Source organism: Mus caroli, unplaced genomic scaffold (assembly GCF_978045245.1).
Source record: "Mus caroli unplaced genomic scaffold, Mus_caroli_1 scaffold_14, whole genome shotgun sequence".
NCBI lineage: Eukaryota > Metazoa > Chordata > Mammalia > Rodentia > Muridae > Mus > Mus caroli.
The window spans coordinates 29,459,839-29,531,470 of NW_028227269.1; the positions used below are offsets into that span (position 1 = coordinate 29,459,839).

The 71,632-nt window shown below is 42.1% G+C and overlaps 2 protein-coding genes and 1 long non-coding RNA gene across 11 annotated transcripts; 2 read left to right on the forward strand and 1 right to left on the reverse strand.

The window, feature by feature from the left end:
• Positions 1-2,245: 2,245 nt before the first annotated feature.
• Slc26a3 (solute carrier family 26 member 3) lies at positions 2,246-31,020 on the forward strand. Of its 2 annotated transcripts, none has more exons than XM_085830127.1 (20): positions 2,246-2,391; positions 2,894-3,033; positions 5,508-5,618; positions 5,854-6,020; positions 7,572-7,736; positions 9,240-9,392; positions 10,586-10,668; positions 13,716-13,863; positions 13,959-14,072; positions 14,178-14,255; positions 18,567-18,662; positions 20,306-20,412; positions 21,516-21,585; positions 21,676-21,768; positions 23,107-23,202; positions 23,692-23,925; positions 25,735-25,789; positions 28,521-28,663; positions 28,752-28,835; positions 30,952-31,020. In XM_085830127.1, exons 1-20 carry the CDS (start codon positions 2,261-2,263, stop codon positions 30,973-30,975), a joined length of 2,292 nt encoding a protein of 763 aa, XP_085686253.1. In that variant the 5' UTR covers positions 2,246-2,260; the 3' UTR covers positions 30,976-31,020. The 2 variants fall into 2 exon arrangements, with proteins under 2 accessions (XP_085686253.1, XP_021035158.1); XM_021179499.2 differs by having other exon boundaries at positions 2,261-2,391; positions 28,770-28,835.
• Positions 31,021-41,408: 10,388 nt separating this feature from the next.
• Positions 41,409-56,716, reverse strand: Cbll1 (Cbl proto-oncogene like 1). 8 transcript variants are annotated; one of them, XM_085830282.1, is made up of 6 exons: positions 56,566-56,716; positions 51,440-51,598; positions 48,850-48,947; positions 48,303-48,386; positions 47,417-47,490; positions 41,409-45,280 (listed from the first exon to the last, which is right to left on the reverse strand). In XM_085830282.1, exons 1-6 carry the CDS (start codon positions 56,609-56,611, stop codon positions 44,245-44,247), a joined length of 1,497 nt encoding a protein of 498 aa, XP_085686408.1. In that variant the 5' UTR covers positions 56,612-56,716; the 3' UTR covers positions 41,409-44,244. The 8 variants fall into 8 exon arrangements, with proteins under 8 accessions (XP_085686408.1, XP_085686407.1, XP_085686406.1 ...); XM_085830281.1 differs by having other exon boundaries at positions 48,850-48,950; XM_085830280.1 differs by having other exon boundaries at positions 51,431-51,598.
• Positions 56,717-57,078: 362 nt separating this feature from the next.
• On the forward strand, positions 57,079-58,577 carry LOC147001213 (uncharacterized). The gene is made up of 2 exons (XR_015045206.1): positions 57,079-57,139; positions 58,371-58,577. It is a non-coding gene; the product is annotated as an uncharacterized LOC147001213 (long non-coding RNA).
• Positions 58,578-71,632: the final 13,055 nt, after the last annotated feature.

Below are 71,632 nucleotides of genomic sequence, written 5' to 3' on the forward strand. Positions count from 1 at the left end.
CGAGTCCTCATCGTAAGGTTGACTGCTTTGGAGCCCTCACTGTAGACAGCTTTGCCAGACATTCACGGCACCAGAAGTCACTGACCATAGACTGATTCTAAGTGCTAATGTCCCAGCCGCAGTGTGGGCAACTGGCCAAGAGACAAAAATCAAACAAATACTGGGGCGATTTACTGCGAAGAGCAAGCCAAGTCCGCTTGAAGAGAAAGCTCTGATGTGAAGTACTATACAGCCAGTAGGGTGGGAGGTAGGAAGTGAGAAGGAAGGTTAGAGAGGGGACAAAGACAAGTGACACCAGGCTGAGAGGGAGACTCAGAAAGAAGTCTAAACTCACAGGAACATTCCAGATTCAATAGGCTGGAGAATGGAGAGCGCACTCTCAAAGGCTAACTCACAGGGAAAGTTAGAGGATGTTAGAAAACTGGCAGGGGAAAGAACAGTGGGTGGTCAAAGAGAGGTTCCGGAAGACCAAGAATTGAAGTCAGTCTCTAGTTCCTGTGACAATGTGAAGGCTGCAAACATGCAGGAAGGACTCTGTGGTAGGAGAGAGCACAATGTAACGAGATACAGTCCAGCATAAGGTAATTGTTAATCACTGTGATTTAAGTCAGAGACCAAAACTGGCCTCCTGGGTAGGTCTGCAGAACCGAGATTAGGAGGGGAAGTACCAGCAGAATGTTCTCCAGTCCTGTTCAAAGTCGACAATCAATCTCACGTCATAGAATAAAGGTCTGAAAATGGAGGTCGCATTTTTGACATAGTTAGCTATATAAAGAAAAGACACTTAGATTGTGGTGGGTACACAATTATTTTCTCATCTGTAGGATAAGGATAATAAGAGTTAATGCCTCAACTGTGAGTACTAAACTAATAATGTGTATAAAGGGCTTTATCAATTGATCTTCTACTATTACAGAAACAAAATAGAGACATGAATCTAGAAAGATCTAGATACCTCATACCAGTGGTTTTCCACCTTTCCAATGCTGCAAGCCTTTAATACAGTTCCTCATGTGTTGACCCCCAACCAGAAAATTGTTTCATTGCTGCTTCATATCTATAATTTTCTAGTTATAAATTGTAATGTAAATATTTTTTGGAGATAGAGGTTTGCCAAAGGGATCATGACCCACCAGCTGAGAAATGTTACCTTATATAGAAAATGTTATTTTATTTTTGATTGATTGATTGACTTACACATCAATTTATTTTTGTAGTCGTAGGGATTGATCCTATGGCCTTATATACGCAAATGTACTGAGCTATAAGCCAGCCCCAGAAAATGTTAACCATTACATAATAACCGCCATGTGGCAAACACCTGGAGCATGTCATATACATTAGTGGAAGCTTTGAAACTTTTGAGCATTCTCAGCCTTCACAGTCACCTTGAAACACAAGCATCATCTCCCAGTGTATAACAGAGGCTCAAACAGGCTAAGTCAGCTGCCCACAGTCTTTCTTAGAAAGAAACTTATCATTCCTGAACTAAGTAAACAAAGTCATACTTTGTCTCTACATAGTTTCCTCGGACTTCCAGGAACCGTAGAAAAATAAATGGACAGTATATTTGGTTTTCACAAATTAAAACCATTTTGAAGTCTTACTAAAAACAAAACTCTGATGAGTAAGTTAGAACAACCTTGACTAGAATCAAAGGGGATTGAATATGCTTTGATCTGCCCCACTGTTGCAGTACCATACCTTTGGAAATATCTGTAGGGGAAAAAAAAAGTTGAGAAGGACTCTCAAGAACTGTTTAGTAAGTAAGCCAAGTCAGTTTATTGCTTTTTGGCTGTACACCTTTAACTTCAGCATTTGGAAGTCAGAAATGGATGGATCTCTGTAAGTTCCAGGTGAACCTGGTCTACATGCCAAGTTCCAAACCAGCCAGGGTTACATAGTGAGACCCTGTCTCCAAAATAAGAATAAAAACAAAAACAAGAAATCCTTGCTTAGTTAACCCAAAGGAGCTGTGTCTGCTCGTTGAAGGAAAAGGTTGTATTGCTGTGGCAAAAAAAAAAAAAAAAAAAAAGTGACCTAGGTCCCTTAATCCTGCCCTCTTTTGATCTCAAAAGGTGGTAACATTCAGTTCGGAGCTCACTCATCTGTAAATTGCATCACATTATCTCTGAGTTATTTAAGAAGCAAGCTCTGTTTGGTTTCAGGCATTTTAACCTGCTAACAGCAAGAAGAAGTGCTCACCACATAGTTTCAAAGGGCTTCCTTCCCACTAGCCACTGTCACCAGGGAAGGCAAAATGATCGAAGCCATAGGGAATCAGTATGTGGTGGCTAGACCGGTGTATTCCACAAAGACTTTCGGAGAGGAGTTTAAGAAGACGCACAGACATCACAAGACACTCCTGGATCAGCTCAAAGGGTGTTGTAGGTAAGAGACTCTTGCAGTACTGGAACGAGGGAGACACGAAGCAGTTTCTCCTAAAATTTCTAGCGTTTAAGCTTTCCTTTCTGGCTCGGGTCCATAGCTCCAGGAGTCTGTCGTCCTCACTTTCCAAACCTCTCACTCCCCTGCGTGAGGTGGAAGGCAAAGGGAACACACCCCCAACAAACACAGCTCTTCCAAGTCAGAGACTAACAGATGGATTCAGGCGAGTTCTCAATCAAAATGCTGCACAGGTCAACTCAGGGCGGCACACAAGATTCTTTTCTATCTGAAGAAAAGCTGGCATTTTCCTTTAAAAAGAGGAAAAACTTCTTTGGTAGTGACCAGAAAGCTTTTGGCAGGGGGAGAGAGGCCATTGTTAGTGGGAGTGAAGTCACCACTTTTGTCTTTAAGATGATGTCATCTTTGCCAACTTTCTACCTACTCTTAGGAGCCAAACTTAAATTTTGATGTTAATTCACTGACCTGTGACTTTCAATGTTTTCAGCTGCTCCTCACAAAAGGCCAAGAAAATCGCCCTGTCTTTGTTCCCCATAGCATCTTGGTTGCCAGCCTACAAGATAAAGGAATGGCTTCTCAGTGACATCGTCTCTGGCATCAGCACCGGGCTGGTGGCTGTACTGCAAGGTAACTTTTTCTTCCTTTCTTCCTCTGTTACTTTTTCTTTTATTTTTGAAGATATAATTTGCATATTATAAAATTCACTCATGATTCATGTGTGTGCGTGTGTGTGTGTGTGCGTGCGTGCATGTATGTGTGTGTACACGGGTATGTGCTGGATCAAGGCTTCGTACCTGCTAGCTTTGCATTTTACTGACACGTTCTACACCAGCCACCCTTTTGATATGTATAACTCCATGGGTTATTCATGGAGGTTGAGCACCTAAGATCACCAATTCTAGCGGCACACAAGATTTTTTTCTATCTGAAGAAAAGCTGGCATTTTCCTTTAAAAAGAAAACTTCTCACCCCACCACCCCCTCTCACACATGCACACACCAAATCCTTTACCATTTAATGTGTGCTCTTCGTGCTCCTTCCGCCACTCATCAGTAAACCTATGGATGTTCCTATTCTGGATATTTTGCGGAGATGGAATTGTCCGTGGCACTTTGCATCTGATTCTTACCTCTTAGCACCACACTTTTCAGCTTACTCATATTCTAGCAAGGACAGCACTCTACGGCACGGTTTATACCACACTTGGTTGGACCTTTGAGTCATTTCTACTTAGAGGGGTGATGAGCAAACCTTCTATGAACATTTGTGCACACGGTGTACTGGCTATTTTTGTGTCAACTTGACACAGCTGGAGTTATCACAGAGAAAGGAGCTTCAGTTGAGGAAATGCCTCCATGAGATCCAACTGTAAGGCATTTTCTCAATTAGTGATCAAGGGGGAAAGGCCCCTTGTGGGTGGGACCATCCCTGGGCTGGTAGTCTTGGGTTCTATAAGAGAGTAGGCTGAGCAAGCCAGGGGAGGTAAGCCAGTAAAAGAACATCCCTCCATGGCCTCTGCATCAGCTCCTGCTTTCTGACCTGCTTGAGTTCCAGTCCTGACTTCCTTTGGTGATGAACAGCAGTATGGAACTGTAAGCCGAATAAACCCTTTCCTCCCCAACTTGCTTCTTGGTCATGATGTTTGTGCAGGAATAGAAACCCTGACTAAGACACACGGTATGCAACTCTTTTTGTAAACAGATGTTTCCGTGGCTTTGATCTATCTCTGGGAGTGTAAGTGCTGGTCCTCTGGCGGCGCAGTGTTTAGTCATTTGTAAAGGTGCACAGCTGTGTCACTTCCATTCCTCTCACCAGTGCATGTGGCTTCAGATCCTCCACTGTTTCCTGCTTTCTCCCTTTTTTTAATCTTTGCTATCCTGATGGGTGAACGGTAGCAGCATCGTGTTGTGACTTTGGTTTGTATTTCTTTAATAACCAATGATGTTTATTAACTATGTTCTCTTTTCTTGTGCATGTTTTCCTGTTATTCCATTGCATGTCTTTCAAATCCTTCATCTTTTGCTTCATTTTGCTTTCTGTTTTGGTATGGAGATCAAGTCCAGGGCCTGACACGTACCAATTGAGAACTATATGACTGAACTAGATCCCTAATTCTCCTTGCTGTTTTTTTGTTTTTGTTTTTGTTTTTTTGTTTTTTTTGTTTTGTTTTGTTTTTTTTCGAGACAGGGTTTCTCTGTGTAGCCCTGGCTGTCCTGGCATCCTTGCTGTTTTTAAAACGTGGGTTGCCAGGGCTGGAGATATGGCTCAGTTGGTAGAGTTGATTGCTCAGGGTGCTCAAAGCCTTGGGTTCCATTGCCAGCACAATATGAATCAGGTCTGTAATCCCAGCATGTAGGAGGTGGAGGCAGGAGTGTCACAAGTGTGACTAGATAGCATGTTTGAGGCCACCCTGGGCTAGGAGGCCCTGCCTTTTTTTATAGAGCTGCAAGGGTTATTTATGTATTTCTGACACTGATTTGCCAACAGCCCCCCCCCCCCATTCTCTGTATTATTCCTTCACTTGTTTTAAAAAATAGAGAGAGAAAAGGAGGTGGAGACAAAGTCTCATGTAGCCTAGGCTGGCCTCAAACTTCAGTTCTTCCTCCCTCCACATCCCAAGTGCTAAGATTACAAGCATGTGTCTCCATGATCAGCCTAAAAGGTGATCCATAACAGTCACTTCTGTGTCTTTAATAGGCTTAGGGGAGTGTAAGTCCAGGGCAGATGTACTTCCATTCAGCTTCAGCACAGGTCCCCAAACGCTCTTATTTTGCAACACTGTGGAGTCAAACTAAGGCATCTATTGCTGCACTAACTCCTTTGATGATAGCAGCACTGTGATTAAACAGAGCGTCTACAAGTTAGGCCCTTTCATTGATCCAAGCATTTTTTATTTTCAATTCTTTGATTGCTTGTGCTACATGCATCCTTTCTGAGAGACTGTTGCCTGACCAAAGACTGCAGATTCATACTCGTGAGTTCTGCTGACAGTGTTAGTCTTGAACACATTTTGAGTTACTGTGATATCCTATTTCAAAGACCCAGTCTAAAATACTAGGAGAACCTGATGAAACCTAATGACTCGGCTGTTGTCTTTCCAGGTTTAGCATTTGCTCTGCTGGTCAACATCCCTCCAGCCTACGGGTTGTACGCAGCCTTTTTCCCAGTCATAACCTACTTTTTCTTGGGCACGTCTAGACACATTTCTGTGGGTAAGTCATTTACTGCGTTGATATGTGATGACTTTGTTCACTCTTCATAAATTGTATTAGAAGCTCGCTGTCAATCCCAGATTGTGCATCATCTGGAGGATTCCCGTTTCCTGTAAGAATCAGGGCCAGGGCTGGTTGTACAGAGTAGCCTATTCTATGCAGTTCTGTGATTGAACTGAATGGAGTGCGGGCGTAGGGAGGCACCTACTGACCATCATTTACCCTGGTTTTCTAGGTCCGTTTCCAGTTCTGAGTATGATGGTGGGGGTTGTGGTCACGAGAGTGGTCTCGGACACCAACGCTTCTACAGACTCGTCCTCCAGCTCAATAGAAAACGACTCATTCGTAGAGGAGAAAGTAATGGTGGCTGCATCAGTAACTGTTCTTTCTGGAATCATTCAGGTGAGCCCCGTTTAGTGTAATTTGTTTGTCTTGACTGGTACCTATCTTTCTGTCTCTTCTTCCTCCTGTGAATCCTCCTCGTTTTTATTATGATTTATTTATTTATTTTGTGGTTTGCAAGTCCCCATTGGGTGGACCGTAGGAAGTATTTTCAAATAATCTCCTTATTTATTCTTGGAGAATTTTATATAATGTATCTTGATTTTACTTACTCTCTTCCCTTCCCCTCTCCTCCCTCCCCTAACTCCTCCCAGACTTGCCGAGTATTTGAGTCATTAACCACAACCAAATGCTAAACATGATCTAGATAGAAACAGATAAACACAATCTAGATAAAAATAAAAGTGATAAGATAATTTTAAAAGGTATACATGGTAAAGAATGAAATGCTCAACTCAATAAAAATATCCTGGACTCAGTATGACATTCAAACATAATGATAGATAGATAGATAGATAGATAGATAGATAGATAGATAGATAGATATATTAACTTTGCAAGTTTTTTCTTTCTAATGCCTCAGTTACTGCTATAATTTAGTGGGGAGGATATTGGTGTCTTTTTTTTTTTTTAACTATCCATATAAAAGACTTGGGGAAAAAAACCTGGAAAAGATTACGGTGAGCCTGCACCTTCATTCCCAAGCTCCAGGGCCAACACCGGCATGGACAGTGAAACCATCATGGGTCTCTCAAGATGTTACTTAAGGTTCCAACGATAGCATTGCTTAAAACCATTTCTAAAAGAAAGGAAAAGTCCGTTGTATGAGGTCACACGTGTCCAGCCTGTTGACAAACTTTGTGCTCATTTGCTTCTTGAACACTTCTGAGTGTGGAAGACCTGTCAAGGGTCTGAAAGAAGCAGTGTCTACTTAATATGCTCACTGTAAACAATAATGATGTGGGGATAGTAAGTGCCTTTGTTTCCTGGCTAAAACCTTACTCTTTTAACATGCAGAATGCAGTTATGTATACACTTCTTACATTTATGTATTTATGTGGGAGGGAGGGTAGGGGGTTCCATAGGGGAACTCTGGGAGGTTGGTTATCTCCTTCTATCACTTGGGCCCCAGAGATTAAACTCAGGTCATCTGGCATGGCAGCAGGTACTTTAACCCTCTGAACCAACTTGCCAGCCCTAGTCACATGTTTCCTAAGTCACTTAAGCGACCTTGAGATATGAATGGGTGCTCACCCATGCATGCCATAACAGCATATTTGCTAGGTAAGGTTTTGCTCGAAAGGGCTCGTGGTGAGTCTTCTGAAGACTCCGCACCCAACAATGAGGAGGAAGGAAGGAGGTCTTTGGTGGGTCTGATACTTCTTGAGCCATGGTGGACTTATGTAGTAGCTGAACATCATGTAATAACGTTCGGTCTGACAGATGGAAGAGAAGGTCAGGAGGAATCCTTAGTGGTAGGTGTGCCAGGAGGCAGGGGCATTGGCTTCTGTTCCCATGGGCTGAGCATTACATTTTGAAGTACAGCGGCAGGTTTGCACCTTTGGCTTGCTTGTGAGCTTGGTCTCTAACAGGCTTTTGTCCTCTCTCCAGTTGCTCCTGGGGGTTCTGCAGGTCGGCTTTGTGGTGATATACCTATCTGAGTCCCTAATCAGCGGCTTCACCACGGCTGCTGCCATTCACGTTCTGGTTTCTCAACTGAAATTCATGCTACAGCTGCGAGTCCCAGCATACAGCGACCCATTCTCTATATTCAAAGTAAGTATTCCTGACATTTGAAAATACTGAAAGCCAGACATGGTGGTCCTTAACTCCATCACTTGGGAGACAGAGACAGGTGGATCTCTGTAAGTTCAAGGCCAGCCTGCTCTCTGTCTGTCTGTCCATCTGTCTGTCTGTCTCTCTGTCTCTCTCTCCCTATGTCTCTCTCTGTGTGTCTCTGTCACACACACACAAATATATGAAGTTTCTTGTTCCATGTCTGCACTCCAGTACAGTTAAGCACAAATTAAGCAACTGTGTATGGAAAACGGTTTAAAATGTGTACAGAAACAGCTTTTAGACATACTAATTTCTCCCTTTTGATCAACTTTTTTTTTTATTTTGAGATATTAACTAGGACTTTGGACACTGACACCTTTCTCTGTTACTCTTAAAAATGGTCTTATTTGGTCTCAAACCGAACTGAGAAGTAGCAGAATAGTGGGCTTGATAAGGTGGTAGTCAGATAGAACAAAACCGAAACCTGACTGGTCTGTGTTGGATCTCTTCCCTCTATTCTCCCTTCCCAGACTCCATCCCAGTATGGATTGAAGCAGACACGGCTACCTCATTAGGCTAAGTTAGACTGTGCTATCCTTTTGTTGGGACGAAAGACTATTATGTTTTGAATCAGTCTGCTCCCTTTAACTGTCAGCTCTGTTGTGCAGTATTTAGCATGCACAACTCCATTTTGTTTGGGTCTAGTTTGTTGGGGTTTAGTGAGGCAGTGTGGTACAAATCAGTGCCATCCTTAGTCTTTCTCAAAGGACAGTCTTCAGGGTTCTGAGACAGCACCTGCTCCAAACACTCTCATTCCCACAGAAAAGTATTCCAGAACTGCGGTGTGCATGAAATCCAGCTTGGATCTCTTGAGTTCTCTTGGGCCTTTGGGTATACAACCCAACTTCCTTCAGGAAGTAGACTGCACAGTGTAGGCAGTTTCCATGTGACCCAGGGCAGGCCTGTCTTATGAAAGGAGTCCTTTAAACACACACACACACACACACAATGCTCAGAAACTAGAAATGATTCCTTGGGCAAATCAGTGGCAAACTGTATGAAATAAAAAACAATACTACTGCCTAGTGTGGGTGAGACCTTAGATTTTAGTTCAGGCTCTAATTAATACTGCAAACAAAGTGAACAAACAAAAAGCAAATGAGATGGAGGAGCAGAGGGAATTCACAGTAAAACCATGAAAGCACCCAACACAATTTGATACTAGCCAGTGATCCTTTTAGGAAAAAAAAAAAAAAAACAAAGTTAGACACATCCCCAAAGCAGTGCTCGGTTATGCGAATTTACCCTCATTGTACCTCAGGACAACCCCTTCAGTTTCAGGGCTCACAGTTGACAGCAGCTGAGCATCGGAAGGCTGTAGCTCTGTGCCAGTCTTTGGCTGTGTGTCAGTCTGTTGCCCATTTTAATCTGTTTGGAGAGAAGTGTGTCTGAATTACAAATTCACACTGTGCTTTGGGGCACCTGTGCTTCTGTCGGTAGGTCCTGGAGTCGGTCTTCACACAAATTCAGAAGACGAACATCGCAGACCTTGTGACGTCTGTGATTATTCTAGTGGTCGTGTTTGTCTTTAAAGAAATCAATCAGCGCTACAGAAGCAAGCTTCCGGTGCCCATCCCCATCGAACTCATCATGGTATTGACTGCCATCAGAAGACTCTCTCTCGTAATCTAGAGTTTTAAGGAGAGAGAGCCGTCTGTGCTCCGGGTTGCTGTGACGTGAGCACTAGCACCGGTCTCTGAGTTTAACATTTAGTATGGGTTTCTCTTCCTCGGAATTTACCTTCCCTTTATCTGGGTTTGTTCTTTCCAAGGTGGGACTAGCAAGATCTTCACAGCCAAGCTATATTTAAAAAAAAAAAAAAAAGATAGAGTGAGAGAGAGCTTTTAAGCTTGAGCTGTGATGCCTGTGCAAATCAGAATTGTCCTGGGGCTTCTTAAAATGTAAGTAGGTCTAGGGTAGTAGTTTTTATTAGTTTTTACCTTTATCCCATTAATTAATTAATTAATTATCCCAATTGCTGTCCCTCCTCACGGAGTCCCCATCCCCTTCTCTTCTGAGAGAGTGGGCCCTCTCCTAGGTATTCCCCCCCCCCCGCCCCTCTCTCAGGGTGCACCAAGTCTCTACAGTACTAGGTACATCCTCATTTCACTGCAGCCCAACAAGGCAACCCAGTGGGGAATGGATTCCACAGACAGGCAACAGCTTTAGGGACAGCCCTCACTCCAGTTGTTGGACCCACATGGAGACTGAGCTGCCCATCTGATACCCATGTGCCATGGTCTCATTTCAGCCTGTGTATGTTCTTTGGTTGGTGGCTCAGTCTCTGAGAGGCCCCAAGGGTCCAGGTTAGTCTGACTCTGTTGGTCTTCCTGTGGAGTTCCTACACCCTTCCGGGTTTTCAGTCCTTCCCCCAACTCTTGCATAAGAGTCCCAAAGCATTATTTAATGTTTGGCTGTGGGCCTCTGCATCTGCTTCAGTCAGCTGCTGGGTGGAGCCTCTCAGGGGACAGTCATGCTGGACTCCTGTCTGGAAGCATCACAGTATCATGAATAGTGTCAGGAACTGGTGCATGCTCAAGGGATGGCTCTCAAGTTGGGCTATTCTTTACCTTTTTGTTACACTTATCTATTTTATTTTGTATTGGGAAAAGAAGTTCAGGAGTTGATTCTCTCCTTCCACCCAGTGGAGCCCAGGGATCAAATGTGGGTAGTTAGGTTTGGGTTTGAAGCAATGGTTTGGATTTTGTTGTTGTTGTTGTCTTTTTGTTTTATATCATTCTTAGTTGTACCTCACATTCTAATCTGGGCAATTTGGAATTCTGCAGACTGTAATTGCAACAGGTGTGTCCTATGGCTGTAACTTTGAAGACAGGTTTGGCGTGGCTGTGGTTGGGAACATGAGTCTTGGGTAAGTGCATAATCAATGCTGCCATCCTTGAGCACACAAGGAAGAGGCACCTGTGGTTACAAGAACCATACAAGCTCCTTGACACATCCTCGAAACCCCTCCCTTGAGCAGGCAGTCATAAAGAATGCCAGGATCCCCGGCACTTAGAAAGAGTCACCTTATTAAAAAAACAAAAACAAACAAGCAAACAAACAAAAACCTCACAAACCAAGGACTCAAAACAATAAAAACTGGGGCTGGAAAGAGGGCTCAGCAGTTAGAACCATTTGCTGCCTTTGCAGAGAGTCTGAATTCAGTTCTCAATACCCACATGGCAGCTCACAGGGTATGTGACTTCCTCCTATGGCCTCAGTGAACATCTGCATCCAGATGGTACACAAACACACGCACCCTCTAAAAGATTTTTAAAAATGAAAATTAGAAAAATAGTAAAAATTAAAAAAAAATAGTAATGTCTTCCTTATAAAGAGTCATCAGCTGAAATCAGATTTCCTGATCCATAAATGACAGTAAACAACATGGAGTGCTTCGTTGAGGTCACCAGAGCCACATTCCAAACATCCACGAGACACACAGAAGGCATACTAGCTGAGTAGTGCAGACAGCACCCTCTGTCCTCTCTCTGGATCACACACAGAGCATCACTGGTGGGCTAGCTCTCTGCAGGAAGACAGGAAGCTAGGTGTGGACATCTAGAGCCTCGCTTCGTGTTGTGTTCTCTGTCCCATCTCTAACCACAGATAGTATTGGTTGCTTCAGCATCCTAACCAAGGAAAGTTACTTTCCTCTTAAATAAATAGAAGATAAGTTCCTCTCTCTAGGCCTAGCACGTATTTGATACTTACAGAAATTATATAATATAGCCACTATATCTACATCTATCTTAATATAGCTAAATTCCTTTAAGAGCCGATAGATGTGTGGCTTTTAAAGCAGCATATATTTATACAAATATACAAATATACGTATCTATGTGTATATCTTCACGTGTTCCACTTAAACAAAACAATCATTTTTTAGCTTTAAGAAGTGGTAGGAAACAAGGCTGGGGAAGGCTGTCTCTGGGTTGCTTCCTGCCTGCAGTTTTCCAGTGATTGACTGAACTTCACTTAAATGTCTTAGAGACGTAAACCCCAAGAAATATAAACAAATGCAAACATCAAAGAGAATCTTGTCAGAAGAGGAAGGTTTTGAAAATAAATGATAAACCTAAGATCATTGAGTGATAATCCTTATTTAGTAAATACATCAAACATCCGTGCACTGACCCCGCCAGGTGTGTGGGGTGGGGAAGGACATAGTTTGTTTATTAACCATAAATTCTCCAGAGAGGCAGCATGACCAGGGACTCAGTGCTCCAGTGCCCGAGCACCTGAAGCTGATGGACTTCAGAATCACCTCCTATCCTTGGGCAAATTCACTAAACTGATACCTCCATGCACGTGGTTATAAAGAGGAGCTAAACATGGTAAAGATCCTGGAGGCATTAGATGGGTTTATGTAAAAAAAAAAGGGGGGGGGGAATAAATATGGAGTGTAAATAAATAACTCAATTAATAAATGATTTCACGTATGTGCCATGGTAAGTGCCCAACTTCTATTTCAAATTCAAACATCGCTACTTTCTGGCTTAGTACCTAAATGAGATACAAGGCACATGATGTGCCTTAGTACATTCTGTTTCTTTTCCTAAGTGATAAAGTGGGCATTTTAAATTTTTGTTGACTGCAAATAGACTATTACTCAGGGTAATGATTATTAATTCTTGCTAGTTCGCTACCAGTGCGTATGCTACTTTGGAAATTACTTTTGTGGAATGACGAAGCCCAAAGGAAGGAACAACCCAGAGAAGGCCATGTTAAGTTCCAGGGTGTCGTACAGGCATCCTCAGCAGGCGTGCTGTATTTGATGATGTACAGTGCTCACTCACCACTCTAGTTGGCCTTCCCACACAACTATGAAGACAAGAGAACAGTATGATTGTCTCATTTGACAAATGAGGAGGCAGGCTCAGGGAAAGTAGAGCCAAGGAACGGAGCCTTTGGCCAGTTAACTCTGTCACACTACATTATAATGCTCAGAAGTTAAAACAGAAGCAAAATTATAATAACAATAGAGGCCTAGTTATTTTGATATAAAATACAATCTTTAATTTTGTCTCTGCTGCTAGGTTCATTTCTGAAAACTAAATTGCAATCCCCCTTTCTAGTTTGCCTGGACTAATAGTACACTTTCAAAACTATAGCTGGGTGTTTATGATCAAAGACATAAAAGATAAAACAACAATTCAGACACAGTTGACTGGATCCAATCGTGCCCTTCCAGTAAGCATCAGGTCTGAAGCCGATGCTGACGGGAGCTGAACGTTTTAGTAGCTCGATGCCGTTTGGGACAGACAGCTTTTATAATACAGCTGGCAAACATATTATTGCTGGAGCTTATGAGCATGAAGTTTCCCCAGGGAGGAACACTTATCTCTAAAACCCTTATCATCTGATGCTAAAACCTGCTCTCCTCTGGGTGTGGTGGACTCTAGCAGTTCTTCAGAGCTCGGGGCAAAGCCCAAGGCCTGCCTATCAGGCAATGAAAAGTTAGTTACCAGCGGGAAGAGGATTTTCACTTTCTTGTCCCAGAGTTGTATTTGCACAAAGAGCCTTCGCCCTCAGCCATGGACAGTTATTAAGGGCACTGAGAAGAATGCTTTGAGCCCCATTCATAACATCAGCTGGAACCTAAGACACTTGCCTCAAGGGGGCTAAGAGAACACATGATACTCGGAGTGAGCTGGCAAGATCATACCCACCTTACCATTATTGCCAGGCTGTATTATAAGGTTTATCAATACAGGCAGCATTAATTACTTCATGACAGTAAGAAGGGAAATGCCAAATTTTTCAATGGAATCAAGTTCTTAGGCCATACTTAAATAAATAAATAAAGGACACAATTCAATTCAGTCCAGACGGTATCCATTCATTTATTTCCCAATAATCTTTTGAGTTACCAACAAGTTGGTAGCCTATAGTTTTGCTTGCTTTCAATTTCAGATTTCAACCCCCTATTACACCCAGCGTGGAAGTTTTCCAAGACACCATAGGAGACAGCTTCGGCATCGCGATCGTCGGCTTTGCCGTGGCCTTTTCCGTTGCCAGCGTGTACTCCCTCAAATACGATTATCCGATTGATGGCAATCAGGTAAGCCTAGTCGGGCCCAATTAGGTATTCCATGCACATAATATTCTTCTGAAAGAGACCATTTCAGAAAAAGCTTCCTCCCCTGTCGTCTGCAGGAATTAATTGCCTTGGGAGTGAGCAACATATTCACTGGAGCATTCAAAGGATTTGCAGGGAGCACAGCCCTTTCCAGATCAGGGGTTCAGGAGAGCACCGGAGGCAAAACACAGGTATTGGAGCAGCTCTGTTGCAAGGCCAGCACAGTGCTGATGACTGGGAAACCCAAGCCAGGAGGAAAGCGGCAGCCATCATGGGGATTGTTTCATTTCTCGCAGGTTGCCGGGCTTCTCTCGGCTGTCATCGTGCTGATCGTCATAGTAGCCATTGGGTTTCTTCTGCAGCCGCTACAAAAGGTAATCGTCTTCCCTTGAGGGGATAATATCTCTCTCTCCCTGCGGTGCTAAATCTAGCTCTCAGGTTCTGAAGACGAAAGCTACGCTAGGGGAAATGAGGTCTTGACAAGCTCTCAGACCCACTCCTTAGTCAACACTGTATGGACCAAGAAGGTTTCCTTCTCCTGGCAGACGTTTAGGGAAAGTTAGGAATGCAGACGCCCAAACCACTTTATCTACTCTACTCTACATAATAAATGTTCAAGCAGGGAGGTGCTTTGGCATTGTAGCTTCAACCTAGGTTGACTAAAGTAAAGATTTTCTTTTTAAAAAAAAAATTTATTAGATATTTTCTTTATTTACATTTCAAATGTTATCCCCTTTCCTGGTCTCCCTCCAAAATCCCCCTCCCCTCACCCTCTCCCCTGCTCACCAACCCACCCAGTCCTGCTTCCTGGCCCTGGCATTCCCTTACCCTGGGGCATAGAGCCTTCACAGGACCAAGGGCCTCTCCTCCCATTGATGACTGACTAGGCCATCCTCTGCTACAGAAGTAGCTGGAGCCATGAGTCTCACCATGTGTACTCTTTGGTTGGTGGTTTAGTCCCTGGGAGCTCTGGGGGTACTGGTTAGTTCATATTGTTGTTCCTCCTATGGAGTTGCTAACCCCTTCAACTCCTTGGGTCCTTTCTCTAGCTCCTTCATTGGGGACCCTGTGCTCAGTCTAATGGATGGCTGTGAGCATCTTCTTCTGTATTTGTCAGGCACTGGTGAAGCCTCTCAGGGGACAGCTATATTAGGCTCCTGTCAGCAAGCACTTGTTGGCATCCACAATAGTGTCTGGGTTTGGTGATTGTATATGGGATGGATCCCCAGATGGAGCAGTCTCTGGCTGGTCATTCCTTCAGTCTCTGCTCCACACTTTGTCTCTGTAACTCCTTCCATGGGTATTTTGTTCCCCCTTCTAGGAAGGATCGAGGTACCCACTCTTTGGTCTTCCTTCTTCTTGGGTTTTATGAGGGTTAGGTCATCAAGCCCTCTATCTAACACAGAGAGTGGTGCTACCAGCTCCACACCTGTTCTTAGGAACACGCCCTGCAGCGCCAAGGAGTTTGGTTTGATTCCAAAACCAACACTGTCAGCTTGTAGGAGGGGAGCAAACAGCCAGATACAGAACTCACCTCTTACCCTTGAGCTCCCTGTCTATCACTGGGTTTCCTTTAATAATGGTAAACAGCCCCAGTGTCCTGGAAACCACTAAGCCTGCACGGAAGCAGATGATAGTAAAGACAAGGTCATTGCTCTCTGGGGTATTCACAGGGCTTCGAAGGAGTGCATAAATAGGCCAGGAGCCCTATGACCCTCTTAAAACCCTAGCTCTATGGCTTTTTATCTGTGTGATTTGAGATCAATGCTTCAACTTCTCTGAACCTCAAGTCCTTCACATCTAAAACAGGAAGGGGAAAGTGCTTGCCATACAGAGTAGTTGTGACAATAAATGATGTAAGGCACATGGAGTCCTTAATTGTACTGATAATTAATATTATTATCCAAACATTCCATTATACTTCTGACTGCAAGAGACTTAGCGATAACCCAGCCACTACTAACTGTTGTTTGCTCTCTGGGTCCTTCTTCCATGTTGATTGATAGCTGATATGTGTACTCACCCCCGAGGTGGGAGGACTCCTGGTGTGGTCACTTCTAGGAAGCGTATTGGCTGGATGTGTCTCCAAGCATCACAAAGCACTATTTGCCAAAACCATGTCTTCCACACCCCCAAATCCTTAGCTTCAAAACAAATGTCATGAAAGAGGTCAAGACATCACCACTAAAGAAAAAAATTAACTGTATAGTTTAATAAAAACAAATTTACACACTCCTCTATATAGAGAAGAGGCCCTGTGGCTTCTTCCATGTGTAAATGCAGATTCTGCTTGTCCACATCAATGTGGAGGATACAGAAGAAATAGTCACCACTTAAATCAATCTCTCTCTCTCTGTCTCTCTCTCTCTGTCTCTCTCTGTCTCTCTCTGTCTCTCTGTCTGTCTCTCTCTCTGTCTCTCTGTCTCTCTGTCTCTCTCTCTCTCTGGGTCTAGAATGCTAATCAAAGCAATCTCTATAGAGAATCCAGGAGTAAAAAAGTATGTAGAGAAAGAAAAGTATGTACAATGAATGCCTTGTTAAAAGGGGGGGAGGGGGCTGGTGAGATGGCTCAGTGGGTAAGAGCACCCAACTGCTCTTCCGAAGGTCCGGAGTTCAAATCCCAGCAACCACATGGTGGCTCCCAACCATCCATAACGAGATCTGACTCCCTCTTCTGGAGTGTCTGAAGACAGCTTCAGTGTACTCACATATAATAAATAAATAAATAAATAAATAAATAAATAAATAAATAAATCTTTTTAAAAAGTGGGGGGGGGTTGATAGAATAGAAAAATAGAATGCAATTGGTAATGTCCCATCATCATACTTGCGGAATGTCTTCATGTTGCCTGAGTCATAACTCTGCCTTCTTTCATCCTATGATGTCAAAACAGCCAGGAGCAACAGCTACTACTGAATATGCATTGGAAGTTTCCCAAGTGTCCACAGATCCTAAAATCACGCCCCCCCCCCCCGACACACACACACACACACACATACACCTTGCCTACGGTTTCTCTGTGCTATGCATGTATCCTGCTGCATATGTGTTTTACTATTAATTGCTTCAAATTGTTTCCCCACAGAAAAATGCTGGGGAAACGCCTAATGAAAGTAGAGTGTCTCTAACCAGACACTTGAATATTTTCATACATAACATGGGAGCCAACTGTACAGTATAGCTCTGAAGAGGTTGCACCTCAGAGGTGGCAACCTATATCTGCAGTACCATAACAAAATCAGGACATTGAAAATAGAAAAGTACTTTTAGGTACATTACCAATTGTATTCAATTTTTCTATTCTATTCCTTTTTTTTTTACAAGGCATTCATTGTACACCTCTCTCTCTCTCTCTCTCTCTCTCTCTCTCTCTCTCTCTCTCTCTCTCTCTCTCTCTCTCTCTCTCTCTCTTTCTTTCTTTCTTTCTTTCTTTCCATGGATGGGTAGTTTTGCCTGTGTATGTCTGTGTACCACATGCATGCAATGCCTGTAGAGGCCAGAAGAGGGCACCCGATCCCCTGGAACTGGAGAAAGATGGTGGTGAGCCACTCCATAGGTGCTAGAAATCGAACCCAGGTCCTCTGGAAGAGCAGCCCCTCCTCTTAACCACTGAGGCATTTCTCCAGCCCCCGTTTTAATGTTACTTAAGACTTCTAAATGTTAACCTCTACTCTCACAGTGAATCAAATGAACTAAGTAGATATTAACATAAAAATGTTAATTGTAAAGATTAAAAGTATCTGGGCCAGTTAAACTGTGTTCAGGACATGAAAATGAAAGCCCTGTTTGGTTTCCTTTGGTCGCTATGCTTTCTCGGTATGAATTTCAGCTCACAAATCACATGCTGCGCTCAGAATGGAAGCAGTTGAAATGTAGGTAGGGGAGGTTCCTCCCATTGTGCTAGACCCACATGATCATGGGTATACATCACTATTTAGCATGTTGTTTTGTTTTGTTTGTTAACTGGAACAACTTTCATAAGACTAATTGCAGTATGGGAAACACCAGAAATGATGAGCTAACAATCCAAGAAGTTAGAGTCCACCACCCAACTGTGCCAGAGTGGGGACCTTTTAAGGGGCTGTGTTGTGGGCGGTCACTCCTAGATTAGAAAATATAAATTTGCTGGCTCATGTACTCATTCAATGATCAATTGTTAAGCTATACACATTTACCATACTGTGCGCTGGGAACAGGGCAGATATAGTTTGAATGGTCTCAGAGCCTGCCATGGCTTTTATAAAACAGCTTGATAGTTGCCATCAGCAAAGCTCTGTGACTGATCTAAGACCTCAAGCTCTCCAAGATTTTCCCCCCCCAAAGGGCAACCCTCATATCTTTGTTTAAAAAGACAGGTTGAACTAGCCTTGCTGGGAACAACTTGTTCGAGGGTTTACATGTAGGCCATAAGATACGCCTCTCTCTCCCAGGATGTGGACTACCCTAAGTGCTATCAGCTCATCTACAGCAGTCACGTTCGAGCTTGTCACCGGGATAGAATAACCTTATGCAGGAAAGCACAGCAACCCCACCCCTGGGCTACCGGCATCGCACACCAGAACAGGGCGAGTCCTTCCGTACACTCTGAGGCCTGCTAAGGGACTTATCTCTGGCCTTCACCTTTGCTACTATATGGTTCCTTTGATTAACTTAAAAGTACATCTGTTGTTTATGTCTTTCACAGTCTGTCCTGGCAGCGCTAGCACTTGGAAACTTAAAGGGAATGCTGATGCAGTTTGCTGAAATAGGCAGATTGTGGAAAAAGGATAAATATGATTGTGTAAGTAGATAACTGTCGTATTTGAGGAAATGAAAAATCAGGATGGTAGCTTAACGCTGATGCAAAATGTTTATTTACATTGTAATTCCTGTGAAATTTTGTTTTTGCCTCTCTGTTTGTGATAACCGTAGTTTATTTCCTGTCTCAAAATTACATGCTCTACTGATCATTACCTGGAATTTTAACTGGAAACAACAGTGGCGCATGCGCATAACCTCAGCACTCTGGAGACTGAGGCAAGAAGAGTTAGTTTGAGGTCAGCCTGAGCTTCATAGTGAGCTCCTATTTCTTTCTTTCTTTTTAAAAAAATATTATTTATTAATTATTATTTATATGAGTACACCATAGCTGCCTTCAGACACACACCGGAAGAGTGCATCAGATCCCATTACAGATGGTTGAGAGCCACCATGTGGTTGCTGGGAATTGAACTCAGGACCTCTGGAAGAGCAGTCAGTGCTCTTAACCCTTGAGCCATCTCTCCAGCCTATTTCAAACATAATAAATAAGGCTGGAGAGAGATGGCTCAGTGTTTAAGAGCACTGAGTTCTGAGTTCAGTTCCCAACACTCATATCGGGTGGTTCACAACCACCTGTAACTCAGATTTAGAGAGTTAGGCTCTTCTGGTGTCCACGGGCAGTCAGACAGACAGGTGCATGCATTCGTGTGGGCATGCACACACACTTACACACACACATATGTGCATACACACATGAAAAATTAAAATAAATACATAAGTGAATGGGTTCTTGAAAGCAGAAAATGCTGAGAAGGCCTTCCTTCAGTCTGTCATCATAGGCCTTGTAGGTTATGCTGAATTTGGGGGTATATGTTGCTTCTGTTCTTTGTTAAATGATGTGTTAGTTTCCAGAGACCCAACGGAGGGTATAAACTCTGAACATTCCTTCTGGAAACACGTGTTCCTTTGTGAAAGCACCTACTTGCCCTTAACTTGCCTGAAAAGCAGACTTTATAATTAGGGTCAAAGTCCAAGTATAAAATTTCTTGTTGGCATACCCTATGGTACTGCAAGAGCATAAAGCAATAAGCTGCCTTCAGTCAGCTCATGTTCCCGATACAGCACTGTGTGTGATTTTTTTAACCCTCTTTTAACATGCTCGAGGTTTTGTAAAGATGATAGCCATTAACTAAATCAATCAATAGTACAGAGCTAAGATTAGTACAGGCTATCCCAGTCAATCTGCTGGGTTTTGCTTGTTGGTTTGCTCTTCTTGCAGTGCTGTCTGGGGAATCAAGCCCAGAGCCTAACATGCAGGCTAGTGTTCTACCACTGCTGTATCCAAGCCCTACTTTGCTTAATTGTAAGAGTGAACTGCTCTGGAATTTTTGCTATAGCAGCTCAATCCCCTCTCCTGAGCCTGTTCTGGCATAGGATAGAAATAAGCACACTGTCTGTAGAGCCTATCCGTTTACTTGCTTGAGTCTCTGTGGCCCAGCGATGAGCCAGTAGAAATGAAGTGACCTTTTGAGACATGACTTTGTAGGTACTTTGTTCCCTGGCCCAAGATAACAACTTCCAACCTCTGCCTTTGACCCTAGACACTCATGCTTTCTCTAGCTCCGGACCTCCGATACTGCACTTCCTTAAAGTCAGGTGTATGGATGTTTTCTCTTCTTACAGTTAATTTGGATCATGACCTTCATCTTCGCCATTGTCCTTGGACTCGGATTAGGCCTGGCGGCAAGTGTGGCATTTCAGCTCCTAACTATTGTGTTCAGGACCCAATTGTAAGTGTTCACTGTGCTCTGCACACAACATTGCAGACTTTGATCTGCTCAATTAGGAGAGCAAAACCAAATGCCAGTGGCTAAGAAAAGAGCCGTGTGTTTGATAGCATGCGTGCCTCTCAAGACCGTGAGGTAGAGGGATGGCTCAGTGATGAAGAGCACTTGTTACTCTAGCAGTAGACCTAGCTTTGATTGCCAGGACCTGCAACTCTAGTTCCAGGTGAACCAATGCCATCTTCTCACCTCCTTGATGAGCAGGTATACGTGTAGTACAGATATATTCATGCAGGTGAAACACTAATACACATAGATAAAAATAAGTAAAATTATTTTTAAAAAACTGGCCAATGTAATTTCCCTCAGTGTCACCCTACCCAATGGTTTGGAGGACAATAGAATGGTCTGTCACTAGATTCCAGGAGGATACCTGCCGCTGGCCTGCTTTCTGCTATGATACAGGTTCAAAGGAGTAGCAAACATCTCTGCATTTGCTTTGCTCACCTATGGACAGGATGTGATCTGTCCTAAGCAGGCTTAATGTTGTTACCTTAGACTTGTTAAGCAGGAGAAGGAGTTACCTAGAAGACGGAATTCTATGGTGGCAGTGTGTGTGTGTGTGTGTGTGTGTGTGTGTGTCCCTCTTCCTCTGTAGCTGAGAGTGCTGAGCCTATGAACTTCTCAAAGACCCCTAGATCAAAAATTGTATAAAAGCGTGTAGTTCCTTAAAACCATCAAATACAGAGAAATCCCAATGGTCACATGGGCAAGTTATTTTTAACCCCCACATCCTTGTCTGTACAACTGAGTACATTTGGATTCCTACCTCACCAAATAACAGCTATATTTAGCATTAAACTGCCGAGGCCTTCTCGGTTACTTTGTACAAGATTGTGATGTAGTAAAGAAGAGTCACTGTTTACAAAGCCTTGGGACACAGAGATAAGGTGTTTGCCCTCCATATCCTCTAATGAGATGGAGATTCCCCCACCGTTCAACTTTGAAAAGTAAGCCTGGTTTTGTAAGCAAGGTGGGAGAATCCGTGTTGGGCTTAGCAAATGCGAGAATGATATACTGACTAAATGGTGGGTTTCTTCCCCCTACAGTCCAAAATGCAGCACATTGGCTAATGTTGGAAGGAGCAACATCTACAAGAATAAAAAGAATTATGCCGAAGTAAGAAAGACCTATTGTTGTCTTTAACTTGCTCAAATCATGTCCAAGGAAGGCAGCAGGACTCATCTCTCCATCTTCTCTGTCTTGTAGGTGTATGAGCCTGAAGGAGTGAAAATTTTTAGATGTCCATCTCCAATCTACTTCGCAAACATTGGTTTCTTTAAGCAGAAACTTATTGATGCTGTAAGGTTCAAAAAAAAAATTTTTTTTTGAGTGTCTGGGAATGAAATGTTTCCTCATTAGCATGAAGGTCACTGACTTCTTGGATGTTGAATCTGAGCTGTGTCAATGTTTAGTCTACAGGCCCTAGAGTAGCTAACACTACCTTAAAAGGAGCCATTACTATGTTGGGAAATAAGCCTCTTCCTTTGAGGCCCAAGAGAGAATCCTTGTTCTTAAATCCCGCTGTAAAGTAAAAACATCAACTCAGACAGTAGTTAACTGGGTTTTAGTACATACTCTTAGGGGTAGCAGCATCAGAAACAAGAGTTGAAACATTTATGTTTGACAGCATCACCAGAGGGAGTCAGGATAGCAGCTGTAAATGTGTTATTGACAATGAGTGCTTCCAAATTGGGGTAAAGAAGACAAGGATCAATCTTTGAAGGTTAAGAAACAAAAGCTAGGGTCTGGAGAGATGTGGAGAGATGGCTCAGTGGTTAAGAGCACTGGCCGCTCTTCCAGAGGTGCTGAGTTCAATTCCCAGCAACTACATGGTGGCTCACAATCATCTGTAATGGGAGCCGATGCCCTCTTCTGGTGTATCTGAAGACAGCTACAGTTTACTGACATAAAAATAAATAAATCTTAAAAAAGAACGGGGGTGGGGGGGGGAGAGAGAGAGAGAGAGAGAAGTGTGCCTTTAATCCTAGCACTCAGGAGGCAGAGTCAGGCAAATCTCTGTGGGTAGGAGGGCAACCTGGTCTAGAGAGGGAGTTCCAGGACAGACAGCCCTACATACTGAGACCCATCTCAAAAGATAAAACAAACAAAAGCTTAACATCCATTTTTAAGACACACCCTTTGGCTTACTTTGTGCCTAATTATAATAATTAGTTTGTTAAGTAACTGCAAATTGAATACCAGAACTATAAAATTATACTGAGAGATACTTCAGAAAATAAAATCACACAAACTTTAATAATAAAATTTAAGAAGTCTTATTAGGTGTCATTTATAGCTGTCAAAAAGAAAATTAACAAAATCAAATTCCCTTAGGAGTTTTGTGGTTGAAACACAAGCAGATACAGATAAAATTTAAATCCATTTATGGATCATTTGTGGTTAAATTCTGGACTGTGAACATCTTTAAACTTTGCTAATTACATGCAGGCTAAGCCCTGACTCAATGTTGTTGCTGGCATTGTTTCTAAAATGTTTTATCTCAATTTAATTTTAAAACATTTTATCTCAATTATTCCTGTGTCCTGATCCCTCAGCCCCTCCAGCTAGTCATTATCCTCACATTCTGTAACTACAAGGATGCTCAGCTCCCCTGTAACACAGCCCTTGGATTTTCAGGTTGGCTTTAGCCCACTTCGAATTCTACGGAAGCGCAACAAAGCTTTGAAGAAAATCCGAAAACTGCAGAAACGAGGCCTGATACAGATGACACCTGTAAGTTTCCTGCCCACATTTCCATTGGATAAAAACTTTTAGTAAAACATAATTCAAAATCTTGCTTCCATTACTTTAAAGGAAATGCCGGATAAAAATATCCTATGTGTTAACTGATGTTATATTTACTACATTCATTTATGTGTGTGTGCACATGTGTGTGGGCACGTGCATGTATGTATACATGTGGAAATCAAAGCACAGCTTTCAGAAATTGGTTGGTTCCTTCTTCCCACCATGTGAACCCCAGAGAGCGAACTCAGGTCATCAGGCCTTGTGGCAAGCTCCCTTGCCTACTGAGCCACCTTGCCAGCCCCAATGTCATATTTGAGGATCTCCTTTAAAAAAAAAATTTTTTTTTTTTTTGGTCCTGGGAAAAGTATCAAAAGCAAATAGTACAAAGTACCCCAGATCCTGCTGCTGACCCACAACGACACGCATTTTCCCAGTCAGACTCATGATAAATCTGTCACCGCTTCCCTCCCACAGAAAGGTTTTATATGCACCTCTGATGGTTTCAAAGACTCCGACGAAGAACTGGACAACAACCAGATAGAAGAACTTGATCAGCCGATCAATACCACAGACCTGCCCTTTGACATAGACTGGAACGCCGATCTTCCCTTCAACATCTCCATCCCCAAAATCAGCCTCCACAGCCTCATCCTCGATTTTTCAGCAGTGTCTTTCCTTGATGTCTCCTCAATGAGGGGCCTCAGAACGGTAATTTGTGTCTTCTTGGAATCAATGAATCATTTGCTAATGGCAAATTGTATATATGGAAGAAAACACCTTTAGGTGATACATACGCACATATCACTCACACAAATGCGTACTATATATGCCTGTACAGCACATATAAATACACCCCACCCCCACTCCCATATACACACACATCACACACACAAATGTGTCTCATATATACATGCACAGCACACATAAACACCCCACCAGCATGCACACCCCATACACATCTTACACACACACACACAGACACACACACACACACACACAAACACCCCACATATATCTGCCCCACAATTGAGCTAGAGACCCATGCTACCAGCCAGCCTGACTTGTTATGTGGTTCTGGGGACCACATCCTCATGCTTGCCTGACAAGCACTTTACCCACTGAGCTATCTCCCCAGCCTGGGTAACACACACTAAATTAGAGTTTGAGACTTAGTTAAGCTTATGACAAGAGGACAGGAGTGGGGAGTGTTGGCTGGAAACACACAAAATCTGAATGTGGCTTCAGGTTGGCAACTAGATTCACAACCTTTTTCAAGCCGGGCCTCATGGGTGTTCTCAGATACTTACAGGCATTGTATTCACACTACCCTGAAAACAAAGCAGACTAGGAAACGCCTGGGATGAGGCAGAACAGTGGATATCTGTTCTTATCGTCTTTTCCCAACTGATGAAATTTCACTTGACTATTTAAGTGCGTATTAAATTATATTAAATAGCCATATGAAAGCATATGAAGACCATGTGATTTAAACATAGGTCTAAGAGGTCTAAAACGAGAGGTGTGGCTGCTTCCTTTTTTTTTTTTTTTTCTTTTTCTATTTAGTTTTGTGCTTCTTTTACTTTTTTTGTGTGTTAGTTTTTTTGTTTGGGAATTTTCTGGTTTTGTTCTGTCTTGCTTTTCTTTTTGAGTCAGGGTCTTATGAAGCACAGGGTGTCCTGAACTTGTATAGCCTAGAGCGTATCATCCTCCTGCCTCTGCTTCCAGAGTGCAGGGGTCCCAGATGTGTGCCACCATGCCCGGTTTTCCAACTTATATCACATGACTGCTTGCTTCTTGTTTTCTTTCTTGTTTTTGTTTTTTATTTTAGCTCACGGAAAAGAAAACAGTGCACACATTTGAAAAAAAAATTAGTACAACAGGAAGAGCATAAATTCTGACTAGTTTTTTTAAAAATTCCCAGTTCCCAGATGGTGCCTGGAGACGTGTTTTCTGGTGGTGGTGATGGTATTCATGACCTATTCGTTCCTGTTCTTACCTTTCTTACTGTTTGTCACCTCACCTCATCATTGGCGTTTGTTGCCTAGACGACAGGAATCTGAGTCTTTCCTCCTTGGTACTAGATGCATCCAGCTGCTGTGAACAGGAACAACAAATAGCATATGGACTAGTTTGTGTGCTGTTTTTATGTGGACAGAAAGTTCTAGCCAGGCAGGGTGATACACACCTTTATTTCTAGCACTCTGGAGACAGAGGCAGGTGAATCTCTGAGAATTTGAGGCCAGCCTAGTCAACAATGTGAGTTTCAAGATATCCAGGGCCCCGTTACACAAAGAAACCCTGTCTTGAAATACTAGGGGAGAGTGGGAGAAAATGGGAACGTTCTAGCCATTTCCACAGAACATACCATGTTGAAGCATAATCAGAGGTGATCTTGTGAGTTTGAGACAGAACCTTTTCTTACCCTTTTCTCAAGGATGTTTAATTTCTTATTGTGGTAGCTTATGTTTGCGACCAGTGACAACTCTTCCCTAAAGTGTATGTCTTCTGTTCTAACAGATTTTACAAGAATTTATTAGGATCAAGGTGGACGTATATATTGTGGGAACCGATGGTAAGTTCATTATTTGTTTTCTTGCTTATTATTTTTAAGACATCTTGCTGTGTAACTCAGGTTGGCCTCAGTCTCCAGGCATGTGCCATCTTGCCTGGTTAAAGGTGTAGCAATGTTTTCTTTCCAGTCAGGGCTGGAGATGGAGCCAGGACCTCATGTGACTGCCCCAGCCCAAGTTCCGTTAAGTGTTTTTAATGTTCAGACGGTCACCTTAGGCTCACAGCCAATCTAGACAGGCCATCCAAAGAATAAGCATGCCACAGGATCCTAAAGAAGGAAACTGAATTTCTAGTTGAGCCAATAAAAATCCCCATAGAAACCACAGACTTACACTTTGCTGTTACCATGTGATTAAATGCATTTTATGATTTGGGTCCTAATTTCATAGCTATAGCGAATGAGCGAGTGTGTTAACTACTTTTCCCTCTGAACTTGCTGGGAACATTGTTTGCTATGTCCTCTTCCCCTTGCATTCTTCAGCCATAACAACCCTGCTTTGGCTTCTCATTGCTGGCAAGGCCATTCTTGCCAAAGGTATCCAAGGGTGATGTCCAATTTATCAAGACTAAAGGCCTGTTCTTAAGGTCTCTCTATCTGAAGCCTATTTGAACATTTGGCCTTAAAACTCCCCCTACTTGACTTCTGAGCCCGTTCTTTTGATATCTCCCTTTCTCATAGCAACAGTTTCTTCTACTGGCAACTCTCCCAGGCTTAGCTCCTTCCCCATGCTTCAATCTTAAAATCTACCATCGTGATTTCATGAACTCTTCCTACATAGTCATGTCAAATGTATCCATGTGAATCCCAGACTGTATCTCCAACCCAATAGCTGAGACCTATGTGTTGACTGGCAGTACTGATCTTGTTTGTCTTCTTAGTCCCAGTCTCTTGCCTAGTTCTTTTTTTTTTTAATATTTATTTATTCTATGTAAGTACACTGTAGCTGTCTTCAGACACTCCAGAAGAGGGAGTCAGATCTCCTTATAGATGGTTGTGAGCCACCATGTGGTTGCTGGGATTTGAACTCAGGACCTTCGGAAGAGCAGTCGGATGCTCTTACCCTCTGAGCCATCTCACCAGCCCTCTTGCCTAGTTCTTAAGAAATGCATTTAATTCAGTGAAGACTCACTGAGTACCTACTACATGTCAGATACTATTTCAGGTGAGGATACAAGTTCCTGGCTTTGTGGAGCTTAGTTTCATGGGAAAGGCATATATCATAATCAAATGAATCCAGAAATATGACAGCTGAATGGGGACATCTGAGGTATGAGAGTCAATCTTGACAGCATTTCAACACAGAGTATTTTAGGCAGAGTGGTATATAGATCATAGAAACTGACATCTTTCCTGGCTTATAATTACCTGCTTATAATTATAATGACTCTACTGGTCCCAGTGACCTGCAATTTACTGGAGGACCTCATTCCATCCCTACAACTGCAGATGTTTGTACCCATCTGTCTCTGCCACCTGATACGCCTTTCATGCTGATGTCACCTTCCTCCCTGCCCCCCTTCCTCTTTATGGGTCATCTGTTGAAAGCTTCCTGTGAACCTCCACACCATTCTCCATCCTCTTGCCCCCCCGACCTTTCTCCACCTCTCTCTAAACCCCAAGCACGCTAAAGTGCTTCTACTCTGTAGTGTTCCCTGACGCACATCAGGAGGAAGCAGTCTTCACTTGCTGTCAGAATTTCCATATCTTATACTTTCATTAACTTACCAAGACAAGGTGAGGAGCTACTGTGTGCTGGTTGTCATATTTAAAACTAAGAAAACAATGGGGGGGGGCACTAAACTGTTCCTTGCCCCCACTGTTTTACTTTCCCTGTCAACAGTAGTTAAGTATCAATGTTCTTTACCTTGTTCTCTTGCTTAGCTAGAGCTTTGAACATAGTCATACGGTCATGTTTGGTTGAGTGATCTGTATACACAAATGTTGGCTAGTGCCTGCGTGTATGTGATTTCTCAAGGACAATGGGAAAAGTAATGTGAGAAGTTAAGGGAGATGATTTATAAAACCAGCAGCCTGAGAAAACAGGCTGCAATGAAGTCACTGGTCGATAGAGGATCTGACAGTGAACACTGCAGCACATTGCATACAGGCCTAGAGCCATGTTTTCTAGTCAGGAAGAACAAGGGTTTTTAATAACAGCCACATGCGTCACAGTCATCAAGTATGGAAGCGTACTCAGTGGGCTCCTTCCTAAATAAAAGTGAAACTATTTCTTTTTTTTTTTTTTTATATATTTTTATTACATATTTTCCTCAATTACATTTCCAATACTATCCCAAAAGTCCCCCATAGCGCCCCCCACTTCCCTACCCACCCATTCCCATTCTTTTGGCCCTGGCATTCCCCTATATTGGGGCATATAAAGTTTGCAAGTCCAATGGGCCTCTCTTTCCATTGATGGCCGACTAGACCATCTTTCGATACATATGCAGCTAGAGACAAGAGCTCCAGGGTTCTGGTTAGTACATCATGTTGTTCCAACAATAGGGTTGCAGATCCCTTTAGGAACCACTTGAGGCTTTGTCACGGACCCTTGTCCTCCCGCTTCCATGTGAGGGCATTAGATGTGTAAAAGATACGCAAGTTACACTGCTGTGTCCAACAGCCAACCCTCCGTCAACCAAACGCACACTTCCATACAGACTTCAAATAAGCGGTCTCATGAGGAAACAAGTGTCCGTTCTAAATCATACAGTGTCTTCTCTTTCTCCAGATGATTTCATTGACAAACTTGCTCGCTGTGAATTCTTCGATGATGAAGTCACAGACTCAATATTTTTCTTAACAATCCATGATGCTATTTTGCATATTTTGATGAAGAAGGACTACAGCACTTCAAAGTTTAATTCCAGCCAGGTACAGATGCTTTAATGGCATTCACAGTTGTAGCCAATCATAGACACTCAAGTGTTTCCTCTAAATTCAAACATTGGGCCCTGATCAGTATTTCCACTCTTCTCAGGAAAAAGAAAGGAAATTTGACTTTACCATAAATACAAATGGAGGACTACGTAATCGGGAATGTCAGGTATGATCCTTCAGCAGATTTATCTTCTTCCAAACATCACAAAAGTGTGTGTGTGTGTGTGTGTGTATGTGTGTGTCTGTGTGTGTGTGTGATGGAAATCCCTAGCCCATCAGATAAAGGTGCTCATTTCCAAACCTGACAATCAAAACAGCTCATTCCCAAGTCTCCTCATGATGGTAGGAAAGAGCTGACCTTCATTGACCTTGACCAGAACTCACATGCACACAATGTTGTGTGTGCATGCACGCACAGATGTGTATACACACAATTTTAAGTAGTAGGTAGAAATCTAATATCTCCTCGAGCCTCTGTGGTACATCCTCAGAAACTGAAAGGAATGCTTTGTAATTTCATGGGAAAATTTGATGAAACAAATTCAGAGGAGGAAAAATAAGAAAGTGGAAAATAACAAACTAGTGTCCCCTTGAGTACCTTTCAGTTTTCAAAGTTGAAATAGAATTTTCAAACATGGCCTTATTCTAACTTTCTTGTAAGCCCACAGACAGGAGAACCATCTTGTCCATCAAAAGGTTAATGAAGTTTGGAAATAGCAGGCACCCTCTGATATACAGGTGCTCAACACAAAAGTTAAGCTCCTTTCATTTCTCACTAGAATGAGCTACCAATAACTTAACTGGATAGTTCCAAATAATTCTAGAGCATTCATTTCTAAAACATTCAGTCTTTTAAGGCAATGTCTGTAGTATAGGGAAAGTGACTTCTTTTGTAGGCCCAAACATGGTAGGTTCATTAAATTATTTTAAATCTTTAGGACGACACACGAAGGCGGTATCTTCTATTTCAAATGAGAATGTGGTTAATAAGGCTCAGAGAAAACTTAACTAATTTGTGTAAGGTCACACACTGAGTGGCAGTGGCAGAACTGGAACTAGGAACTGGTGACAGTTGCTGCACCCTGCCTCACTGCAGTATACACTTCTATCCTTAAGTGAAAAACTGAATGACTATCATCAAGTACAGAAGGTGGCCCATGGTATTCCCTTAAATGAAGAAAGGCATAAGGACAGCAAGCAGGAACTCAGATTAGATGAAAATCAAGGTCTTAGGGTCAGATAACCCTGGACCAAAGGGTGGTTCAAATAGCAAAGGTGAAGTGGAAGGACATTAGTTAGAGACCTGAGAGGAAAGCAAGACTGACACCACCTCCATTCAGACAGACAGACAGGTGCGCGAACACACGCATGCGTGCGCGCACGCGCGCGCACACACACACACACACACACACACACACACAGTTTGACTCCAGAATTGTCACCAAGTACTAAGGGATAAGGTCTAAGAACAGTATTGAAATGCTATGACATCAGAATGGAGCAAGGACCATGTGGCTTTCCGTATTGGAAAATACAAATTTAACACCAACTCCTGGATTTGCTTAAAGGAAAACAACCAACAGTTGTGGCTAGGCCTTCAGCTGTGGGGTACAAATGGACCGTGAAGGCAGAGATAGCTCAGTGGCTTGATGTAAGTCTGATCGCCAGAACCCACGTGATGGAAGCAGAGGACTAAATCTTTTGAGTTGTCTCCTGACCTCCACATGTGCACCATGCATGCCCCTCTCTCCATCATATGAATAAATGTAAAAAGGAAACTAAAAACAAGATATCCAACTGACATACAAGGGTGACTCAAAACAAATGTAAGAAAATATAATGCTGTAATGTATTGTATTGTATTGTTACATGCTTAAGCTACAAATAAGTCTTTGAAACACATACAAAGTAAGTGAACTCATGGATCTGTGATAACCAAGCAACAATGGAAGGCCATTAAAGATTCTTTAAGCTGAAAAGATGGCTCAGTAAAAGCACTGGCTGCTCTTCCAAAGGACCAGGGTTCAGTTCCCTACACTAGCATGGCAGCCCACAACAATCTGCAACTCAAGTCCTAGAGGATCCAATGGCCTATCCTGACCTCCACAGGTGCCAGGCATAACACATACACATATGTGAAGGCAAAACTCCCATATAAATCAATCTTTTAAAAAGATTTTTAAAAATTATCTTTTTTGGTAACTGCTAAGTTCCAGATCCTAGGAAAGAGTTCCTGAAAGGTGAACTTAACAGACTAAAACAATCACTTTGCTTTCTTCCAGGTACCAGTTGAAACGAAATTCTAATCAAGATACAATTCGGAAGGATTCTCATCTGTCATAACAAAAACAACCTTATACCTAGAAAGTTATTGCTAAGTTCATACATTGTATGAACGATATTTTTATTTGACAGAATTATGTTTCAAACTTTGGAACGAGATTGTTCTAGCATGGTATATTTTTCACATATCTAGTTATGAAATTATGTAAATATTCCTAATTTTCTACCTTGTAGACTTATCAAAGGTAGAAAAGTATTTTGTTTATATGTATTTTTGTAGCACAGACAGATTCCTTTCCAAGTCATTATCTTCTTGCTCACCATTTTATGGTGTATTTACACCACTGCTTTGACTCTAATTTTTACAGGTCATGCTAATATGTCTCTATTTTAAACAATTAAGCTGTACGGGTGTGTGCTATTTTATTAAATGTGTCAGTTTTCTGAAACATGCTTGCTGTGGACCCATTCTTGAGCTGAGCGCTGTGACAACAATGCCGTGAGAGCACCACCTTAGGGCAGCGGCTTCTTCTTCTACTTCTTCTTTTTTTCTTCTTAAGATTTATTTTATTTATATGAGTACACTGTACCTGTCTTCAGACACACCAGAAAAGGGCATCGGAACCCATTACAGATGGTTGTGAGCCACCAGGTGGTTGCTGGGAATTGAACTCAGGACCTCTGGAAGAGCAGTCAGTGCTCTTAACTGCAGAGCCATCTCTCCAGCCCCACCTTATCATTTCTTTGACCAGATTTTATGATTATCGCTCTAGTTTCTAAGGCTTCTAACGCAACTAGATTGAGAAACACTTTCCCTAATGTCATATACGAAAGTATTATATAAATGGTTTTAAAGGCAATTCCCTACTTCCTCCCTTCCTGGTATGAAAACTATATAAGCTTATGGGGGCTATAAAATGACAAAGCAAGAAGAGGAAGGAGAGGTGACAGGTAGCCACTGCTTCCTGGCCTCACTGGGAGAGGAGCAGGAGGAAGAGGCATGTTGTCTGTGTAACTCTCAGGGCAGGAAGACTTGTTGAGCTTTTTGCTGGAGAGTGAAATCTAGCTCCCTTGGGTCCCTCAGAGGGACTTGTTCGTTTGTTTGTTTGTTTGTTTGTTTTTATGGCTTTTCGAGACAGGGTTTGTCTGTGTAGCCCTGGCTGTCCTGGAACTCACTTTGTAGACCAGGCTGGCCTCGAACTCAGAAATCCGCCTGCCTCTGTCTCCCGAGTGCTGGGATTAAAGGCGTGCGCCACCACGCCCGGCAGGCAGGGACTCGTTTTTCTGGCAAATGTATACTTACTAATGTGACACCTGGGAAATTAAAAAGCAGCACCACACAAATCAGGACCCTCAAAAGCTGAAGTACTCTAAATGGGAAAGCTGGGCCATTTCTCTCTCTCTTTTTTTTTTTCTTTTTTTTTAATTAGATATTTTATTTACATTTCAAATGCTATCCCAAAAGTTCCCTGTACCCTCCCCCAACCCTGCTCCCCTACCCACCCACTCCCACTTGTTGGCCCTGGTGTTCCCCTGTACTGGGGCATATAAAGTTTGCAAGACCAAGGGGCCTCTCTTCCCAATGATGGCATAAGAGACACAAGCTCTGCGGGGTACTGATTAGTTCATATTGTTGTTCCACCTATAGGGTTGCAGACCCCTTCAGCTCCTTGGGTACTTTCTCTAGCTCCTCCATTGGGGGCCCTGTGTTCCATCCAATAGCTGGCTGTGAGCATCCACTTCTGTGTTTGCCAGGCACCGGCATAGCCTCACAAGAGACAGCTATATCAGGGTTCTTTCAGCAAAATCTTGCTGGCATATGCAATAGTGTCTGGGTTTGGTGGCTGATTATGGGATGGACCCCCGGGTGGGGCAGTCTCTGGATGGTCCATCCTTTCTTCTTAGCCCCAACCTTTGTCTCTGTAACTCCTTCCATTGGTGTTTTGTTCCCTATTCTCAGGAGGAATGAAGTATCCACACGTTGGTCTTCCTTCTTCTTGATTTTCTTGTGTTATGCAAATTGTATCTTGGGTATTCTAAGTTTCTGGGCTAATATCCACTTATCAGTGAGGGCATATCAAGTGACTTCTTTTGTGATTGGGTTACCTCACTCAGGATGATATCTTCCAGATACATCCATTTGCCCAAGAGTTTCATAAATTCGTTGTTTTGTTTTGTTTTGTTTTGATTTGATTTTTTTTTTTTTTTGAGACAGGGTTTCTCTGTATAGTCCTGGCTGTCCTGGAACTCACTTTGTAGATCAGGCTGACCTCAAACTCAGAAATCCACCTGCCTCTGCCTCCCAAGAGCTGGGATTAAAGGCATGTGCCACCACGCCCAGCTAAAATTCATTGTTTTTAATAGCTGAGTAGTACTCCATTGTGTAAATGTACCACAGTTTTTGTATCCATTCCTCTGTTGAGGGACATCTGGGTTCTTTCCAGCTTCTGGCTATTATAAATAAGGCTGCTATGAACATAGTGGAGCATGTGTCCTTTTTACCAGTTGGAGCATCTTCTGGGTATATGCTCAGGAGAGATATTGCTGGATCTTCCGGTGGTACTATGTCCAATTTTCTGAGGAACCCCCAGACTGACTTCCAGAGTGGTTGTACAGCTTTCAATCCCACCAACAATGGAGGAATGTCCCTCTTTCTCCACATCCTCGCCAGCATCTGCTGTCACCTGAATTTTTGATCTTAGCCATTCTGACTGGTGTGAGGTGGAATCTCAGGGTTGTTTTGATTTGCATTTCACTGATGATTAAGGATGTTGAACATTTTTTCAGGTGCTTCTCAGCTCTTCGGTATTCCTCAGCTGAGAATTCTTTGTTTAGCTCTGTACCCCATTTTTAATGGGGTTATTTGAATTTCTGGAGCTCTTTGTATATATTGGATATTAGTCCCCTATCAGATTTAGGATTGGTAAAAATCCTTTCCGAATTTGTTGGTGGCCTTTTTGTCTTATTGACAGTGTGTTTTGCCTTACAGAAGCTTTGCAATTTTATGAGGTCCCATTTGTCAATTCTTGATCTTACAGCACAAGCCATTGCTGTTCTGTTTAGGAATGTTTCCCCTGTGCCCATATCTTCGAGGCTGTTCCCCACTTTCTCCTCTATAAATTTCAGTGTCTCTGATTTTATGTGGAGTTCTTTGATCCACTTAGACTTGAGCTTTGTACAAGAAGATAAGAATGGATCAATTCACATTCTTCTACATAACTGCCAGTTGTGCCAGCACCATTTGTTGAAAATGCTTTTTTCCACTGGATGGTTTTAGCTCCCTTGTCAAAGATCAAGTGACCATAGGTGTGTGGGTTCATTTCTGGGTCTTCAATTCTATTCCATTGATCTACCTGTCTGTCGTTGTACCAGTACCATGCAGATTTTATCACAATTGCTCTGTAGTACAGCTTGAGGTCAGGCAGGTTGATTCTACCAGAGGTTCTTTTATTGTTGAGAATAGTTTTTGCTATCCTAGGTTTTTTGTTTTTCCAAATGAATTTGCAAATTGCCCTTTGTAGCTCAGTGAAGAATTGAATTTTGATGAGGATTGCATTGAATCTGTAGATTGCTTTTGACAAGATAGCCATTTTTACTATATTGATCCTGCCAATCCATGAGCTTGGGAGATTTTTCCATCTCCTGAGATCTTCTTCAATTTATTTCTTCAGAGACTTGAAGTTCTTATCATACAGATCTTTCACTTCCTTAGTTAGAGTCACACTGAGGTATTTTATATTATTTGTGACTATTGAGAAGAGTGTTGTTTCCCTAAGTTCTTTCTCAGCCTGTTTATCCTTTGTGTAGAGAAAGGCCACTGATTTGTTTGAGTTAATTTTATATCCAGCTACTGCACTGAAGCTGTTTATTAGGTTTAGGAGTTCTCTGGTGGAATTTTTAGGGTCACTTATATATACATAATACACTTATGTATCATAGCATCTGCAAATAGTGATATTTTTACTTCATCTTTTCCAATTTGTATCCCCTTGATCTTCTTTTGTTGTCAAATTGCTCTGGCTAGGGCTTCAAGTACTATATTGAATAGGTAGAGAGAACTGTGCCATTTTTCTAGACTGGCCTCTAAACACTTACTGTCAAAGTATCATTCCATCCTTCCCTGAGACGGTCCAGAAAGGCTTATCTTTCAGACTTAAAGTACAAAAATGCCGAATAAAGTTATTTAAATAGTGCCTTTACCAAAACAAAACAACAAACAGGAAAACCAATAGAAACAGCACTTTTTATTGTTAAGCTTTAGAGTCATGATCACCTTATGGGACGCGTATGCTATTTTAAGATGTGTGTGCCTGCAACTCTCAGGATGTTGCACAAAAGCTTCAAGTTCCCATCAAATGGTAATATCATCCCAGGCAATGGTGCTGCCTACATTCTTGCTAGGGAAATCACCAGGAGCAGACACGGCTGCTCAGATCTGATGCCTATATCATATAACACAGCTAACCTTGACATCTCAACAGCCTCATGGAACTCACTCTTAAAATTATTTATTTTATGTATATGAGTACACTGTAGCTGTACCGATGGTTGTAAGCCTTCATGTGGTTGTTGGGAATTGAATTTTGATTTAGGACCTCTGCTTGCTCAAGTCAAACCCACTCTGAGAATCCCTGCTTGCTCAGGCCCAAAGATTTATTATTATTAAACTTCAGATACACCAGAAGAGGGTGTCAGATCTCATTACAGGTGGTTGGGAGCCACCATGTGGTTGCTGGGATTTGAACTCAGGACCTTCAGAAGAGCAGTCAGTGCTCTTACCTGTTGAGCCACCCCTCCTGCCCTGGAACTCATTCTTAGTTGTTCCTTCTCTCCTCTAGAAATTTATGGACCTCGACTTGTCTGCTCCAGAACCAGTGCTGACATTAGCACAGATATCTCACCCCTGATCAGGGAGAGGTTAAGATACTATGTTAGTAGAGGCAGAAAGGAAAGTAGACCAACATCAAAAGGGAGACTAAAGAGCTGGGGGCAGATACATTACTCAAATGAAGACATTAGCTGAGGCCTGGGCCTCCCTAATAATTATTTTATAAATTAGCATTGGTAAACAGTGTTGCCTAACAGCAAATCATATCATTTGAAAACGTTTTGGGCTGGAGCTTGACTCTACAATGCATGAACCAAGAAAGGGAGAGGTCCGTTTTTTAAGCATTTCCATGGATTTCATCAAGTTGAAACTTCCCTGCAGATCTGATTTTTCATCTTTTCTCCTCTGTGACTGACAACTCGATTCTCCGTGCTCCGGAGAAAACAAAACAAAAAGCTGTCAGGAAATGTTGGGCCTTATTCGGCCTTGGTTTGGACAAACCCGAGCCTGGCACGATTTTCAAGACCTGTCATTCGTTCCCACTTGAGAATGACTCTTTTTTTTTTTTTTTTTTTTTGGTTTTTCGAGACAGGGTTTCTCTGTGTAGCCCTGGCTATCCTGGAACTCACTTTGTAGACCAGGCTGGCCTCGAACTCAGAAATCCGCCTGCCTCTGCCTCCCGAATGCTGGGATTAAAGGCACTACCTACTGACCTGAATGAGACTGCCTCTGCCTAGTTACCGCTGATGTATCAATTTCTTATAGGCCCCGTGATATCATCCCACACCCCTCGTCATCTCACCCCATATTTCTATCCCCACCTTCTTGCCCTGTCTATATAAGTAAATTGCTGCCACATTAAAGCGAGTTCCTGCTTCCATAAGACTCCTGGCCTCATGTGGTTCTTCTCAATTCACTGACACTCACCATTCCGCTCAGCCCTGGAGAGACCAAGCGAGTCTGGGCTTCTCTCCTCACAGCTACCTGCCCACAAAGAGCTGACAAAGAAATCCCGACTAGAATCTGTTCAACACTGAAGCCTTTAATTCTCAAAAAATCTAAGCAAATGAAGATTCTTGGGGCCAGAGACTGAGTTCTGACCCTCATACAAACTGCCTCTAAACTACAACCCCGTTCCGTTTATTTACTTGCAGAGATGAGGACTCTTGCATCCTAGGCTGGACTGGAACTGTGTGGCTGAGGATGCCCTCCGTCTCCTGATTTTCTTGCCTCATCTCCCAAGCACTGGGAGTGTAAGAGTGTACTACCCTCCTCTTACCCAGCTCAGCTTCACATTTAGGAAAGCAAACTAGATTCAAAGAGGGAAAGCGATACTGTTGCAGAAGTTGTCAGACAATCTGACTGTACAGTCTACACTTTATAAAGTTTTGGGAAACATTACTCCCCCCCAAAATTAAAATTTCTAAAAACTGATTATGGGTAGGACCTACCTCAGAAATAGTATAGGTACATGCGTTTGTTCCATAATTACTAATTTAGCACTGTACAAATAAACACAGCCTGCAAAGCTATTATGAATTATGTTATTTTTATAATTTTACTTTTGTTTATAATCTGGTAATATATATTTTTAAAAAATATGTGTATGGGTGTTTTGGCTGCATGTGCATCTGTGCACCTGGAGCACACAGAGGCCAGAAGAGGACATCAGATCCCTTGGGAGTTGGGTTATGGTACCAAACCTGAGTCATCTGAAAGAGCAGCCAATGATCTTTAACTGAGCCATCTCTCCATTCCTGGGAATTCATTTTTAAGGGTGAAATACTTTTCCTGACCACTAAGTATTGAAAACAAATACTTATATATCAAAAGATTTAGAATATAAGCTGCTAAATAGCAGGGACCATATCTACTTTATAAGTTAGATGTGTACCCACATCTAACACTGCAGGCATTTACTTTTCTGTACACACACACATACACACGTCCTCACGTTACCCTGTTAATACCTGCAATGCTGCCATCATCCCTAGTATAATTACTAAAACCCTGACTGGTTTCTGCTTCAATCTTTGCCTCACTAGTCTTTCCTAACATACAGCCAGAATACCTAATCCTTTCACAAAAGGTAGGTCACTCATCTTATTCCTCTATCTGGAAGGCCACAAAGGCTTTTCTTGTCACTAGAATAAGGTCCTTATTGCTATTAACTTTTTCTTGAGTTTTTTGTCAAGTCTTGGAGGCCAAACAGTATGAGTTTGTGAATGCTAGCCAAGTGTTATGAGCCAGTCCTGCCCTGAACCTCACCTTCATTTATTCTACTCATCTATTACTAAAATGAGCCAAGCCAAACCCCACATGAAGTCCTTTACTTTACTGTGCAGTTTGTAAAACTCTGCTCCCACTCAACATGACTTCCACCTACTTAAAATCTTAGCTCAGATGCTGTTTTTTCAATGCCATGACTGCTGAGTTACAACCTACCCAGGTGTGCTAACTGGCTTTCCCACAGGATTCTGACACACATCTGGCGTGGTACATAATTTAATACTTATAATTGGTAGTCTCTGAAGACTGTGCATCCCATGAGCTTAATACTGTCTAGTGAGTAAATACTTCCAGAAATGAACCTTTATGTGCCACATAGCTCGGTATATAAAATTAATGAATATGGCTTATGAAATGCATTCAGCAGGGATTAGAATGTTTTCTAGATCATGGAGGGTTGTGTGTAGTTTCTACTATTCTGCTTTAAGCTCTTGGTGGACCACACTCAGCCATAGCCCTGGTTTCTTGGATGAAAGACACACATACACACACACACACACACACACACACACACACACACACACACACACACGTTGGCTCATTTTTAACCAGCCTTGTGGCTCAGTGGCTAGGCTCTTCCAAGCCTCCCACAGCTAGTGTGCCCTTCCCTTTACTCCTTGCTCAACAATAAACCTGCCCTCAACTTTAGTTGCCCAGTTACCTTCTCCTTGCTCAGCACCTGAAATCTGCCCTCCCCCAGCTTACTTGTGTTTCTTATTTCCCACCAGCTACTCAAGGCCCAATAGGGGAAGTGGCCAATGGCCTCTCCACCCAAGACCTCACATGGCTGATGGTTCTCTCCACATGACATGTTCTCTCTCTCCTGTGTCTCCCAGCTTGCCTGCAGGAACCTGGAATTCCTGCCTCTTCTGCTCAGCCATTGGCCACTGCATCTTTATTGCTCGATCAAGAACTAACTGGGAAACAGGACCTTCAGTGTTCACAGGCAGATTCTTGATCATAGCATCAGAATGACTCCCTAACCTTACCTTTTCCGTCCAATTAAAACTCTTCTCAGACATAAATTGAACAAAACTTTAACAATCATGTAAATTACAAAGTATGATATACAATATCTAGACCATCATATTTGTCAATTAGATAAAGTATTCTATCATCACTCCTAACTTAATTATAATTTAGATTAAATTATACTTTAGATCAAATTATAATTATTATAATTTTTGTTATAATTTTATCCCTGAATTATGTTTAATTTTTTTTTGCCTGTAACACCACCTGAAAACCATGTCTTCCACTCTATAACCTCTCCTTTTTTTTTTTTTCCCGCCCCCTCCCCTCCCCCCTATAACCTCTCTCTTAATGTTAAACAACTTGAGTTTGATTATGAGACTATAACTAGTCTTCAACCACATCAGAAATCTTGAGATTAAATATTATCTGTGTGTGTGTGCATGTATATACACATTCATATATGAATGAAGCATCAAACATAGCTTCCAAAACTTAAACAACTATAGAGATAGCTGACTACCTGGACAGCTCCTAATTTCTTATAACATTGAAACATCTGTCTTCAGCCTTCTGGCCCAGAACCATCTGGCAGACAATTTGTGAAGCAGGAAATATGAAGAACTAGCTTTTACTCTGTCTTGGCAGAGCTTAGCAGTCAACTATCCCATCTATTTGTCCTTTTTGGACAGTATATTGTCTGTAAATGATATAAGCAATTTCTTTCTAGTGGCTACCTTACCACAATAAGCAATCTTGCCTGGAGGTAAAGATGATCGATCAGGAAGCTGTCAAGAGCAAACAGGTCTCATAGTCAAAAGAGATAACACTAAATGTCACAGTCTGTGGATTTCTGATGGTTTTGAAGACTAAAGTATCTCTGAACTGCTCCTCTTTGCCATTACTGTTTGAGTAAACTGAAAACACTTTATTATAATTGAATTAGAAGCTAACATAACCGTGAGTTTACTGTCTAGCCCCTAACTTGTACTACTTCATCATCCTGAACAGTTTGTAAGGCAGCTACTAGAAGGATTGAGTCACAGCCTTGTATTCTTAAATAAGTTGCATAATGCCTAAGAGTAACAATGTTAATTTTAAATTTTGTATCAATATACAGATTTTTATCAATCTGAAAACCTTAATTTTATATCAATATATAATTTCTGTACCGATTTAAGAAATTATAACTTTAATTTTGTATCAATTACAAAGATTTTTTTTATCAATGTAAGATTATGGCTACACAATGTTTTTTTCAAGAATAAAATTTAGTAATCTATCTCATCTATTTCTTCCCTGTTCAAAACTATGACCATTTCCAAATTATCCTTTAAAATAACAACTTATCTATAATTTGTAAAATAACCATTACCAGATGCCCAAACCCAGGGAATTGGGCTGACCACTCTCCATAGCTTTCTTCGTGTTAATTAGGGGCAATGAGATATTCTCTAAAGGGGTAGGAAAATTAGAAAAAAACTGGTTAGACTTTCCCTCTGAAGCATGACAAATACCCTTCCCTCCTGGGTCTCCTAGCCTACTGCAGGAACCTGGAAATCCTGCCTCTTCTGCCCAGTCATTGGCCACTGGCATCTTTATTGATTGTTCAAGAACCACATGGGGAACAGAACTTTCAGCATTCACAGGCAGATTCCTGATCATAGCATGAGAACGGGTGGGCCGCTACAACGGAGCCTACTTAGCTGTTAAGAGTCCTAAGTAAAATTAGACGTTAACTACTCATCAGGAGAAGCCGACCACCATGATAGCCTGGGGGGGGGGGTGCGGTGGGGATCTTAACTTTTACCTAATATTTTTTTCTATGATTTAAATAATAATAATAATAATAATAAGGTTTTGGAAGTAAAAGGGGGCATGGCTTTTAAATATGAAAGGAAGCAAATTAAGGACAATTTTAAAGGCAGCTTAAAAAATATAACCTTAAATGCAACAGGACAACAGACAGTGCCTACTACTTAGAATGGAAACAAGATATGTTTAGGACACATAACATTTTAGAAGATTGCATCTCCCATAGGAAGATCCTGCCCATGTGTGAGACAACTCAACTGTACTATGTGTGTTGCAATCCTATCATTTATGTCTGAAAACTGAGATGAGACTATGAGACTTGAAAACTAGTATGTCCTTTAGGCATAAGTGAGGAGAAACTGAGATTTTTAAAGCTAAGTCTGTTTTTATTAGGGGTGCTTCAGAATGGCACTCCTCTCTAATCTTGATATGTCCAGTACTGCTTTATTAGATTGTACAACTATTATAAGTAAATTCTGCTTACTTCCTAGGCCAGATTTTAACAAATTATAAGCCAGCAAATAAAAATAAATTTATTTCAACCAGAATATTTTTTAGTATAAAACCTCCTTTAATGTCTGATACATTTGATGGCTAATCTGAGAAACGTTTTTGTTTTAGGTACTTGCAATTTTCATGTACTTTCAATGTTAAATTAGCTGAGTCAGAGAGGAAGGTCCTTTTCTAAAACCCGTGTGCCTTTAAGCAATTCTGTGTGCCTCTCACAGCAAACAGCCACTATTTAAGAATGGCAAAAATAATCTTTTTATACTTCCATTATATCTGACTAGTATTTACACTGCTTTGAAAGAGTAGCTTTTACAGGGAAAAATGAGTATAGCTCTTTACCATCTTAAAAACAGATCTTCCTCCAAATACTGATAAAGTATTTGAAACAAACTCTGAACAAATATACCAAAGAAATACACTAGCCAACTTTTTGCTGATGTGTTTAAAAGGTGAATCTAATTTTACTGTAGAACCATGGAAAGTTCTGCAGTCTCCCAAATATGTCATCATTAGGTTTAAAGACTCATCTAGGCAAAATAGTATTTATGCTTCCATTTTATTGTTTTAAAGAATTAAACTGCCACCTCAGTAGTCTTAAGAGCAATTAATGAAACATACATACATTTAAACTTATGTCCATCATAGATAGCTTCGAAGGCTTCCCTGAAATGTGCTGGGATTCACATCTTTTTCCTTAAGAACAGAAACACTTAATAATGATCTTGTTATCTGTCCACCCACCCACCCTCATTCAAACAATTAACTGATGAACTGAAGTCTAACAATTAAAATTCTATTACAAAACATTCATCTGGCCTGCCTCCCAGCATAATGGTTTTTACATTGTTTTTTAAAGCCTACAAGAATTCTCATAATGAGGGATTTTTTTTTTCATGATACTGATTTTTTGGTCCAAAATACAGGCTAAGTGGTTTCTTACCACACTTAACCCCAGGAAATCTCAACGTAAGAGCTTCTCATAAATAGGAAAAAAGCTCTTCCATGAATCTGGCTATTTTCTAATTACATGAAAGGGGTTATTTGGATTTTAACAGTAATATTTAATAGCTCCTAAACAGGGGCGTGAAAAAGAATCAAGTTTGCACCAGTCCAAGTACCTACAGTAATGATAGAAACACTCACCACATGTCACACTATTTCACGTCCATGCTTCTAATAACAAGAATTTCTCACTAGAAATAGTGCATGAGCAAACCAGATTCTCAAAATGCTACATGTGAAAATAAAGTTATTTGCTCAAGAAAAAACTGCATTAGTTATTTCTGGCCAGCCAAGGATGGACGGCCATGTACATTATTTCTTCTGAAAGTTCAGAAATGATTTTGCATCTGATCATCCAACATGAGAATGTTTTCCTGTACCTGACAGAATAAAATGGTTAATTAGCAATCAGTATACCCCTTGTCAAAAACCAATGTTCTAAATTTATATACTACAAACTATCTAATAAATGTTATCTGCACACTACACACCGTGTTTATATTATGCACCATTTTAAAGGGGAAGAAAAGCTTCACAAGAGTTTAGTCAATCCAAAGGATATACAATAATATCCTAAGGATGCCGACTTAGAAATATGCATAAACTGAGTGGTCGTCTCCAATGGACTGTAACAAGCCCCTATAATGCAAACACTGACTCTAAAGGCACCTTACACGGCACTGAAATTCACAATCTAATCATGACTTTTCTTCTGTCCAATTCAAAATTATCTGGTTGTCTTTACTATTGATTCGACAGTAAATTGTTCCAATTTTTGACTGTTTTACCAATAAAAGAAATGATAGTTTTAAATTTTCAACTTAGAGGAAAAGCTCCCCACAGCCACGACACCCGAGTACATGCTAGCTTGTGACAAGCTACAAGGAACACCGTGTGCTAATACATTAGTCCGATTCCTCCACATCATTCAAACTGCAGGGTATAATCCCATAAATAAGAACACACTACGCACTAAAACACAGAATCAAACTGAGAAAGGGAGATTTAAATAAAGCCGAGTCAGCCCCAAACATGTAGGTTAAGACAGTGAACAGAGAACACATTTCACCCAATAACAACTTTAAACAGTCCTATAAAATAATGTAACTTAAGACCTTTAAGTGTGACAAGTTATGTGAGTTTTCTGACCACTCAGAAAAAGTGTCAATGAAAGCAGCACTCACTGGCAGCTTAGAGCCTGTAGAGCAGGTCGTTTTCCAAATTACAGACTACCTGGAGACAAGCCAGCCAAGCACAGTTACAGAAACGCTGATGATCTGCAGCTGCTGTGAGAAGGCATCCGAGTGAACCACACGACAGGACTACACTCTGAACTTTCAGTGCCGAAAGTGTGAATAATTCCCTACATTTAACAGTCTGCCTGGTAACGATTTAGTAGATTTTTACTTTTAGGATTTTAACCTTGGAAAATTAGTGGTAAAATATGGGTTAAAAAATGATATGGCTGCACTTAAATTCACATAAAAATAGCATTTTTACAACCATTTTGAAATTTAATTCTTTTACACAGGTTAACAAAATGCATCACAAGAAAACTAAACATTGGGTTTAATAAAGTCAGTATTTCTCAAAGTGGAACAGTGAATTTTTTTTTCAATTTTTTACAAATCGTCATTTTGGGAAAATTTCTCAGATCAAAGTAACAGTTAAGATAGAATTGTGCTCAACCAAGCCATTTATCTGCACTACAGAATAGTACTTGAAAGCAATCCTAGTCAGATTAAAACCATTTTGAGAGACAAGACTTGTGTTTACAGCTACCTCAAAAGAGGTAGTTTTCCTTCCACAGTCAAAGCTCAGTTAAGATTGACTAATCTTTTTTTCCCTTGTCATATCTTCAGTTCAAAACATATCATCACTGGTAATACGGTCTGTATCTTGTTTGATCTGGATGATGCGGTCCAGGTAGTGGGGTTTGAGAAGGTGGGCCCTGCATTCGTGGAGGAGGAGGTGGCCCTCTTGGTGCAGGCCATATACCAGGACTCATTCCTCCTGGTTGTGTAAATGGAGGGCTCAGAGTTCCTTGGTCTTCAGTAAACTGGGGTAAAGAGTTAGGATTGTAATGGTGAGGAGGGGGTGCAGTTACAGGTGGACCACCATGCTGAGGTGGAGGGGGTCCTGGAGGAGGGTGATTCATATAAGGTGGCATCTGGGCAATAATATGTCCAGGGGGAGGGGTTATTGGGGGTGGAGCAGAGGTCATTGGTGGAGGTGGAGCTTGGCTATATACCAAGTGAGGAGTGCCTGCAGCCTGGGGAGGGTGTGGCATTGGATGGCTTATTGGTGGTGGAGGGGGTGGGGGTGGTGCGTAATGTTGCTGTGGAGGCATAATATGATGAGGGTGAGATACCACCGGCTGACCCTGATATTCAGGATGGTGATGAGCAGGTGCTGGGGCAGGAGGTGGTGGTTCTCTAGCACCTGAACTGGAGTCATCCTGAATAGGGACCGTTATTAAATTGCTGTGTTTTCTTGTTGAAATACGAAAGGTTTCCTGACTGACCGACCGAGGTGGAGGTGGAGCCATGGACAGTTCTGCCGGAGGAGCACGAATGTCCTCATGTGGCTGATTATAGTGCTCATGTGGCACATGCTGCAGAGGAGGCGGTGGCATCATGATGTGCTGCTTTGGAGGAATATGGCTCATATGATGCTTGTCTGGTGGCATTATGAACCGATCGGGGATGTCAGTTGGTGGGGGGGCGATAGGAGGATGAACATTCTCAAGTGAAGCACGGGTAACGGGCTTTCCAGCTCTCATATGACGATGGTTGATATGAGCTTGTAAGTCTCTCTGAGACAGATATGTTCTCTTGCAACCTTGAACAATGCTACACATAAAAAGAGAACCTCGTGTGCACTGCTCAATCCGCTGCACAGGATCACTACATCTAAACAGGAAGAAAAAAATGATTTACTAACAGCACACTTAATTTAAGCTTTAATTTAAAATATAATATACTTGCAAAGTTAACAGTGAGTATTGAATTACTGTTAGTGGACCTTTAACATTTTCTATTTGTATTGGAAACTAATCATCAACATCTCTACTAACCAGAGACTTTTTACCTCAGAACTCTAAACACCAAAAGAGAATTTCTTATGAGACCTTCTATTTCCCAATACTTACAGCTCATTAATATTCCCTAACTATAGTATGATTTACATAGAGGAATGACAAAGCAAAGGATCTATCATTTACAACCATGGAATTGTCTCTTTTCCTTGTAGGAGCTAGGGTGCTTCTAATTTTTGGCCACTTTGCACATTTCTTGCTTTTCAGCCATCTAATTCACTACACAGTCAGAAACATATCCATGCTAAATAGGGTAAGGTCTTTTCTTTTGCATGATGCCCCAAAGCAGTAGTATATACTATTTAAATTAATTCTGGTTGGTAACTTTATTTCCTGCCCTTGGTTTGACAATTAAGACAGGTTTCTCTCTAGATAGCTGAAGACTACACTGGTGAAGTGCATACTAGAACACATTTAGTTACCTGAAAACTAAATTGCACTTTTAAACAGTAATAGTGAAACCTTTATGGGCTGGAGATATGGCTTGGCAGTTAAGGGCACTGAATGCTCTTCCAGAGGACCTGGGTTCAAATCCCAGCACCCACATGGCAGCTCACAACTGTCTGTTAACTCCAAGATCTGACACTCTCACACAGACAGGCATGCAGGCAGAACACCTATGCACATAAAATATAGGTAAATAAATTTTAAAAAAAATCCACGTAAAAGAGAGAATCTTTTAATGTTCACTACATTTAATGTTGCATTCATTTTAATTCTTTATCTTAATGGAACAATCACATGTTATATTAAGCTAATGCACAACACTGGGCTGGGAAAGGCATTAGAGATACCTCAACAAAGGCTACAATATATACTTCCAAATTTTATATTCTTCTCAACTATAACTCTATAGAACATATAGTAATATCTTTTAAACACAGTATATATTTCATAATCTATAACTTTAAAAACCTAATGAAATATACCAAGAAAATCAGTTGTCACTGGGTCATTAACAAATCACCCCCTTTTTTCTTAGCAAAGCCCATATCCTGCACCACAGAGGGGAAATCTTTTCTTACAATTGTTTATAGTTTTGTTAACAATCAATGGTATTCCTTGGGGTACTTTCAATTATAGGTTTAGAGGATCTGGAAACCCCTGAGCTAATCCAAAAAGTTTCACTCCATTTTTCTCAAGGCTTTCTTATCAGGGGCTCCAAATTAATATAAATTTTCACTTTATTATAGAGCTATCCCCAAGACAGATACCATGATGTATAACTTCAAGTCTATCATGATGTCGTTATCACCCAAAACACACCTGTTTGGGTTATTGGAAAACAGGAATAGTAGTGTTTATTATATGCCAGATTCTACTGTTCATTAATCCTTAATCTTAAAAAGAACACAGGGAGCTTATAGCTATAAAGCCCCACTTGTACCACATAGCTGATAAATAGTCAAATGGGGACTTGACCTCAACCATTCTAATCCTGGGGCCAGTGAGACAGCTCAGCAGGTAAAGTGGTTTCTATGCAAGCCTGCTCATCTAAGTTCCATGCCCTGAACATAGATGAAGTTGGAAGGAGAGAACTACTCCACCAAGTTGCCTTCTGACCCTGGCACATGCTCATACCCGCCACCACATTATTCACATACAATTCATAATAGAAGATGTTAATTCTCATTTTGAAAAGAGATTGTTCTCAATCACCAAACCACGCTATACTTGCTTCCAGGTGTGCCAGACATACACAAAAGAAAAAACAAGAAACGGTTCTGGTGTCCAACACTGTTCCCAGAGATTTCATCATTTTAGCTACTCTGAATGAACTGACAATGGCTAGCTCCATCTTCCAGAGAAGGGGAAAACTAACTCCAGGTTCACAGAGAATGGCTCAGCCAGCATGTTTGCATCCTTGTCTATTCCAATTACTCCAAGACCTTTAACCCATCTTGCTTATAAGCCACTACTATTAGAACATCTAAAGATGATCATATCTTACCCTGGGCACATCTTATCTCCTTTTTTTTCATGTAAAATAGCACAGTCATAGCAAAAGACATGCTTGCATGGAATCTGTAGGCAAAAATATCATAGTTAAGCATCCTAGAACAAATTAGAAAATTTCAATACTAACTGTCAGCACAGTGATCTACCGACAGGAGGCACATAGGAGTTAAATGAAAACTTATTAAGACTATATACCAGAAGCAGCTACGAGTCAGTCAGTCTGTCTATCTGTCTGTCTATCTATCTATCTATCTATCTATCTATCTATCTATCTATCTGGTTTTTCAAGGCAGGGTTTCTCTGCTTAGCCTTGGCTGTCTTGGGACAATTCACTTATCTCTGCCTTCTGAGTGCTGGGATTAAATGGGGCATTAAAGTGGGTGCCATGCTCCATCACTGCCCAGCAACCATTTTTAATCACAAGTTTTTGAAAATGTTTTGAAAACTTTGGCTCTTTTTCCAATAAATACATGTCCATCTGCTAACCCTTTGCTTTTTATTTCTGGAGAAGGATCTCATGTTCCGCTCAGATTGCCTTATACTCTGATGTACCCAAGGCAGCCCTTGATCTTATGATCCTTCTGCCTCAACTTCCAGAATGCTGGGACTAGAAGACTATCCCCCCTTGCCTGGTACCTGCTTCTATTTTCAGATATGTGAACCTATCAATGCTAAAATAGTCCCTGCAAGTAAAAAGCTCCTGAAAAAGAACTCTAAATGTGTTTTATCTTATCATGTTTCTCCTGAAACTATTCTAAAACAGTAAAAAGAATAATTATACTAAATTCATGGTATTATTAAAACTTCCCTTAGCTTTTTTTGTACATTACTATGCTATAAGAATTAGTTATAAAAAAAAAAATCTTCGTTGTCCTTACCATTCTCCCATAGACTTTAATAGGCAACCCACATTTGTCACAGAAATGTACTGGTGTATCGTCCTTTTCACCTAAGATGTTTATCTGTTGAAATGATAAAATTTTCTCTTTAGGCAATTGTACTTTTCAATTCACAGTGAAATGGTTAGAATTTCTTAAGTTGTTACCATAAACAGAAGTAAAAAGTGATTAGTATAATTCCATTTGCTTGTTCTTCTTCTTAAACAGCAGCTAATTGGTTCTACCAAAAATTACTTCAAATTATTTTATTTATTATTTTATTTTTTTGTTTTTTTGTTTTTTTTCGAGACAGGGTTTCTCTGTGTATCCCTGGCTGTCCTGGAACTCAGAAATCCGCCTGCCTCTGCCTCCCAAGTGCTGGGATTAAAGACGTGAGTCACCACCGCCCAGCATTCAAATTATTTTTGAAGATGGTAAAAACAAGCAAGTGGACTTATGTGTGCTACACGTCATGACATACTAAAAATCCACACTTGGTGGATAAGTACTTAATGCCTAATTTCTAATTTTTCACTTTTAGTTATACCTTGAAATCCCAAAAAAGGTGTCCTGGAAATCTTCGCTGATTCCCAAAGAGTTCGCCCCCTTTACAGTCATACCGCTGTTCTTCATTATAATCAAATCCTTCTGAGAGAAAAAAGTTACATTACATTTTCCAACTTCAAATTTCAATTTAAAGTAATTTTAATTTAACAAAATTAAAAGTATATTTATTTACTGAAAAATGTTTCTGATAACTTTCAGAGATCTAAAAACATGAAAATCAAAATTCCTAAAACTACGCTAAAACAGTAAAAAAACAAAACTAAACCTACATTAAATTCATGTTATTATAAAACTTCCCTTAGAGTTTTGTACATAAAACTAGTTATAAAAAAAGTAGTAAAAGTATTCTAGAGTCCTACCTCTACAACACCAGGCCTTAATTTTACTTACCATTTTCCCACAGATTTTAATAGACAACTCACATTTGTCACAGAAATTAACTGGCATATCATTTTTAACCTGGAGTTTAAAATGCCGGCTGGAAGTAGTCTTCATGATCACTGAGTCCATCTCTTGTACTTTACAAATGACAACAGACAGTGGCTACAGCAGCCACCATATAAGCCACGTGCTAGAGCCAAGAACAGACCTATAACCGAGTCTCTTATTCAACGCTCTTAGCAACTCCACTAACCACCTCTAATATAAAACCTCACCAATTATCACCACGTTGTTTACGGAACAAATTTTTAAACTACCTACAAATTATAAGAACAGAATTTAGGAGTAAGACAGATCTTCTAGAACCTGAATGTATGTTAACAGCCAGATTTCTATTCTGGAATTAAAAAATAAATTACTCAGTATTTATGGTAAACAAGACCTCACTTAAAAAAAAAAAAAAAAAAAAAAAAAACATACCCATAAATATTCTAAAGCATGGGCCAACAAATTGTTACTATAAAAGGCCACAGTACAAAATTTAGGCTTTCTTGGTCACATAAATCTAGTTAATTCTGCCATGCTAGTAGGAAAATAGCCACAAGGCAATACTCTTAACTGAACAGCAACTTTATCTATTTTAAAGGAACCAAACTTGGCCTGTAGACCAGCTTGCTGACTTCTAACAGATGGCAAGACAGGAAGCCGTGTTTATATTCATGAAACTAGGAAAGGCCTTTTAAAGAATGTATTAAAAACAGGAGAGAGCACGCTCTAGGTTAACTGGCTTCCTAGAATGTTCAAGTTCTTTACAGTAACACTTTATATACAAAGTTCAAAAGATAAATGAACTACACAGACATTTAACAAAGCCGATAATATAAAGAATTCAAAATTAAGAGAAAGGCACCAATCAAAACAGAGCCTGGAACTGAGGCAAGAACTGGCTAGCACTATGAAAAGGCATCCAACCACTTAGGCTCCTGCCTGTAACCACAGCACTGACAAGGCCGAGGCAGCAAGACTTTTGACCTTCAAGAGCAGAATGGCTATCCAAGTTCTGCCTCAAAAAAAAATGTTAAGTTAATAGTACAAAATACTGAGTATGTGAGTAAAAACCATACCACACCCTTTCTGAAGAATTTAGCAAGATCTGATATATTCTGAAATAAACAAATCAAGTCTTTAAAACCAGTCGGTCATTTGTTGTGTACATGATGTGGAGGGAGGGGTCTGCACATGTGCACAGTGGTGGGTGGAGGTCAGAAGACAGCTTCTGGAGGTCAGTTCTCTCCTTCCTTTTAAATGGTTCTAGGATGAAACTTGGGTCACCAGGCTTACGGCAATTACCCTCACCCATTTCAAGAATTTGGCCATCTTCTCAAGTCAAATTTTTAATATTCACATTACAACACAATTACGGCAAAACAAGTATCTACAAGAAAGTAAATTAAATTGTAGGATATCTATAGACTAACATCTAGGACTAGTCATTTGTTTGAGACAGGGTCTGTCCTCAAGCATTAATCCTCTTGTCTCGGCTTCCTAAGTGCTGGGATTTAAGCCATGTGCCACCTTCCCTGGGTAAAACTATATGTTATTTTATTTTATTTTTGGTTTTTCTAGACAAGATTTTTCTGTGTAACCCTGGCTGTCCTGGAACTTGCCCTGTAGACCAGACTGGCCTTGAACTCAGAGATCTACCTGCCTCTGTCTCTGGAGTGTTGGGATTAAAAGCATTCACCACTACCACCCAGCTTACTTGAAAGATTTTTTTTTTTTTTTAAGGGACACTAACATCAGCTTTGTAGAAGACCGTGAAAACAAATTTTACTTTTAATGTAATGCTCTGTGCAATATCAGGGGAAGGGCGCTTAAAAAGGGATAGAAACTAATTTTAAAATAGGTTTAATAAAATCAGATGGATTACTTGATACACTCAGATAAACAACAGAACTCTTTTTAAAATTTTACTTGTATTTATTTTATGTGCATTGGTGTTTTGCCTGCATGTATGACTATGTGAGGGTGTTGGATACTGGAGTTACACACAGTTGTGAACTGCCACATGGGTGCTGGGAACTGAACCTGGGTCCTCTGGAGAAGCATTCAGAGCTCTTAATCCCTGAGCCATCTCTCCAACCTGACAACTCTTAAACATTTCAGTTTAAACAAGTTACCTTCATCACCTTGTGGGGCCTTTGCAGGCATCCTGCTAATAGTCCTTTGAGTTCGAGGTGCTGGTTTAACTTTGTTGGCTTGTTTGGAGATGAGTTTTATAGGAATTCTTCTGCGAACATCAAGACCACCCAAGGATCCAGAACTATTAGTGCCTTGTAACTCATTGTCTATATGAATGTAAAAAAAGAAATTGTAATTATTTTTACTTTTCTTTTTGAAAATTGTTCTACAAGTATAAAGATAAAATCAACAACATCAAACAATAAACTGAAGATCTTGGCTCTGATTTTAAATACTAGACTGATAAGTGTAATTGCTAATATTCTTTATTTGGGGTAAACCTTTAAAGAAATGCTTTCAGTTAAGCTTTATTCATTCATTCATTCATTCATTCATTCATTCATTTATTCATTTATTTATTTATTTATTTTTGACAGGGAACCCTTTCAGAAGCTGATAAAAAATTATAGAACATTTACCTCTTTCTAAAAAAAATGAGCAATAAAAATTACCATACAATTCTATAGTAGTTTACAAAAAGATAACCGTCTTTACAAGTCTAAAAACCTCTTACAGATTGTAAAGATTTTTAAAAATAAAGGAGAAAAACAAAATTGTCTTAACATGTGTCTAATTATCAAACTGGTGAAGTAGCCATGCAGTAAACTTAGTAAATTTACATAACAAATTGAAAATGCAACCCTAAATCTGAAATATATTTGAAAATAAAGTTTTAACTTATTATGTTTACGGGGGACTGCTGTGGAGGTCAGAAAACAATCTGTGGGAATTGTTTCTCCCCTCCAACAACCTGAGCTACAGATGTTGACTTCAGGGCCTCAGCTAGTACTAATGACATCCACTTCTATAAGCAATACCAACCAATTAAACTCATACCCTCTTGCCCTTTCTATCATCAAAATAAAATGAAATTTAAAATGGGTTTTAATGATTAAACATGTTTACTTTCTACTCTTATAACAGCTAACTCCTCTCAAAATCTTTCATGGAAAGATTAGATGAATAGCTACAATCTTGAATTATAATAAACCAACTTGATCAATCTTCAAGACTGCACTAAAATGGAGTGTCTTTCATGTATTTCAGCAGTCTCTGCTGCATTCACTCATCTATATTGTACCTACACAGATCTCAGAGATCTCAGATAGATAACCTTTTCCCCTTGCACAAAAAGTCTTCCCACCTTTCCAAAAGAACTGAAATAGCCAACGTATTGCCCTTCAGATATCACAAGGATTATTAGTGTGTCAGTCTGTGATTGACAACATACTACCTGCACAGCCTTCCAACCAGCTCACATAACCCAGTTTCCCATTATTTAAACAGTAGCCTGGCTCTTTCACGAGCCTCTTTCTAAAGCTACTGTTTGCCTCACAGATTTCAAGGGACAAAATTCTGAAGTTTGTTTGTGTGGGGCCACCCATACATAAAAACAAAACACAAACCATGTAATAAATATCTGGATATTACATAAGGGATAAAAAGAATAATTGGGCCATTTAAAGTAAATATACCTTTAAAAATATATTTTACTATATAGTTTTAAAAACAACACACTTAATATTTTATCTTGAATAAAAGGAGCCAAGGAACTTAAGCCAGGTATGTAGCTCAGTGGTAGAACCTATCTAAGGTCCTGGGTTCAGGTCCCAAGGATCTATCTCCCCCAAAAGAATGAGGCAGTATTTTAAAAATGTGGGTTCCTTTTACCTAAGCACTAACCATCTCTTACAATGACTAAAGAATGAATCAAGTGTTTGCAGGGTCTTTATTGGCCTGGGTGCCCCTGTGAGGTAAGAGCATGGGACAGAGCTGGCCTGGAAGGAGCTGCAAGGGCGCCATCACCTTTCTGCTGCTTCTCTCCACCCCCTAGGGCCCTGAGCTCACCGTTGACACTGCTGCAATCCAGAGAAACACAAAAGAAAGCAATACGTGTTTGCCATTTAAAAAACTTCTGAATTTTTTTTTTTTCTGGCTGAATTCTACTTCAATACTTCCATTTACAAGACCTCTTGATCCTTTGACATTAAAATCATTATTTTGAGAAGTCTACTCAGTCAGAAAATTGTCAATTAACTAGCTAACTACCATTTCTTGGTTTGCCAAAGGCTCTATGATTCAAATTTGTATTTATTTTGTGAAAGTTTGAGTCTTTGGCTTAGTTTCATATTTTTCTTCTCAAAATGTGCAGCAATTAAAACTGAAGCACTAGGAGGCTTTGTCATAACTGATTTAAAATCTAGAAAAGCTAACATTAAACAGAAAGGAGAGCTGTCTCCTTTGTTGTTTGTTTTGTTTCAAGACAGGGTTTCTCTGTATAGCCCTGGCTGTCCTGGAACTCACTTTGTAGACCAGGCTGGCCTTGAACTCAGAAATCTGCCTGCCTCTGCCTCCCAAGTGCTGGGATTAAAGGCATGCGCCACCACCACCCGGCCCTGAAACTTAATTTTTAACCTAGCTAGGTCAGTAGTGATTATTTTCATGTTAGAATAATTTTTATTTCCCCAGGCCATCTTTGGCTAATAACTTAGAAACTAGGGTAATACTTTTACCCATGCAGTATCAAGACACTCTACTGGGAAACTCAGGTTTTTCTCATTTCTCTCACATACTTCCACAAACCAACCTATTAGCAGCTGCTGGATTCTCCACCAAAATATTTGTGGCAACTGCCTACTCTATGTCCTGCTCCCACTCCCCCTACAGCGTTGCTGGGGACCCGTGCTAGCTGGTTAAGTTGCTCTACCACTGAGCTTCGCTTCAACTAAACTGAGCCTCCCTCTGTGGCACTGCAACCACCCCATAGATTATTTATATTTACTTCTGTTGTTCCTCTCCTACACCATTCTCCATAGAAGAGTCAAAATTGTTGCTTCATAGCCACTTAAACCCGTTATCATGATTTTCAAAGTCCTGAAAAAGGTAATTTGTGTTTTCCTTCTCAACTTAAAGCTAACTAGTCTACCGACATTTGGTCCTCTCTATACCTTCCTACCATTCCAAAAACACCTTTCCCTGGCACTCTCTGAAATTTCCTACTCCATGAGCACTTCTTTCTTTCTTTCTTTTTTTTTTTTTTTTTTTTTTTTTTTTTTTTTTTTTGGTTTTTCGAAACAGGGTTTCTCTGTGTAGTCCTGGCTGTCCTGGAACTCACTCTGTAGACCAGGCTTGCCTCGAACTTAGAAATCCACCTGCCTCTGCCTCCCAAGTGCTGGGATCAAAGGTGTGCGCCACCACTGCCCTGGCAAGCACCAGTTTCTAAAAGTTCTCACCACAAATTGTAAACAGCTGTTAAAGAAGAAACCAACCTGCTTGTCTCCTTTGACAGAATGAAAACTCGAAGACAAGAACGTAGTCTTATTGTTTACCATTCCACCATTCTATCTCCAAGCTTACAAGTATCTGCATGCAATTATATAAGTAGTGTTTGAAGACTGGGCGCACCTCAGTCAATTCCTAAAGAAAACGCCTTTCCTCCTGCTTGGCGATAAAACTGTCTGAAGCACTCAAAGCCAAGTGCTAGAACTAAAACCAAGAAAACGAAGCCAGCAGAAATGAGGTTTGAAGCTACTCGTAATATGCGATGAAAATAACTTGATCTTAAACAATCTGTATATGTCCCCAAAAGATGCGAAAGGACCACGACCGAAGGGCGGGGCATGCTTTGAGTTGCGGTAGAAAAGATGCTCCGCTTATAACTTCGAAAACTATATCCGACTCTCTTCTCTAATCACTAGTCCGCGAAAAGCCAACAAGACAATAACCACAGGCGGTGAACACTGCAGCAGCCGCCCGAAGCCGAGAGGCAGCAGGAAGTCTCCAACCCACTCTCGCCCAGAGTCCGGACGCTTCTCCAATTCCGAGAGTGGAAAACGCCCGCCTATTTCCCCAGCAAAAGTGCAAAGCAACCGGAATGAAAAAAAAAACAAAAACAAAACTGGGAGACCCTCCCTTTCCAACAAGCCTGCGCGGAGGAGGGTCCCGAAACGAGCTCAGCCGCACCAAAGGAGCGGTACTGCCGGTCTCCAGGATGGAGGCACCGCTCCGGAGGGGTAGGCCGGGAAGCAGCAGACTCAGCCCGGGACCGGGTCTGAGCTTGCTTCCTCTCTGCCGCGTCCCGGCGCAGTGGGGCGAGCATAGCCCCTTGTGCCTGCTGGGCGATCAGTCCCACACGAGCCACGGGGGCAAGAAACTAGGACCCCCGCTGCCTCCGCCTCCTTACCAGTGTGATCCATGATTCGGCTCGCGGGGCACAGTGGGAGCGGAAGTCAGTCGCTCCGGAGTCGCAGTAAGCGCCTGCGCCCTACCTTCTGGAGCGCAGAGGCGGAAGTGCGCCCGAACTGCTCTCACGGGCTTCCCTCCCTAGCCGTAGCACCCGACTCCGGCGAGGGAATCAGACATAGCCAGGACTGAGGCGGGAAGAAAGGGAACACGAGGGTTTTGGTGTCGAGGCTGCTAGTTCTCCCCAGAGGCAGCCCTCAGCTGTAGGAAGGATACTTCTCGCAGTGAGAAAGCAATAGGAACCAAAGGGAAGCGCCGCAGGCAGGTAAGCCGCCGCCCGCCCCCCCTGCGGCGCGAGGCCTTCTGGGATTTGTAGTCCGCCCAGAGCGCAGTCTCAGCCGTTGGGCTGGTCCCACCCCAGCGGGCGGAGTAACGGTTTGGAATGCCCCGCGGATCCGCCGCCGGGTGTATAGAAGTGTAAACACGCGCGCTCCGTGGGTGCCCGAGGGAAGCTGAGTCAGGCGCCCGGGAGGGAGGCAAGGTCCTCATTGTCTAATCGTGCTTTGTCCTGAGGAACCCCAACGCCCACTCGACACGCGCGTTTGCCCTGGCTCCCACCGTAGATTCTCAACTGAATCGCGTGTTACAGTGCTGACTAGCCCCTGGCTCTAGAGAACACCACCAGGCGCCTGGAATCCCTGCTAAAGCTGGAGGGAGCACCAGGAGGTCCCCGTCCAACGAGGATTCAAAGCAGTTGTGTGCAAAGGGGGTGAAGGAGGGAAGATAGGGACCGATGGAGTCGGAGGGAGAGCGTTAGAGCTTGACTAGAAGGAAGAGATGAGAAAGGGCAGGCCCCGACTGAAGAAAAGAGAGTTACCACAACAGGCGGTACCTAGTTCCAGTTCTTGGTCCCTGGGGTCTGTGGTTGCCGCTTTCATCTTGCTCAGCCAAAACAAAGAAAAGTGTCAACGGCGGCGACTGCTGAAGACCTTCAGAGCACCCCCCACCTCGATTTGGCTCATAATAGGTCTTCTGCCTTCCCCAGCCCTTCACACTTGAAGCACTCGTATGAGTAGAAAGGAACACAATAAGTGGAAAACATCAGCCTAGGAGTCAAGGGATTTGGGCTCTATGCTCGTCCCTTGGTGACGACATCGTTACCTTGGGTTGTTCACGCTTTCAGTGCCAGAGTTCCTAGATCAATAAAACATTATTATGTTGGCCTTTAGCCGGGCGTGGTGGCGCACGCCTTTAATCTCAGCACTCAGGAGGCAGAGGCAGGCGGATTTCTGAGTTCGAGGCCAGCCTGGGCTACAGAGTGAGTTCCAGGACAGCCACGACTACACAGAGAAACCCTGTTTCGAAAAACAAACAAAAAAATATTTTCACAGTACACAATTATGTGTAGCAATGCGTTGTGTGCGTTGCACAGTAACAACGGTGACTAACACTGCAGTGATCCTAGTGTAAGTGTACCATGTTATTTAGTGATTGCCTTAATTGTGGTCTTTTCCAAGACTCCCGCTCATTGCGGCTTTACAAACAAGGTTGTAGGTACACTCAACTAAGGACATTTCTAAGTCGATATCCTTTTGGTTTTGTTGTTTAAAATGTAAGTTTCTGTACTACGGGGTGTTTTTCATAATTTTTCAGTTGCTGGAATTAGTCGGGTGGGGTTGGATACTGGTATGTCTCTCAATCTAGTGCTGATGCGCTGGGCTATTTAACCACTGTCTACTACAGAAGGAACTGGGACAAATGGCTAACTGTGGTGTGTATTAGGGTACCAACGCACTTGCTGGCCTCCAGGAGGCTTCCTCAGTATCACAATATCATAAGTACCAGTGGCTCCTCTCAGCCCGGTGGACCCTACACTTCAGCTCATGGGCTTCCCTCCCCCCAGGCTTTGCTTTTCTGTATAACCCTGGCATTTGGCTCTCCCTCTTCCTCCCTCCTCTCTTTCCCTCCCTCCTTCCCTTCCTCCCCTCCCCTCTCTCATTCTCATTTTCCTCTCTTGTCCCTATTTCCTCTCATGGCTGGGTCCAAACCTCTGGCCATGTTTGGTCTACTACTATCTCTTCCTGCTCAGGGCTCATCCAGATGACTCTGGCTGTGCTCCCCCCTCATATCTAAAATGAAGACCTTACCCTCAACAATACCCTGGAGAGGTCATGTTTCACTTTATACATCTGGTGCTGAAAGCCTCTGTTTATACAACAACTTAGATTGCCTAAGAGGTGGCTTTTACCCAGGAAGTACTTTATATCCACCACCCCCATCACACTTGAGATTGATTTAAAAAAATAGGTTAATGATAGAAATGACTATTAATACTAGAGAAGTAGGATTTAAAAGAACTTTCAAATTGTATTTACAGACTTTTACAGTTTTCTCAGTATTTTATGGTATGGGGTGCCCTGAAGGCTGAGACAGGAGGATTGCAAGTTCAAAGGCAGCCTGAATTACATAGACTGTCTCAACAAATAAAAAAGGAAACTTGCTGAAGGCTCAGTTTAGTAAACAGTGGGGCATGTCCTTGATGTGGCTCAGTACTCGGATGCCCGGCTTCTGCATCTGTGCTTCCCCCGCCCCCCCCCCCCATTTATCATAGTTGTCATATTCTATCAGTGCAGGAGTAGTGTGGCAAGAGAGTCTCTTACGTTCCTAAGTTGGATTATGTGGCCTCCCTTCCCCCAGCCTGGAACCTGCTTGCTCAAGGGTGGAGCTACCGGCTCATTCGTCCTGTCACGCCTACCTACTGCTGGAACCTGCCTTTGCTGCCTGGAGGCACACACGTGTTCGTCCTGCTACTGGACCCTGAGTTACTTGGCGGGAAGTTGGGTTCCCTCCCCCTTCCTTTATAACTGGGTGTCTGAAAATAGTAAAATTGAGCCTTGATCAGAACTTGTTGTCTTGGCTCCATTGTTTCTTCCGCCCCGTCTAGATTCCTCTCTTTTCAGCCTGAACTGCCATTCTCAGTTGAACCGTTCGTGTTGTGGACTGCGGGCAGGCCGCAACAGGATTATACAGAGGCCTGTATGTTCTTGTTTTCATTTTTTTATTGGCTGTAAAGCTAATGAGTTTTCTTGTAGCATTTCCCTTTCTGTACAATGTACACTGACCACACTCACCCCTTGTATTGTGCATTTCCAAGCTCCCCTCCAGCTCCCTGGTAGTTCTCTTATTACCATGTCCCCTACATCCCGCAGATGAGAGGGACTATGGGATGCTTATCTTTGTGATACCAGTTTTCATTTAATATGATTTCTAGTTTTATCCATTTTCCTGTAAGTTCCATAACTTTGTTCTTATGATAGAATAGTATTCCATGTGTGAATGTAACGCGCTTTTTTAAATCATCCATCTGTTATTGGACACCTTGGTTGTGTTGGCTAGTGAATATTGCCACAATCAAATGGATATGCAAATATCTGTATAGTAAGTTAACTCATTTGCCTAGGCATATTCCCAGAAGTGGTATGACAGGGTCATGTGGGAATTCTGTTTTTAAAGGAACCTCCACACTGTTTTACATTCCAAGCAGTGGTATATAAGTTTCCCTCCCCAAACCTCGCCAACATGTGTTGCTTCTTGATTACTTTGATACACATTCTTACTAGGGAAATTTTTGTTTTCCGAATGGCTAGAGATGTTGAACATGTTTCATGTAATTTTTAAAAATATGTTTTGAACATTTCATGTATTTATGTGTACAAGTGTATACTGCCTGTGTGTGTTTATGCATCACATGCGTGCAGTGCTCCTGGAAGCCAGAAGAGGGCATCAGGTCTTCTGAGACTGGTTGTCTCAACAGATGGTTGTGAGCCACTGTATTAGCCAGGCTCTCCAGAGCCACAGAACTTATGGGTAGTCTCTATATGTTAAGGGAATTTGTTGAAGACTTACAGTCTGTAGTCTAACAACCAACAATGGTAAGCAGCAGCTGTGAATGGAAGTCCAAGGATCTAGCAGTTGTTCAGTCCCACAAGGCAAGCAGGCAAAGAAGAGAGAGCGAATCTTCCTTCTTCCAATGTCCTTATGTAGGGTGCCAGCAGAAGGTGTGGCTCAGATCTTCTGAGATTCATAGCCACTATGCCTCAAGATCTCCATGCCAAGATCCAGAAATTTGTATCTCCCAGCTTCCAGATAGGATCACAAGTGAGCCTTCCAATTCTGGATTGTAGTTCACTCCAGATATAGTCAAGTTGACAACCAGGAATATCCACTACAACTAGTCACATTAAATATTGTACTAAGGCTGAAAAAATGGCTCAGTGGTTATGAGCACTGGCTGCTCTTCCAGAGGTCCTGAGTTCAATTCCTAGCAATCACAAGGTGGCTCACAACCATCTGTAATGGGATCTAGTGCCCTCTTCTGGACTGCAGGCATACATGCAGGCAGAATGCTTTATACATAATTGCACTATCATTGTATAAATTTGAATAAAATGGTAATAGAAAATGTTCATGTAATTTTTATTTAAATGTGTTCTTACACAACTTATACACATACGCAAACAATTGCAGACCACTCTCATCCTCAGCCTCTCACATCTTTCTACCATCCCTGTCCATCCTGTTGCTCTCCACAAATCTCTAACATTCATGTCCATACATATTATTTTGTTGCCCATTGGTTTTAACAAGGGCTATGCCTGTGAACATGGATTTGGCGCTGTGGGTTAGAGACTGGTGGGCTCAGAGGTAGGCACACAACTGAAAGCAGTAATCCCTCCTTTCCCAGACTCTGTCTCTACCCAGTAGTTCAGTAGTAAAGAGTAGGGCCACGTGAGCCCTTCCCATTTTATAACTGACTGTAGACAGGGGTGGTCTTGTCAGTAACACGATAGTTGAGGGCTAATGATTGTCTGGTTGTATCAATGGGAGTATAGAATTTCACAGACCTTCATCCTATCTTCCAGCTAACCCCTTCTGTAAGGTTGCCTGAGCCTTGCTTAGGGCTGAGACCACAGCTGTGACTTATTCTCCGTATTTTGGGAAGCCATGAGTCTCTTGCACTTGGTGCCGTTCATTGTGAGGAGAGGGTTCTCTGAATAAGGTTTCGAGTAGCTTTTGTCTATAGGTATGAACAGATATTCAGAAGGTAGTTTAATGCTATGTCAGTTTCCTTAAATGACAACAATAAGTCCCTCCTCTGGGCCTGTGACTCCACAGACCTGTGTCATTAAGTGGGGTTTATCGTGCCAGGCATGGGTCATTCCCTTCTGTGGAACAGGCCTCAAATATAACCAGAGAGCCCAACAGCAGTCATGCCACTATTGCACAGGTAGGTAAGGCTCAGCAGGATGTCTTAGTTCATACATTTCCCAATAGTGCCTTCAAAAGCTAGCCAACAGGGATGAGGTTTCCAATTCAGTTCCATATTGCTTTTTTTGTACCTGGCAACCAAGGTATGTGTTTGTGTGCATGTTCGTGTGTGTGTGTGTGTGTGTGTGTGTGTGTGTGTGTGTGTGTGTGTGTGTGTTTAATTTGGGTTATATGATTGTGATCTTCTATATGGCTTCCTTATATTCCCTTTGTCCCAAGTAATTCTCCCCACATATCTGCAATCTGTCCCTCACCTCCCCCACTACTTAGACCTTTCCACTGATAGTATCCCCCTCTTTACTATGCCTTTAGGCTCCTCCCTTAAAGTGCCTCCCTCCAGGTGTCCCTCACAGCCAGAAGCCACTCAGCCCATAGTTTGAAGGATCAAGAATGATAAAGCACCTGCAACATGGAGCCAAAGACAATAAAGCTGCCGTGAAGAATTTTTCTCATAGCCTTTCTCCCCAGACCATCCAGTTTCCCACTAGTCTCCGGCTGAGTCGTCTGTTTTAGTTGTCAGCAGACACAAGAGCCAGGAGAGCTCGGCAGGGAACTCAGGCGCCTTGTATTGCTAGAGTAGAAGTGGGGCAGAGACTGCTGCGTTTATGGTGCACCTGCTGCTATAGAAACGGTGCTGCTTATCTACCCATGAAAGTGTAGGGGGCGATAAGTACCTGTGCCCTTACAGAGTGCTAATCCTGATCATCTCAGTCTATTTGGTGTTATCACAAACTATGATAAGATTGGGTGAATTATAAACTTAAAGTTTATTTCTCAAAGTTCTAAAGGATAAAAATCCCAAGGTTTAGTGTCTGGTTAGAGCTTATTTTTTGGTTCGTAAGTGGAGTCTGACAATTATCTTTACTGTTGTAAGAAGAAAGGTATCTTTCTGGTGTCTCTGTAATTTTATCGTAACCCAAGTATCTCCCTTTATCCCTACCTCCTAATACTGATATAATGCCAATTAGGTTTTGACATATGAATTTGGGGGAGACAGAAGCATTCAAGCCACAGCAAATGTTATTTCTGAATAAAATGAATTGAGGCTATTGGTAGCATGTTTTGCTTTGGAGATAGGATCTTGCACAGGCAGGCTATCCCCCATCAGATCTGCTTTGTGGCCAAGGTTGACTTTGACCAGGTGCCTTCACCTCTGAGGTGCTGAGACTATATGCATGCAGTACCACACCCACCCACTGCACTGGGATTCTTAGAATAGCATCCTTGTATTATTCTGTACTATTTTGAGTGTTATGGGTTTATATTTTAGTTGGATTTGGGGGGTGTATTAGTCAGGATTCTCTAGAGTCACAGAACTTATGGGCAGTCTCTATATAGTAAAGGAATTTATTGATGACTTACAGTCTGCAGTCCAACTCCCAACAATAGTCAGTAGCAGCTGTGAATGGAAGTCCAAGGATCTAGCAGTTGCTCAGTCCCTCAAGGCAAGCAGGCAAAGGAGGGAGGGAGGGAGGGAGGGAGGGAGGGAGGGAGGGAGGGAGGGAGGGAGGGAGGGAGGGAGGAAGACAGAGGGAGAGAGAGGAGGTGTAGCCAAGATTAAAGGTGTGTGCCACCAAGATCCAGATCAGAAACTTCTATCTCCCAGCCTCCAGATTAGGGTCACAGGTGAGCCTTCCAATTCTGGATTGTAGTTCATTCCAGATATAGTCAAGTTTACAACCAGGAATAGCCACTACAGGGGGTTGGGTTTTTTTGTTGTTGTTGTTTTTGGTTTTTTTTTTTTTTTTTTTTTTTTTTTGAGACAGGGCTTCTCTGTGTAGCCCTGGCTGTCCTGGAAACTCACTGTGTAGACCAGGCTGACCTCAAACTCAAGAGATCTGCATGCACCACCGTGCCCAGCATTCAAATTGGACTTTTCATTCATATATTTGAATAAGATGACCTCAGCACATGGACTTAATTGAGGGAAGTTTAAAAAAGAAATGTAAAATTTAAGCAGAGCTGTAGAATTAAGGACATATGTAATGTAACTCAGTCTAATGCATGCTGCTCAGGTGGATGCAAATTAGCATCGAGACTAAGAGGTCATGCCTGCTTTATAACATCCTTCCCTCGGTTTCATTGGTAGATACTTCTCTGTGAATCTCTAAATGATCATCTAGCTGCACTGCCATTATCATACCTTGGGTTGTTTTTTTAACCTGGTTTTATAGAAGAAAAAGGATTGGGAAACTTTTCTAGGTTAATGAAACTCGAGAGATTTAGAACTAAATGCAGTACTTGAAGCTTTGGTCTCTGGATGCCATAGGAGATGGGCATGAAAACATTGGAGACATTTTAAACACATATATGCTAGAAAATATCAGAAATGCATTATTCTCTCTCTCTCTCTCTCTCTCTCTCTCTCTCTCTCTCTCTCTCTCTCTCTCTCTCTCTCGTTTGTTTGTTTGTTTTTGTTTTCCCGAGAGACAGGGTTTCTCTGTGTAGCCCTGTCTGTCTGTCCTGGCACTCACCCTGTAGACCAGGCTGGCCTCGAACTCAGAAATCCGCCTGCCTCTGCCTCCCAAATGCTGGGATTAAAGGCGTGCGCCACCACTGCCCGGCAATGCATTCTTTTCTTTTTCTTTTTTTCTTCTTCTTCATGTGGCACACGCCTTTAATCCCAGCACTCGGGAGGCAGAGGCAGGCGGATTTCTGAGTTTGAGGCCAGCCTGGTTTACAAAGTGAGTGCCAGGACAGTCAGGGCTACACAGAGATACCCTGTCTCGAAAAACCAAAAAAAAAAAAAAAAGATTTATTTATTTACTTCATGTATGTGAATACACTGTAGCTGTCTAAGGACACACCAGAAAAGGGCATCGGATCCATTACAGATGGTTGTGAGCCACCACGTGGTTGCTGGGAATTGAACTCAGGACCTCTGGAAGAGCAGCCAGTGCTCTTAACCGCTGAGCCATCACTCCAGCTCGCATTCTTTTCTTAAGCAATATTGGTGCATGAGTTGTTAGAGATGCATACTGATGAAGTCAGGATAGGATATAATGACACAGCAGCCACCTACAGCATCAGCAAGGTATACGTAAGGCAGCCATAGCTGAGTGTTTATGGTGGCTGCACATACATGAACAGTCTTCATGTTAAAGACTGGACTTTTACGGCTCTCCCAAATCTGAATGTTGATATCTTCACCCCCAGCTTTAAAAAGTTATTTATTATTACATGTGTGCATGAACCACATGTCATGTATGGAAGCTAGAGAACAATTTGTAGAGTAAGTTGGTTCTCTTTCCACTCTAATGTGGCTTCTAGGGATCAAACTCAGGTCTCCAGGGCTGAAAGGCAAGTAAGAACCTTTACCCACTAAGCCATCTTGCCATCCCCAACGTCCAGTTTTATGGTATTATAAGACCTTCAGTGGGTGATTAGCATTAGATGCGGGCACGTAGGTGGAGATAAACAAACTGCTTCCTTGGAAACCTGTTGGTGTTTGAGTCTCATCTCCAGGGCACTAAAGCACACCACCATCTGCCTTCCTCCCTTATACAGACACATGATGCTGGCTTCTTTAATTGCACAGGTGACTTGCTGGTGTAGAGCTGCGGGCACAGGGGAGCACACGGAGAGTTTGGCTCTGCAGTGTCTCTCTGACTGACCTTGGAAACTTCCCAAACATCTCCCTGTCTTAAGTCTCTTTGTCTTTCAAATAGAGACGATTGTCTCGGTCTGCGGGGGGCTTTAGGAAGTGAAATTGACCAGTGACTTTAACTAGCCATAGTCCCATCATTTCCTTTCTCAGGTAAATAAAAAATTTCTAGACTCAAACCTGTTGAAGGAGATAATGTCCACTAGGTGGCACCAGCCCATGGGTAAATAAAATATCCCAAGATTCTGTAGTCAAAAAATTGGAAATTATAAGGAAACAAACCTGCAGCAGTGCTAATCAATGTTCGTAGCTACATATAAGCTTTCTGTACTCTCCCCCAAACTAAGGCGGTGAGGCATAAGGCAGTGAAGTTTTGTTCTGATCTGTGACTCAAGACCCCTCTGTGGATACAGTTATCCTTGGTCTTTTGTTTTGCAGAAACCTTCTTGGTTTTTGGTTTTTTGGTTTTTGTTTGGTGTTTATTTTGCTGATAAGGTGTGATTTGGAGAAGTACCCTCTTGAAAACCAGTGATTTTTGTCTAACCGCTGTCTTTCCTGATTACTCCTTTACTCGGGGATTTACTGAGTGTTTGCTGTGTGTCTGACACTGTTGTAGGCCCTGTGATAGAACTCTGGCTAGGTACGATACTGCTCCAGATGCACAGACAGGTTGTGATGACAGAGTTAGCAGGCCGGCAACCAGGACAGTGACTGGGGAGAATTCATGAATCAGCCCCTCTGACTGTGCTGCTGTGGTCACAATCAGAACCTTGCCAGCTTTACTCAAATGCTGTTTTCTCATACTGTCCACACTCCTCCTTCCAACACACCATCTCAGAATTGCTGAAATGGTGACTCTGTCCCCCGTGGGAGAAAACAGCTGCTCCTGTGTTCCCAGCTTTCACCCTCTACCCATTATTAAGCTTTGCAGCCCCTGGAAACTTGCTTTCATTTATTTTGGTTTGCCTTTGAGGAAGGATCTCTTTGTGTAGCCCCCAAGCTGACCTCAGACGCATGTTTCTCCTGCCCTCACCTGCCTTGTTTTGGGATTATAGTATCACATCTATTTTGTAACTTGCTCCCTAGTGGGGTAAAACTGACAGTGTTCACACACCAGTTAAACAACAATTTCAGACAGGTTCTATGCTCTGAAGTGCTTAGAGCAGGTCATGTAGTGTAAAGCACAGACCATGCTTAGAGTAGGACATTGTGGCACAGAGCAGCCATGGCACAGGATGGCGAGTGCATATGTATGCTCTGGGCAGGGAATGTCTTGTTGGAAGATGCGACCTGGGAAATAAGAAATCCATAGTCTTTGCTTAAAAACTTCAAGAAGTTAGGCAAGAGGAAGAGCTAAGTGCAAAGGTGTTGAAGGACGTGGCTGCTGAAAGGACAGAGCGGTGCTAGTGTGCCTAGAATCTTATGATTTGCTGAGGGCTGGATGGGGAAACGACTCCCGGGAGGAGAGGTGCCCATGCACTAGCAGGTTTGGCTCAGAACAGAATGAGGAACTTAACACAGGAAAGGGGTGGAACTTCTTTGTTTTGTTTTGTTTTGTTTTGTTTTTTTGTTTTTGTTTTTTGAGACAGGGTTTCTCTGTGTAGCCCTGGCTGTCCTGGAACTCACTCTGTAGACCAGGCTGGCCTCGAACTCAGAAATCCGCCTGCCTCTGCCTCCTGAGTGCTGGGATTAAAGGCGTACGCCACCATGCCTGGCGGGGTGGAACTTCTTGCACAAATAGAGGGGCTTCCTTGATGGGAGCTGAAACACCTACCTTACAGTTCCTTTCCTTAGTTTAAAGAATTTTTCTCTCCATTTTCTCATTCCATCTGATTATTTCTTCTCTTCTACTTTCCGCACCACCCTTTAGTTAAGCTTGTCTGCAGGGCTGGTGCAGAGTACTCTTATAGTTGTCTATGAAATGTTTTCCTGTAGCAGTCTTATTCAGCCTAGAGCCCTAGACTGCACACTCTCCACTCCATCTCCCAAATTCACATCTCCCCTGGCTTTTTAATTTAGCTGTTGTAATGGTTTCAGTAGATGTGGCCCCCATAGCCTCATGTGTTTGAATATTTGCTCCATAGGGAGTGGCACTATGTTGGGGATATGGCCTTGTTGAAGGAAGTGTATCACTGCAGGGGCAGGCTTTGAGATCTCCTGTGCTCAAGCTATGCCCAATGTGGCTCACTGTCTCTTCCTGCTTCCTGTGGATCAAGATAGAGAACTCTCAGCTCCTTCTCCAGTACCATGTTAGCCTGGATGCTGCCATGCTTTCCACCATGATGACAATGGACTGAACCTCTGAACCGTAAACCAGCCTCACTTAAATGTTTTCCTCTGAAAGAGTTGTCTTGGTCATGGTGTCTCTTCACAGCATTGGAAACCCTATCTAAGACAGCTGCTCTTTTGTTTTTGTTTTTGATTTTGTTTTTGTTTGGTTTGGTTTGGTTTTTCAAGACAGGGTTTCTCTGTGCAGCCCTGGTGGTCCTGGAACTCACTTTGTAGACCAGACTGATCTTGAATTTAGAGATCCTCCTGCCTCTGCATCCCAAGTACCAGAATCAAAGGCATGCACCACCCCCACCCCCAGGTCTTTTAGTTGCTTACTTGACACTTTATTTGTATAATCACATCTTTAACTTAACACACCCAAAATGAGGATTTAAGGTTTTTGAGTCCCCTACCCTTCTGTAACAGACACACTGAAGCATGGGGCTCTGTGGGGATAATCATGGTACGTAAAGTGTCATGCTTAACGTTATTTGTGCTCTCTAAGATTTCTGGTTCTCCTCTTTCAGAACATTTGAAAGATTATATGTATGTGTATCCTTTCCTTTAGTTCCAGAAATAGGAATGGAAACTCTGTGTTGCCCCTTCCCCTTCCTTCCAGACTCTGCTTGCCTCCACGCATACCGATGTGGTCATGTGCTGAAATGTGGATATCTAAGATTAAAATAGCCTGGAGTGCTGGGGCAGAGCATGGAGGAACCCTACCCCAGCAGTCAGTCCCTCTCCCTCTCCCTCTCCCTCTCCCTCTCCCTCTCCCTCTCCCTCTCCCTCTCCCTCTCCCTCTCCCTCTCCCTCTCCCTCTCCCTCTCCCTCTCCCTCTCCCTCTCCCCTCTCCCCTCTCCCCTCTCCCCTCTCCCTCTCCCCTCTCCCCTCTCCCCTCTCCCCTCTCCCCTCTCCCCTCTCCCTCTCCCTCTCCCTCTCCCTCTCCCTCTCCCTCTCCCTCTCCCTCTCCCTCTCCCTCTCCCTCTCCCTCTCCCTCTCCCTCTCCCTCCCTCTTCCTCTTTCTCCCCCTGCCCTCGTGTGTGCACATGTTTATTGTTGTAACCTAATCAAACCCATCCTAAGTGCTATGTGACTACATATTTTTTTTTTGACAAATGTCTTCCAGCCGTTATTTGTGACTAACTGGCATCCATATGTCTCCCTAAACAGAACTTCTAGAAGTGCAGTGTCCCACGCTATCCCTCTGCAGTGTTCTCAGTTTCAATAATTACCATGCATTTAATTACTCAGTCAGATCCCAAAGCAAGGAGCAAGTGTCTTAATTCCTCTTCTTCCTCAACACTAAGCCTGATCAGTAAGAGTTTCTAAATGTGTCTCTCATACATCCCGAACCTCTACAAACAGCCTCTTCCTGTTCCTGCCTTCAGACTTGAGATAGCAAAGGAATTCTAGCCCCTTCCCCCTTGCCATCTAGTTTCTACTGAGAACTAAAATGGTAGGTTCTCTTGTAGCCTTTGGAGAAAGTGCCCTGCACATAAAAATAAACCAACCTGCACTTCTCAGAAAACCCTTTTTAAAAATGTAAATCTGGCGGGGTTTGATGGCCCCACCACTCCGAAGGATCTTGAGTTCAAGGCCAGCCTGGTCTATAGAGTGAATGCCAAGGCTACACGGAGAAACCCTGTTGCAAAATAAATAAACAAACAGACAGACAGACAAACAGGATAGCTGATTATATTTTTTCTGTTTAAAATGCTCCCTATAGCTGGGTGTGGTGGTGTTCAATTTTAATCCCAGCACTCAGGAGGCAGAGGCAGGTGGATCTCTGAGTTCAAGACCAGCCTGGTCTACAGAGTGAGTTCCAGGACAGCCAGGGCTACACAGAGAAGCCCTGTCTTGAACAGTCTGCTTTTAGATGTTCTAGGCCGTACTCTGACAACCTTCTTGACTTCCTTGTCTCTTGCTACACTCGGGTTCGAGACAACACCCCCGCAGCAAACTGCATTATGGCATGCCTTCAAAGTCCATGCCGGTGGTTCTGCTTAAAACCTGCCTGGGGCTGTGTGTGCTGGTTCTCCCTGTTAGTCTCTCCTCTGATACTTTATATGGCTGCCAAATATCTCCCATCTAAGGCACTTCCACAGTAACTAGTCTGACCCGCAGGGCCTTTTCTGCAGCCATAGGTATAAATAGTTGAAAATTTTACATTGCACGGTAGTATCACTGACAGCAATTAATTTATTATATTATCTCAGGGGGAATATTTTTGTTTTGTTTCTTTACAGTGCTGGAAATTGAACCCAGGGCCTTGTATATACAAAGCATTGACTACTGAGCTAAGCCCCAGCCTGTCCAGAGAGGAATGTGAATGTTTTCAACAGGAAGAAACACCATTTGCCATGATCTGATTAACATGTTGTTTACATATATTAAAATATACTGTACCTTGTAAACATACAATTATGTCAATTAAAAAGCCTTAATGTTTGAAAAAAGTTGTATATGTATTCAACCCACAGACTTATCAGTTTTTCTTAAAAATGCAGTGTAATTAGTCTCACGACTGTCCACTGTGTTGGGTACTGTCATTAATACAGAGACGATGTGAAGTCCAGGCTGCGGGGTGTGGCAGTGCACACCTGTAGTTCCTAGGCCGATCTCTGTGGATACGGAAGGATGATTGCTTTTCTTTGTATGTTTGCTTCTCTGTTAATCATTTCCCACATTAAAGTATAAATTTCATTAGAATGGAGAGTGTATCTGTTTTGTTTACGGTTCCGCAGATGCCCAGTCCATAGTCTCTGTGCCAGTTATAAAACATGTACCGGGTAAAGGATTACTGAATACGTGACTGAGGAGCTGACAGAGGGCCTAGTGCCTCAGCTTAAGGGCCCGGAAGCTGACGAAGCAAAGGACGTGGATCTCCACATCTCTCCTAGTAGCCCTTTAGCTTCCTCGGATGAGGAGACTAGCAGTCTGGATAGGCCAGCCATCCAGTGTGGAGGAGAGCAGAGGCACCACACTCCCCAAGTTCCAAGCGCTTTAATTCCTTGGGAGGAGGTGGCAGAAACATAGAGCCCTCATTTACTAAAGCTTGTTCTTTTGCCACAGACATTTAATAACTGGTTTAAACAAAAATATTAAGCAATCTCTCCTTTGTTTTAGAGACTGAATGTTCCTTTTTTTATGAGCAAGTAAAACCACAAAAGTCAGTAAATTCCAAGTGCACACACATTTATAAGGGAAGAGTAACTATGATTTAACTCAGTATCTACTCTCTCTCCCATGTTTTTAAATAGCACATATTTCTTTCTCTTGATTATTAGAGTAAGACTTCATATAATTATATACAATACTAAATCCTGAAAGGATAAACTATGGAAACAATCACATCAATGGGACTGGCTTTTATTTCTAAATCACAAAAGCTACTATGCCTTCTTTTATCTCTTACTCTCTCCTTGGGAGAAAAAAAAAAGAAACAAAAACAAAAGCTTCATTCATCTCTACTTTAATTTCCTCTAAATCTATTTCTAGGTACCTAGGTCAGCTGATTGGATTAGCCAGGTAATGTAAGCCACCACTTTGCCTTTATCTCTTACCAGATGAGATTAAAATCCAAGCTCCTTAATGCAGTGTGTGAGGCCCTTCATTATCTGGCTCCTGTCCACCTTCCAGCCTTTCTCACCACTTCCTTCCCTGAGTCAGTGGAGAGCTTACAGACAAAGGCCGTGGACTCATAGAAGTCCTGACTATGTCCAGACCTTTCCTACTCTAACCAGAAATGTGGGAGTGCCACATGCTACCAGAGGTGTTGAGATCCGCTCCAGGATTCTCAGTCTTGTTCATCAAAGAACACAAGAACTGACTCAGGAGAAGGCTTGAGGATAGCTTGATTAGGGTTTAAAAAAAAACAAACAAACAAACAAACCTGAGGCTGACAAGCTTAAATCTCAGTGGCTGTCTAGAGGACGAAAGAGAGAAAACTATGCAATTTGAATTAGTAATGAGGTAACTGGTAATGAGTCAGTAATGCAGGTCAAGCTACATGGCAGTCAGAAGACACCTGACAAAAGATGGGGGAAGAGTTTCAGAGAAAAGGGAAGGAAGCCTACAGTGTCATGCACAGGAAAAGAAAAAGAAGAAGAGCTACACGTCCCAGAATAAGTGTTAGAAAGCAGATATGCTTGACAAGGCCATGGATCCATAAGTAATATACTAGGTACAGAATTTCTGTGAAAGAAAAGTAACTATCTCAAAAACATACAAACAAACAAAAACACTAGTTCATTACAAGGATTATTATTCCTCCCATGTCTCTAGCTTTCAAACTAGGTGAATCCATCTTCCCAAGGAATGGTCCCTTCAAACAGTGGTTGACGAGTCCATCTGGATTAACATTTATATTTGGGGTAGCTTGGAATGTAGGAGCACCCCACACACAACTCCAGGTAACCTTCCATGATTTATACTCCTAACACCTCACACAATCAGGGCTACTTGCAATCAGGTGCAGAATGCAGAGAGGATCAGGAGGAAGGGAACAAAATCTCAGGTGAGGGTTCACTAATCTTCCCTACCCCCTTCTATGTGAAAGGATCAACAGGCAACACCCAACCCCCAGTAGTTACAAGTGGTCAAGCTGTCCTAACAAAGACTGCTCTTATGGTGAAGACGTTCAACAACAAAGGCCAGCCTCACTGGTCACCTACAACAAAGGCCAGCCTCACTGGCTACCTACAACAAAGGCCAGCCTCACTGGTAACCTAAAACAAAGGCTAGCCTCATGGTTAGG

Coding starts and splice junctions, on each gene's coding strand:
- Slc26a3 (XM_085830127.1), top strand. CDS start 2,261: ATGATCGAAGCCATAGGGAATCAGTATGTGGTGGCTAGACCGGTGTAT. Junction 5,619..5,853: donor GTCTAGACACATTTCTGTGG/GTAAGTCATTTA, acceptor CTGGTTTTCTAG/GTCCGTTTCCAGTTCTGAGT. Junction 25,790..28,520: donor ATATATTGTGGGAACCGATG/GTAAGTTCATTA, acceptor CTCTTTCTCCAG/ATGATTTCATTGACAAACTT.
- Cbll1 (XM_085830279.1), bottom strand. CDS start 56,611: ATGAAAGCGGCAACCACAGACCCCAGGGACCAAGAACTGGAACTAG. Junction 51,599..56,565: donor GGACCAAGAACTGGAACTAG/GTACCGCCTGTT, acceptor ACATTCATATAG/ACAATGAGTTACAAGGCACT. Junction 48,387..48,849: donor ACCTTTTTTGGGATTTCAAG/GTATAACTAAAA, acceptor TCATTTCAACAG/ATAAACATCTTAGGTGAAAA.